Source organism: Megalopta genalis, unplaced genomic scaffold, assembly GCF_051020955.1.
Source record: "Megalopta genalis isolate 19385.01 unplaced genomic scaffold, iyMegGena1_principal scaffold0027, whole genome shotgun sequence".
In the NCBI taxonomy this organism is placed as follows: Eukaryota; Metazoa; Arthropoda; class Insecta; order Hymenoptera; family Halictidae; genus Megalopta; species Megalopta genalis.
Window position 1 is genome coordinate 708435 of NW_027476097.1, and position 66088 is coordinate 774522.

The 66088-nt window shown below is 37.5% G+C and overlaps 3 protein-coding genes across 3 annotated transcripts; 2 read left to right on the forward strand and 1 right to left on the reverse strand.

Moving 5' to 3' along the window:
* The first annotated feature begins 42238 nt into the window (after window positions 1-42238).
* Window positions 42239-43051, forward strand: LOC143260981 (uncharacterized). Its single transcript, XM_076527620.1, has one exon. It carries the CDS (start codon window positions 42239-42241, stop codon window positions 43049-43051), a length of 813 nt encoding a protein of 270 aa, XP_076383735.1.
* A 185-nt stretch (window positions 43052-43236) lies between these two features.
* On the forward strand, window positions 43237-44171 carry LOC143260986 (uncharacterized). The gene is made up of 2 exons (XM_076527625.1): window positions 43237-43345; window positions 43430-44171. Exons 1-2 carry the CDS (start codon window positions 43281-43283, stop codon window positions 44058-44060), a joined length of 696 nt encoding a protein of 231 aa, XP_076383740.1. The 5' UTR covers window positions 43237-43280; the 3' UTR covers window positions 44061-44171.
* A 10425-nt stretch (window positions 44172-54596) lies between these two features.
* On the reverse strand, window positions 54597-55934 carry LOC143260982 (uncharacterized). Its single transcript, XM_076527621.1, has 4 exons — window positions 55835-55934; window positions 55440-55780; window positions 55024-55152; window positions 54597-54956 (listed from the first exon to the last, which is right to left on the reverse strand). The coding sequence occupies exons 1-4, from the start codon at window positions 55932-55934 to the stop codon at window positions 54597-54599; spliced, it is 930 nt and encodes a 309-aa protein (XP_076383736.1).
* Window positions 55935-66088: the final 10154 nt, after the last annotated feature.

Consider the following 66088-nt stretch of genomic DNA (forward strand, 5'->3'; position numbering starts at 1 on the left):
TCTTGTTGTTCTTGTTGTTCTTGCTCGTCATGTTGTTTTTGTTGTTCTTGTTGTTCTTATTGTTCTTGTTGTTGTTGTCCTCGTTGTACTTGTTGTTCTTGTTGTTCTTGTTGTTGTTGTTGTTGTTGTTGTTGTCCTTGTTGTACTTGTTGTTCTTGTTGTTCTTGTTGGTCTTGTTGTTCTTGTTGTTCTTGTTGTTCTTGTTGTTCTTGTTGTACTTGTTGTTCTTGTTGGTCTTGTTGTTCTTGTTGTTCTTGTTGTTGTTGTTGTTCTCGTTGTTCTTGTTGTTCTTGTTGTTCTTGTTATTTTTGTTGATATTGTTGTTCTTGTTGTTCTTGTTGTTCTTTTTGCTGTTCTTGTTGTTCTTGTTATTCTTGTTGTTCTAGTTGTTCTCGTTGTTCTCGTTGTTCTCGTTGTTCTCGTTGTTCTCGTTGTTCTCGTTGTTCTCGTTGCTCTCGTTGCTCTCGTTGTTCTCGTTGTCCTCGTTGTTCTCGTTGTTCATGTTGTTCTTGTTGTTCTTGTTGTTCTTGTTGTTCTTGCTGTTCTTGTTGTTCTAGTTGTTCTTGTTGTTCTTGTTGTTCTTGTTGTTCTTGTTGTTCTTGTTGTTCTTGTTGTTCTTGTTGTTCTTGTTGTTCTTGTTGTTCTTGTTGTTCTTGTTGTTCTTGTTGTTCTTGTTGTTCTTGTTGTTCTTGTTGTTCTTGTTGTTCTTGTTGCTCTTGTTGATCTTGTTGCTCTTGTTGATCTTGTTGCTCTTGTTGCTCTTGTTGCTCTTGTTGCTGTTGTTGCTCTTGTTCCTGTTGTGCTTGTTGGTGTTCTTGTTGTTGTTGTTCTAGTTGTTCTTGTTGTTGTTGTTCTGGTTGTTCTTGTTGTTCTTGTTGTTCCGGTTGTTGTTGTTGTTGTTCTTGTTGCTCTTGTTGTTGTTGTTGTTCTTATTTTTGTTGTTGTTGTTTTTCTTGCTGTTCTTGTTCTTGTTGTTCTTGTTGTTCTTGTTGTTCTTGTTGTTCTTTCTGGTCATGTTGTTGTTGTTGTTGTTGTCCTTGTTGTTATTGTTGTTCTTGTTGTTCTTGTTGTTCTTGTTGTTCTTGTTGTTCTTGTTGTTCTCGTTGTTCTTGTTGTTCTTGTTGTTCTTGTTGTTCTTGTTGTTCTTGTTGTTCTTGTTGTTCTTGTTGTTCTTGTTGCTCTTGTTGTTCTTGTTGTTCTTGTTGTTCTTCTTGTTGTTGTTCTAGTTGTCCTTGTTGTTGTTGTTGTTGTTCTGGTTGTTCTTGTCGTTCTTGATGTTCCGGTTGTTCTTGTTGTTCTTGTTCTTGTTGTTCTTGTTGATCTTGTTGTTCTTGCTGTTCATGTTGTTCTTGTTGTTCTGGTTGTTCTTGTTGTTCTTGTTGTTCTTGTTGTTCTTGTTGTTCTTGATGTTCCGGTTGTTCTTGTTGTTCTTGTTCTTGTTGTTCTTGTTGTTCTTGTTGTTCTTGCTGTACATGTTGTCTTGTTGTTCTTGTTGTTCTATTTGTTCTTGTTGTTCTTGTTGTTCTTGTTGTTCTTGTTGTTCTTGCTGTTCTTGTTCTTGTTGTTCTTTGTTGTTCTTGATCATGTTATTCTTGCTGTTGTTGTTCTTGTTGTTCTTGTTGTTCTTGTTGTTCTTGTTGTTCTTGTTGCTCTTGTTGTTCTTGTTGTTCTTGTTGTTCTTGTTGTTCTTGTTGTTTTTGTTGTTCATGTTGTTCTTGTTGTTCTTCTTGTTGTTGTTCTAGTTGTCCTTGTTGTTGTTGTTCTGGTTGTTCTTGTTGTTCTTGATGTTCCGGTTGTTCTTGTTGTTCTTGTTCTTGTTGTTCTTGTTGTTCTTGTTGTTCTTGCTGTACATGTTGTCTTGTTGTTCTTGTTGTTCTATTTGTTCTTGTTGTTCTTGTTGTTCTTGTTGTTCTTGTTGTTCTTGTTGTTCTTGTTGTTCTTGTTGTTCTTGTTGTTCTTGTTGTTCTTGTTGTTCTTGTTGTTGTTGTTCTAGTTGTTGTTGTTGTTGTTCTGGTTGTTCTTGTTGTTCTTGTTGTTCTTGTTGCTCTTGTTGCTCTTGTTGCTCTTGTTGCTCTTGTTGTTCTTGTTGTTCTGGTTGTTGATGTTCTTGTTGTTCTTGTTGTTGTTGTTGTTGTTGTTCTGGTTGTTGATGTTGTTGTTGTTCTTGATGGTCTTGTTGTTCTTGTTGTCGTTGTTGCTCTTGTTGTTCTTGTTGTTGTTGTTCTAGTTGTTCTTGTTGTTGTTGGTCTGGTTGTTCTGGTTGTTCTTGTTGTTCCGGTTGTTCTTGTTGTTGTTCATGTTGTTGTTGTTGTTCTTATTATTGTTGTTGTTGTTTTTCTTGCTGTTCTTGTTCTTGTTGTTCTTGTTGTTCTCGTTGTTCTTTTTGTTCTTGTTGTTCTTGTTGTTCCTGTTGTTCATGTTCTTCTCGTTGTTCTTGTTGTTCTTGTTGTTCTTGTCGTTCTTGTTGTTCTTGTGTTCTTGTTGTTCTTGTTGTTCTTGTCGTTCTTGTTGTTCTTGTTGTTCTTGTTGTTCTTGTTGTTTTTGTTGTTCTTGTTGTTCTTGTTGTTCTCGCTGTCCTTGCTGTTCTTGTTGTAGTTGTTGTTGTTGTCCTTGTTGTTGTAGTTCTTGTTGTTCTTGTTGTTCTTGTTGTTCCTGTTATTCTTGTTGTTCTCGTTGTCCTTGTTGTTCTTGTTGTTCTTGTTGTTCTTGTTGTTTTTGTTGGTCTTGTTGTTCTTGATGTTCCGGTTGTTCTTGTTGTTCTCGTTGTCCTTGTTGTTCTTGTTGTTCTTGTTGTTCTTGTTGTTCTTGTTGTTTTTGTTGGTCTTGTTGTTCTTGTTGTTCTTGTTGTTGTTCTTGTTGTTGTTGTTGTTCTTGCTGATCTTGTTGTAGTTGTTGTTATTGTCCTTGTTGTTGTTGTAGTTCTTGTTATTCTTGTTGTTCTTGTTGTTTTTGTTGATATTGTTGTTCTTGTTGTTCTTGTTGTTCTTTTTGTAGTTCTTGTTGTTCTTGTTGTTCTTGTTATTCTTGTTGTTCTAGTTGTTCTCGTTGTTCTCGTTGTTCTCGTTGTTCTCGTTGTTCTCGTTGCTCTCGTTGCTCTCGTTGTTCTCGTTGTTCTCGTTGTTCTCGTTGTTCTCGTTGTTCTCGTTGCTCTCGTTGCTCTCGTTGTTCTCGTTGTCCTCGTTGTTCTAGTTGTTCTTGTTGTTCTTGTTGTTCTTGTTGTTCTTGTTGTTCTTGTTGTTCTTGTTGTTCTTGTTGATCTTGTTGTTCTTGTTGTTCTTGTTGTTCTTGTTGTTCTTGTTGCTCTTGTTGATCTTGTTGCTCTTGTTGCTCTTGTTGCTCTTGTTGCTCTTGTTGCTCTTGTTGCTCTTGTTGCTGTTGTTGCTCTTGTTCCTGTTGTGCTTGTTGTTGTTGTTCTAGTTGTTGTTGTTCTAGTTGTTCTTGTTGTTGTTGTTCTGGTTGTTCCGGTTGTTGTTGTTGTTGTTCTTGTTGCTCTTGTTGTTGTTGTTCTTATTTTTGTTGTTGTTGTTTTTCTTGCTGTTCTTGTTCTTGTTGTTCTTGTTGTTCTTGTTGTTCTTTCTGGTCATGTTGTTGTTGTTGTTGTTGTCCTTGTTGTTATTGTTGTTCTTGTTGTTCTTGTTGTTCTTGTTGTTCTTGTTGTTCTTGTTGTTCTCGTTGTTCTTGTTGTTCTTGTTGTTCTTGTTGTTCTTGTTGTTCTTGTTGTTCTTGTTGTTCTTGTTGTTCTTGTTGCTCTTGTTGTTCTTGTTGTTCTTGTTGTTCTTCTTGTTGTTGTTCTAGTTGTCCTTGTTGTTGTTGTTGTTGTTCTGGTTGTTCTTGTTGTTCTTGATGTTCCGGTTGTTCTTGTTGTTCTTGTTCTTGTTGTTCTTGTTGATCTTGTTGTTCTTGCTGTTCATGTTGTTCTTGTTGTTCTGGTTGTTCTTGTTGTTCTCGTTGTTCTTGTTGTTCTTGTTGTTCTTGTTGTTCTTGTTGTTGTTGTTGTTGTTGTTGTTGTTCTGGTTGTTCTTGTTGCTCTTGTTGCTCTTGTTGCTCTTGTTGTTCTTGTTGTTCTGGTTGTTGATGTTCTTGTTGTTCATGTTGTTGTTGTTCTTGTTGTTCTTGTTGTTGTTGTTGTTGTTCTGGTTGTTGATGTTGTTGTTGTTCTTGATGGTCTTGTTGTTCTTGATGTCGTTGTTGCTCTTGTTGTTCTTGTTGTTGTTGTTCTAGTTGTTCTTGTTGTTGTTGGTCTGGTTGTTCTGGTTGTTCTTGTTGTTCCGGTTGTTCTTGTTGTTGTTCATGTTGTTGTTGTTGTTCTTATTTTTGTTGTTGTTGTTTTTCTTGCTGTTCTTGTTCTTGTTGTTCTTGTTGTTCTTGCTCGTCATGTTGTTTTTGTTGTTCTTGTTGTTCTTATTGTTCTTGTTGTTGTTGTCCTCGTTGTACTTGTTGTTCTTGTTGTTCTTGTTGTTGTTGTTGTTGTTGTTGTTGTCCTTGTTGTACTTGTTGTTCTTGTTGTTCTTGTTGGTCTTGTTGTTCTTGTTGTTCTTGTTGTTCTTGTTGTTCTTGTTGTACTTGTTGTTCTTGTTGGTCTTGTTGTTCTTGTTGTTCTTGTTGTTGTTGTTGTTCTCGTTGTTCTTGTTGTTCTTGTTGTTCTTGTTATTTTTGTTGATATTGTTGTTCTTGTTGTTCTTGTTGTTCTTTTTGCTGTTCTTGTTGTTCTTGTTATTCTTGTTGTTCTAGTTGTTCTCGTTGTTCTCGTTGTTCTCGTTGTTCTCGTTGTTCTCGTTGTTCTCGTTGTTCTCGTTGCTCTCGTTGCTCTCGTTGTTCTCGTTGTCCTCGTTGTTCTCGTTGTTCATGTTGTTCTTGTTGTTCTTGTTGTTCTTGTTGTTCTTGCTGTTCTTGTTGTTCTAGTTGTTCTTGTTGTTCTTGTTGTTCTTGTTGTTCTTGTTGTTCTTGTTGTTCTTGTTGTTCTTGTTGTTCTTGTTGTTCTTGTTGTTCTTGTTGTTCTTGTTGTTCTTGTTGTTCTTGTTGTTCTTGTTGTTCTTGTTGTTCTTGTTGTTCTTGTTGCTCTTGTTGATCTTGTTGCTCTTGTTGATCTTGTTGCTCTTGTTGCTCTTGTTGCTCTTGTTGCTGTTGTTGCTCTTGTTCCTGTTGTGCTTGTTGGTGTTCTTGTTGTTGTTGTTCTAGTTGTTCTTGTTGTTGTTGTTCTGGTTGTTCTTGTTGTTCTTGTTGTTCCGGTTGTTGTTGTTGTTGTTCTTGTTGCTCTTGTTGTTGTTGTTGTTCTTATTTTTGTTGTTGTTGTTTTTCTTGCTGTTCTTGTTCTTGTTGTTCTTGTTGTTCTTGTTGTTCTTGTTGTTCTTTCTGGTCATGTTGTTGTTGTTGTTGTTGTCCTTGTTGTTATTGTTGTTCTTGTTGTTCTTGTTGTTCTTGTTGTTCTTGTTGTTCTTGTTGTTCTCGTTGTTCTTGTTGTTCTTGTTGTTCTTGTTGTTCTTGTTGTTCTTGTTGTTCTTGTTGTTCTTGTTGTTCTTGTTGCTCTTGTTGTTCTTGTTGTTCTTGTTGTTCTTCTTGTTGTTGTTCTAGTTGTCCTTGTTGTTGTTGTTGTTGTTCTGGTTGTTCTTGTCGTTCTTGATGTTCCGGTTGTTCTTGTTGTTCTTGTTCTTGTTGTTCTTGTTGATCTTGTTGTTCTTGCTGTTCATGTTGTTCTTGTTGTTCTGGTTGTTCTTGTTGTTCTTGTTGTTCTTGTTGTTCTTGTTGTTCTTGTTGTTCTTGTTGTTGTTGTTGTTGTTGTTGTTCTGGTTGTTCTTGTTGCTCTTGTTGCTCTTGTTGCTCTTGTTGCTCTTGTTGTTCTTGTTGTTCTGGTTGTTGATGTTCTTGTTGTTCATGTTGTTGTTGTTCTTGTTGTTCTTGTTGTTGTTGTTGTTGTTGTTGTTCTGGTTGTTGATGTTGTTGTTGTTCTTGATGGTCTTGTTGTTCTTGTTGTCGTTGTTGCTCTTGTTGTTCTTGTTGTTGTTGTTCTAGTTGTTCTTGTTGTTGTTGGTCTGGTTGTTCTGGTTGTTCTTGTTGTTCCGGTTGTTCTTGTTGTTGTTCATGTTGTTGTTGTTGTTCTTATTTTTGTTGTTGTTGTTTTTCTTGCTGTTCTTGTTCTTGTTGTTCTTGCTCGTCATGTTGTTTTTGTTGTTCTTGTTGTTCTTATTGTTCTTGTTGTTGTTGTCCTCGTTGTACTTGTTGTTCTTGTTGTTCTTGTTGTTGTTGTTGTTGTTGTTGTCCTTGTTGTACTTGTTGTTCTTGTTGTTCTTGTTGGTCTTGTTGTTCTTGTTGTTCTTGTTGTTCTTGTTGTTCTTGTTGTTCTTGTTGTTCTTGTTGTTCTTTCTGGTCATGTTGTTGTTGTTGTTGTTGTCCTTGTTGTTATTGTTGTTCTTGTTGTTCTTGTTGTTCTTGTTGTTCTTGTTGTTCTTGTTGTTCTCGTTGTTCTTGTTGTTCTTGTTGTTCTTGTTGTTCTTGTTGTTCTTGTTGTTCTTGTTGTTCTTGTTGCTCTTGTTGTTCTTGTTGTTCTTGTTGTTCTTCTTGTTGTTGTTCTAGTTGTCCTTGTTGTTGTTGTTGTTCTGGTTGTTCTTGTTGTTCTTGATGTTCCGGTTGTTCTTGTTGTTCTTGTTCTTGTTGTTCTTGTTGATCTTGTTGTTCTTGCTGTTCATGTTGTTCTTGTTGTTCTGGTTGTTCTTGTTGTTCTTGTTGTTCTTGTTGTTCTTGTTGTTCTTGTTGTTGTTGTTGTTGTTGTTGTTGTTGTTCTGGTTGTTCTTGTTGCTCTTGTTGCTCTTGTTGCTCTTGTTGCTCTTGTTGTTCTTGTTGTTGTTGTTCTAGTTGTTCTTGTTGTTGTTGGTCTGGTTGTTCTGGTTGTTCTTGTTGTTCCGGTTGTTCTTGTTGTTGTTCATGTTGTTGTTGTTGTTCTTATTTTTGTTGTTGTTGTTTTTCTTGCTGTTCTTGTTCTTGTTGTTCTTGTTGTTCTTGCTCGTCATGTTGTTTTTGTTGTTCTTGTTGTTCTTATTGTTCTTGTTGTTGTTGTCCTCGTTGTACTTGTTGTTCTTGTTGTTGTTGTTGTTGTTGTTGTCCTTGTTGTACTTGTTGTTCTTGTTGTTCTTGTTGGTCTTGTTGTTCTTGTTGTTCTTGTTGTTCTTGTTGTTCTTGTTGTACTTGTTGTTCTTGTTGGTCTTGTTGTTCTTGTTGTTCTTGTTGTTGTTGTTGTTCTCGTTGTTCTTGTTGTTCTTGTTGTTCTTGTTGTTTTTGTTGATATTGTTTTTCTTGTTGTTCTTGTTGTTCTTTTTGCTGTTCTTGTTGTTCTTGTTATTCTTGTTGTTCTAGTTGTTCTCGTGGTTCTCGTTGTTCTCGTTGTTCTCGTTGTTCTCGTTGTTCTCGTTGTTCTCGTTGCTCTCGTTGCTCTCGTTGTTCTCGTTGTCCTCGTTGTTCTTGTTGTTCATGTTGTTCTTGTTGTTCTTGTTGTTCTTGTTGTTCTTGCTGTTCTTGTTGTTCTAGTTGTTCTTGTTGTTCTTGTTGCTCTTGTTGTTCTTGTTGTTCTTGTTGTTCTTGTTGTTCTTGTTGTTCTTGTTGTTCTTGTTGTTCTTGTTGTTCTTGTTGCTCTTGTTGATCTTGTTGCTCTTGTTGATCTTGTTGCTCTTGTTGCTCTTGTTGCTCTTGTTGCTGTTGTTGCTCTTGTTCCTGTTGTGCTTGTTGGTGTTCTTGTTGTTGTTGTTCTAGTTGTTCTTGTTGTTGTTGTTCTGGTTGTTCTTGTTGTTCTTGTTGTTCCGGTTGTTGTTGTTGTTGTTCTTGTTGCTCTTGTTGTTGTTGTTCTTATTTTTGTTGTTGTTGTTTTTCTTGCTGTTCTTGTTCTTGTTGTTCTTGTTGTTCTTGTTGTTCTTTCTGGTCATGTTGTTGTTGTTGTTGTTGTCCTTGTTGTTATTGTTGTTCTTGTTGTTCTTGTTGTTCTTGTTGTTCTTGTTGTTCTTGTTGTTCTCGTTGTTCTTGTTGTTCTTGTTGTTCTTGTTGTTCTTGTTGTTCTTGTTGTTCTTGTTGTTCTTGTTGCTCTTGTTGTTCTTGTTGTTCTTGTTGTTCTTCTTGTTGTTGTTCTAGTTGTCCTTGTTGTTGTTGTTGTTGTTCTGGTTGTTCTTGTCGTTCTTGATGTTCCGGTTGTTCTTGTTGTTCTTGTTCTTGTTGTTCTTGTTGATCTTGTTGTTCTTGCTGTTCATGTTGTTCTTGTTGTTCTGGTTGTTCTTGTTGTTCTTGTTGTTCTTGTTGTTCTTGTTGTTCTTGTTGTTCTTGTTGTTGTTGTTGTTCTTGTTGTTGTTGTTGTTGTTGTTGTTCTGGTTGTTCTTGTTGCTCTTGTTGCTCTTGTTGCTCTTGTTGCTCTTGTTGTTCTTGTTGTTCTGGTTGTTGATGTTCTTGTTGTTCATGTTGTTGTTGTTCTTGTTGTTCTTGTTGTTGTTGTTGTTGTTGTTCTGGTTGTTGATGTTGTTGTTGTTCTTGATGGTCTTGTTGTTCTTGTTGTCGTTGTTGCTCTTGTTGTTCTTGTTGTTGTTGTTCTAGTTGTTCTTGTTGTTGTTGGTCTGGTTGTTCTGGTTGTTCTTGTTGTTCCGGTTGTTCTTGTTGTTGTTCATGTTGTTGTTGTTGTTCTTATTTTTGTTGTTGTTGTTTTTCTTGCTGTTCTTGTTCTTGTTGTTCTTGTTGTTCTTGCTCGTCATGTTGTTTTTGTTGTTCTTGTTGTTCTTATTGTTCTTGTTGTTGTTGTCCTCGTTGTACTTGTTGTTCTTGTTGTTCTTGTTGTTGTTGTTGTTGTTGTTGTCCTTGTTGTACTTGTTGTTCTTGTTGTTCTTGTTGGTCTTGTTGTTCTTGTTGTTCTTGTTGTTCTTGTTGTTCTTGTTGTACTTGTTGTTCTTGTTGGTCTTGTTGGTCTTGTTGTTCTTGTTGTTCTTGTTGTTGTTGTTGTTCTCGTTGTTCTTGTTGCTCTTGTTGTTCTTGTTGTTGTTGTTGTTCTTGTTGTTCTTGTTGTTCTTGTTGTTGTTGTTGTTCTTGTTGTTCTTGTTGTTCTTGTTGTTGTTGTTGTTGTTCTTGTTGTTCTTGTTGTTCTTGTTGTTCTTGTTGTTCTTGTTGTTCTTGTTGTTCTTGTTGTTCTTGTTGTTTTTGTTGTTCTTCTTGTTGTTGTTGTTCTTGTTGTTGTTCTAGTTGTTCTTGTTGTTGTTGTTCTTGTTGTTCTTGTTGTTCCGGTTGTTCTTGTTTTTCTTGTTGTTCTTGTTTTTCTTGTTGTTCTTGTTGTACTTGTTGTTCTTGTTGTTGTTATTGTTGTTGTTGTCCTTGTTGTTCTTCTTGTTGTTGTTCTAGTTGTCCTTGTTGTTGTTGTTGTTCTTGTTGTTTTTGTTGTTCTTGTTGTTGTTGTTGTTCTTGTTGTTGTTCTAGTTGTTCTTGTTGTTGTTGTTCTGGTTGTTCTTGTTGTTCTTGTTGTTCCGGTTGTTCTTGTTTTTCTTGTTGTTCTTGTTGTTCTTCTTGTACTTGTTGTTCTTGTTGTTCTTCTTGTTGTTGTTCTAGTTGTCCTTGTTGTTGTTGTTGTCCTTGTTGTTCTTGTTGTGGTTGTCCTTGTTGTTCTTGTTGTGCTTGTTGTTCTTGTTGATCTTGTTGTTCTTGTTGCTCTTGTTGCTCTTGTTGCTCTCGTTGCTCTTGATGTTCTTGTAGCTCTTGTTGTTCTTGTTGCTCTTGTTGTTCTTGTTGTTGTTCTTGTTGTTCTTGTTTTTGTTGTTCTTGTTGTTTTTGTTCTTGTCGTTGTGGTTCTTGTTGTTCCTGTTGGTGTTGTTGTTCTTGTTGTTCTTGTTGTTGTTGTTCATGTAGTCCTTGTTGTTGTTGCTCTTGCTGTTCTTGTCCTTGTTGTCCGTGTTGTTCTTTCTGTTCTTGTTGTTGTTGTTGTTGTTCTTGTTGTCCTTGCCGTTCTTGTTGTTCTTGTTGTTCTTGTTGTTCTTGTTGTTCTTGTTGTTCTTGTTGCTCATGTTGCTCTTGTTGCTCTTGTTGCTGTTGTTGCTCTTGTTGTTCTGGTTGTTGATGTTCTTGCTGTTCATGTTGTTCTTGTTGTTGTTGTTGCTCTTGCTGTTCTTGTTGTTTTTGTTGTTGTTATTGTTGTTGTTGTCCTTGTTGTTCTTGTTGTTCTTGTTGTTCTTGTTGTTCTTGTTGTTCATGTTCTTCTTGTTGTTCTTGTTGTTCTTTTTGTTCTTGTCGTTCTTGTTGTTCTTGTTGTTCTTGTTGTTCTTGTTGTTCTTGTTGTTCTTGTTGTTCTTGTTGTTCTTGTTGTTCTTGTTGTTCTTGTTGTTCTTGTTGTTCTTGTTGTTCTTGTTGTTCTTGTTGTTCTTGTTGGTCTTGTTGTTCTTGTTGTTCTTGTTGTTCTTGTTGTTCTTGTTGTTCTTGTTGTTCTTGTTGTTCTTGTTGTTCTTGTTGTTCTTGTTGTTCTTGTTGTTCTTGTTGTTCTTGTTGTTCTTGTTGTTCTTGTTGTTCTTGTTGTTCTTGTTGTTCTTGTTGTTCTTGTTGTTCTTGTTGTTCTTGTTGATCTTGTTGTTCTTGCTGTTCATGTTGTTCTTGTTGTTCTGGTTGTTCTTGTTGTTCTTGTTGTTCTTGTTGTTCTTGTTGTTCTTGTTGTTCTTGTTGTTGTTGTTGTTGTTGTTGTTCTGGTTGTTCTTGTTGCTCTTGTTGCTCTTGTTGCTCTTGTTGCTCTTGTTGTTCTTGTTGTTCTGGTTGTTGATGTTCTTGTTGTTCATGTTGTTGTTGTTCTTGTTGTTCTTGTTGTTGTTGTTGTTGTTGTTCTGGTTGTTGATGTTGTTGTTGTTCTTGATGGTCTTGTTGTTCTTGTTGTCGTTGTTGCTCTTGTTGTTCTTGTTGTTGTTGTTCTAGTTGTTCTTGTTGTTGTTGGTCTGGTTGTTCTGGTTGTTCTTGTTGTTCCGGTTGTTCTTGTTGTTGTTCATGTTGTTGTTGTTGTTCTTATTTTTGTTGTTGTTGTTTTTCTTGCTGTTCTTGTTCTTGTTGTTCTTGTTGTTCTTGCTCGTCATGTTGTTTTTGTTGTTCTTGTTGTTCTTATTGTTCTTGTTGTTGTTGTCCTCGTTGTACTTGTTGTTCTTGTTGTTGTTGTTGTTGTTGTTGTCCTTGTTGTACTTGTTGTTCTTGTTGTTCTTGTTGGTCTTGTTGTTCTTGTTGTTCTTGTTGTTCTTGTTGTTCTTGTTGTTCTTGTTGTTCTTTCTGGTCATGTTGTTGTTGTTGCTGTTGTCCTTGTTGTTATTGTTGTTCTTGTTGTTCTTGTTGTTCTTGTTGTTCTTGTTGTTCTCGTTGTTCTTGTTGTTCTTGTTGTTCTTGTTGTTCTTGTTGTTCTTGTTGTTCTTGTTGTTCTTGTTGCTCTTGTTGTTCTTGTTGTTCTTGTTGTTCTTCTTGTGGTTGTTCTAGTTGTCCTTGTTGTTGTTGTTGTTGTTCTGGTTGTTCTTGTCGTTCTTGATGTTCCGGTTGTTCTTGTTGTTCTTGTTCTTGTTGTTCTTGTTGATCTTGTTGTTCTTGCTGTTCATGTTGTTCTTGTTGTTCTGGTTGTTCTTGTTGTTCTTGTTGTTCTTGTTGTTCTTGTTGTTCTTGTTGTTGTTGTTGTTGTTGTTGTTGTTCTGGTTGTTCTTGTTGCTCTTGTTGCTCTTGTTGCTCTTGTTGCTCTTGTTGTTCTTGTTGTTCTGGTTGTTGATGTTCTTGTTGTTCATGTTGTTGTTGTTCTTGTTGTTCTTGTTGTTGTTGTTGTTGTTCTGGTTGTTGATGTTGTTGTTGTTCTTGATGGTCTTGTTGTTCTTGATGTCGTTGTTGCTCTTGTTGTTCTTGTTGTTGTTGTTCTAGTTGTTCTTGTTGTTGTTGGTCTGGTTGTTCTGGTTGTTCTTGTTGTTCCGGTTGTTCTTGTTGTTGTTCATGTTGTTGTTGTTGTTCTTATTTTTGTTGTTGTTGTTTTTCTTGCTGTTCTTGTTCTTGTTGTTCTTGTTGTTCTTGCTCGTCATGTTGTTTTTGTTGTTCTTGTTGTTCTTATTGTTCTTGTTGTTGTTGTCCTCGTTGTACTTGTTGTTCTTGTTGTTCTTGTTGTTGTTGTTGTTGTTGTTGTCCTTGTTGTACTTGTTGTTCTTGTTGTTCTTGTTGGTCTTGTTGTTCTTGTTGTTCTTGTTGTTCTTGTTGTTCTTGTTGTACTTGTTGTTCTTGTTGGTCTTGTTGTTCTTGTTGTTCTTGTTGTTGTTGTTGTTCTCGTTGTTCTTGTTGTTCTTGTTGTTCTTGTTGTTTTTGTTGATATTGTTGTTCTTGTTGTTCTTGTTGTTCTTTTTGCTGTTCTTGTTGTTCTTGTTATTCTTGTTGTTCTAGTTGTTCTCGTGGTTCTCGTTGTTCTCGTTGTTCTCGTTGTTCTCGTTGTTCTCGTTGTTCTCGTTGCTCTCGTTGCTCTCGTTGTTCTCGTTGTCCTCGTTGTTCTTGTTGTTCATGTTGTTCTTGTTGTTCTTGTTGTTCTTGTTGTTCTTGCTGTTCTTGTTGTTCTAGTTGTTCTTGTTGTTCTTGTTGTTCTTGTTGTTCTTGTTGTTCTTGTTGTTCTTGTTGTTCTTGTTGTTCTTGTTGTTCTTGTTGTTCTTGTTGTTCTTGTTGTTCTTGTTGCTCTTGTTGATCTTGTTGCTCTTGTTGATCTTGTTGCTCTTGTTGCTCTTGTTGCTGTTGTTGCTCTTGTTCCTGTTGTGCTTGTTGGTGTTCTTGTTGTTGTTGTTCTAGTTGTTCTTGTTGTTGTTGTTCTGGTTGTTCTTGTTGTTCTTGTTGTTCCGGTTGTTGTTGTTGTTCTTGTTGCTCTTGTTGTTGTTGTTCTTATTTTTGTTGTTGTTGTTTTTCTTGCTGTTCTTGTTCTTGTTGTTCTTGTTGTTCTTGTTGTTCTTTCTGGTCATGTTGTTGTTGTTGTTGTTGTCCTTGTTGTTATTGTTGTTCTTGTTGTTCTTGTTGTTCTTGTTGTTCTTGTTGTTCTTGTTGTTCTCGTTGTTCTTGTTGTTCTTGTTGTTCTTGTTGTTCTTGTTGTTCTTGTTGTTCTTGTTGTTCTTGTTGCTCTTGTTGTTCTTGTTGTTCTTGTTGTTCTTCTTGTTGTTGTTCTAGTTGTCCTTGTTGTTGTTGTTGTTGTTCTGGTTGTTCTTGTCGTTCTTGATGTTCCGGTTGATCTTGTTGTTCTTGTTCTTGTTGTTCTTGTTGATCTTGTTGTTCTTGCTGTTCATGTTGTTCTTGTTGCTCTGGTTGTTCTTGTTGTTCTTGTTGTTCTTGTTGTTCTTGTTGTTCTTGTTGTTCTTGTTGTTGTTGTTGTTGTTGTTGTTCTGGTTGTTCTTGTTGCTCTTGTTGCTCTTGTTGCTCTTGTTGCTCTTGTTGTTCTTGTTGTTCTGGTTGTTGATGTTCTTGTTGTTCATGTTGTTGTTGTTCTTGTTGTTCTTGTTGTTGTTGTTGTTGTTGTTCTGGTTGTTGATGTTGTTGTTGTTCTTGATGGTCTTGTTGTTCTTGTTGTCGTTGTTGCTCTTGTTGTTCTTGTTGTTGTTGTTCTAGTTGTTCTTGTTGTTGTTGGTCTGGTTGTTCTGGTTGTTCTTGTTGTTCCGGTTGTTCTTATTGTTGTTCATGTTGTTGTTGTTGTTCTTATTTTTGTTGTTGTTGTTTTTCTTGCTGTTCTTGTTCTTGTTGTTCTTGTTGTTCTTGCTCGTCATGTTGTTTTTGTTGTTCTTGTTGTTCTTATTGTTCTTGTTGTTGTTGTCTTCGTTGTACTTGTTGTTCTTGTTGTTCTTGTTGTTGTTGTTGTTGTTGTTGTCCTTGTTGTACTTGTTGTTCTTGTTGTTCTTGTTGGTCTTGTTGTTCTTGTTGTTCTTGTTGTTCTTGTTGTACTTGTTGTTCTTGTTGGTCTTGTTGTTCTTGTTGTTCTTGTTGTTGTTGTTGTTCTCGTTGTTCTTGTTGCTCTTGTTGTTCTTGTTGTTGTTGTTGTTCTTGTTGTTCTTGTTGTTCTTGTTGTTCTTGTTGTTGTTGTTGTTCTTGTTGTTCTTGTTGTTCTTGTTGTTGTTGTTGCTCTTGTTGTTCTTGTTGTTCTTGTTGTTCTTGTTGTTCTTGTTGTTCTTGTTGTTCTTGTTGTTCTTGTTGTTCTTGTTGTTCTTGTTGTTCTTGTTGTTTTTGTTGTTCTTCTTGTTGTTGTTGTTCTTGTTGTTGTTCTAGTTGTTCTTGTTGTTGTTGTTCTTGTTGTTCTTGTTATTCCGGTTGTTCTTGTTTTTCTTGTTGTTCTTGTTGTACTTGTTGTTCTTGTTGTTGTTATTGTTGTTGTTGTCCTTGTTGTTCTTCTTGTTGTTGTTCTAGTTGTCCTTGTTGTTGTTGTTGTTCTTGTTGTTTTTGTTGTTCTTGTTGTTGTTGTTGTTCTTGTTGTTGTTCTAGTTGTTCTTGTTGTTGTTGTTCTGGTTGTTCTTGTTGTTCTTGTTGTTCCGGTTGTTCTTGTTTTTCTTGTTGTTCTTGTTGTTCTTCTTGTACTTGTTGTTCTTGTTGTTCTTCTTGTTGTTGTTCTAGTTGTCCTTGTTGTTGTTGTTGTCCTTGTTGTTCTTGTTGTGGTTGTCCTTGTTGTTCTTGTTGTGCTTGTTGTTCTTGTTGATCTTGTTGTTCTTGTTGCTCTTGTTGCTCTTGTTGCTCTCGTTGCTCTTGATGTTCTTGTAGCTCTTGTTGTTCTTGTTGATCTTGTTGTTCTTGTTGTTGTTCTTGTTGTTCTTGTTTTTGTTGTTCTTGTTGTTTTTGTTCTTGTCGTTGTGGTTCTTGTTGTTCCTGTTGGTGTTGTTGTTCTTGTTGTTCTTGTTGTTGTTGTTCATGTAGTCCTTGTTGTTGTTGCTCTTGCTGTTCTTGTCCTTGTTGTCCGTGTTGTTCTTTCTGTTCTTGTTGTTGTTGTTGTTGTTCTTGTTGTCCTTGCCGTTCTTGTTGTTCTTGTTGTTCTTGTTGTTCTTGTTGTTCTTGTTGTTCTTGTTGCTCATGTTGCTCTTGTTGCTCTTGTTGCTGTTGTTGCTCTTGTTGTTCTGGTTGTTGATGTTCTTGCTGTTCATGTTGTTCTTGTTGTTGTTGTTGCTCTTGCTGTTCTTGTTGTTTTTGTTGTTGTTATTGTTGTTGTTGTCCTTGTTGTTCTTGTTGTTCTTGTTGTTCTTGTTGTTCTTGTTGTTCTTGTTGTTCATGTTCTTCTTGTTGTTCTTGTTGTTCTTTTTGTTCTTGTCGTTCTTGTTGTTCTTGTTGTTCTTGTTGTTCTTGTTGTTCTTGTTGTTCTTGTTGTTCTTGTTGTTCTTGTTGTTCTTGTTGTTCTTGTTGTTCTTGTTGTTCTTGTTGTTCTTGTTGTTCTTGTTGTTCTTGTTGTTCTTGTTGGTCTTGTTGTTCTTGTTGTTCTTGTTGTTCTTGTTGTTCTTGTTGTTCTTGTTGTTCTTGTTGCTCTTGTTGTTCTTGTTGTTCTTGTTGTTCTTGTTGTTCTTGTTGTTCTTGTTGTTCTTGTTGTTCTTGTTGTTCTTGTTGTTCTTGTTGTTCTTGTTGTTCTTGTTGTTCTTGTTGTTCTTGTTGTTCTTGTTGTTCTTGTTGTTCTTGTTGTTCTTGTTGTTCTTGTTGTTCTTGTTGTTCTTGTTGTTCTTGTTGTTCTTGTTGTTCTTGTTGTTCTTGTTGTTCTTGTTGTTCTTGTTGTTCTTGTTGTTCATGTTGTTCTAGTTGTCCTTGCTGTTGTTGTTCTAGTTGTCCTTGTTGTTGTTGTTCTGGTTGTTCTTGTTGTTCTTGATGTTCCGGTTGTTCTTGTTGTTCTTGTTGTTCTTGTTGTTCTTGTTGTTCTTGTTGTTCTTGTTGTTCTTGTTGTTCTTGTTGTTCTTGTTGTTCTTGTTGTTGTTCTAGTTGTTCTTGTTGTTGTTCATGTTGTTGTTGTTGTTCTTATTTTTGTTGTTGTTGTTTTTCTTGCTGTTCTTGTTCTTGTTGTTCTTGTTGTTCTTGTTGTTCTTGCTCGTCATGTTGTTTTTGTTGTTGTTGTTGTTGTTGTTGTTGTCCTTGTTGTACTTGTTGTTCTTGTTGTTCTTGTTGTCCTTGTTGTTATTGTTGTTCTTGTTGTTCTTGTTGTTCTTGTTGTTCTTGTTGTCCTTGTTGTTCTCGTTGTTCTTGTTGTTCTTGTTGTTCTTGTTGTTCTTGTTGTTCTTGTTGTTCTTGTTGTTCTTGTTGTTCTTGTTGTTCTTGTTGTTCTTGGTGTTCTTGTTGTTCTTGTTGTTCTTCTTGTTGTTGTTGTTCTTGCTGTTCTTGTTGTAGTTGTTGTTGTTGTCCTTGTTGTTGTAGTTCTTGTTGTTCTTGTTGTTCTTGTTGTTCTCGTTGTCCTTGTTGTTCTTGTTGTTCTTGTTGTTTTTGTTGGTCTTGTTGTTCTTGTTGTTCCTGTTGTTCTTGTTGTTCTCGTTGTTCTTGTTGTTCTTGTTGTTTTTGTTGGTCTTGTTATTCTTGTTGTTCTTGTTGTTGTTCTTGTTGTTGTTGTTGTTCTTGCTGTTCTTGTTGTAGTTGTTGTTATTGTCCTTGTTGTTGTTGTAGTTCTTGTTGTTCTTGTTGTTCTTGTTGTTCTTGTTGTTTTTGTTGATATTGTTGTTCTTGTTGTTCTTGTTGTTCTTTTTGCTGTTCTTGTTGTTCATGTTGTTCTTGTTGTTCTTGTTGTTCTTGTTGTTCTTGCTGTTCTTGTTGTTCTAGTTGTTCTTGTTGTTCTTGTTGTTCTTGTTGTTCTTGTTGTTCTTGTCGTTCTTGTTGTTCTTGTTGTTCTTGTTGTTCTTGTTGTTCTTGTTGTTCTTGTTGTTCTTGTTGTTCTTGTTGTTCTTGTTGTTCTTGTTGTTCTTGTTGTTCTTGTTGCTCTTGTTGATCTTGTTGCTCTTGTTGATCTTGTTGCTCTTGTTGCTCTTGTTGCTCTTGTTGCTCTTGTTGCTGTTGTTGCTCTTGTTCCTGTTGTGCTTGTTGGTGTTCTTGTTGTTGTTGTTCTAGTTGTTCTTGTTGTTGTTGTTCTGGTTGTTCTTGTTGTTCTTGTTGTTCCGGTTGTTGTTGTTGTTGTTCTTGTTGCTCTTGTTGTTGTTGTTGTTCTTATTTTTGTTGTTGTTGTTTTTCTTGCTGTTCTTGTTCTTGTTGTTCTTGTTGTTCTTGTTGTTCTTTCTGGTCATGTTGTTGTTGTTGTTGTTGTTGTTGTTGTTGTCCTTGTTGTTATTGTTGTTCTTGTTGTTCTTGTTGTTCTTGTTGTTCTCGTTGTTCTTGTTGTTCTCGTTGTTCTTGTTGTTCTTGTTGTTCTTGTTGTTCTTGTTGTTCTTGTTGCTCTTGTTGCTCTTGTTGTTGTTGTTGTTGTTGTTGTCCTTGTTGTACTTGTTGTTCTTGTTGTTCTTGTTGGTCTTCTTGTTCTTGTTGTTCTTGTTGTTCTTGTTGTACTTGTTGTTCTTGTTGGTCTTGTTGTTCTTGTTGTTCTTGTTGTTCTTGTTGTTCTTGTTGTTCTCGTTGTTCTTGTTGTTCTTGTTGTTCTTGTTGTTCTTGTTGTTCATGTTGTTCTTGTTGTTCTTGTTGTTCTTGTTGTTCTTGTTGTTCTTGTTGTCCTTGTTGTTCTAAAATGCACTTTTTGGTCTTGTTGTTCTTGTGGCTCTTGTTGCTCTTGTTGTTCTTGTTGTTCTTGTTGTTGTTCTTGTTGTTCTTGTTGTTCTCGTTGTTCTCGTTGTTCTCGATGTTCTCGTTGTTCTCGTTGTTCTCGATGATCTCGTTGTTCTCGTTGTTCTCGTTGTTCTCGTTGTTCTCGTTGTTCTTGTTGTTCTCGTTGTTCTTGTTGTTGTTGTTGTTCTTGTTGTTCTTGTTGTTGTTGTTGTTCCTGTTGTTCTTGTTGTTGTTGCTCATGTTGTTCTTCCTGTTCTTGTTCTTGTTGTTCTTGTTGTTCTTGTTGTTCTTGTTGTTCTTGTTGCTCTTTGTTGCTCTTGTTGCTCCTGTTACTCTTGTTGCTCTTGTTGCTCTTGTTGCTCTTGTTGCTCTTCTTGTTCTTGTTGTTGTTGTTGTTGTTGTTGATCTTGCTGTTCTTGTTCTTGTTGTTCTAGTTGTTCCTGTTGTTTTTGTTGCTCTTCTTGTTCTTGTTCTTGTTGTTGTTGTTGATCTTGCTGTTCTTGTTCTTGCTGTTGTTGATGTTGTTGATCTTGCTGTTCCTGTTCTTGTTGTTCTAGTTGTTCTTGTTGTTCTTGTTGTTCTTGTTGTTCTTGTTGATCTTGTTGATCTGGTTGATTTTGTTGTTCTTGTTGTTCTTGTTGTTCTTGTTGTTCCTGGTGTTCTTGTTGTTCTTGTTGTTCTTGTTGTTCTTGTTGTTCTTGGTGTTCTTGTTGTTCTTGTTGTTCTTGTTGTTCTAGTTGATGTTGTTGTTCTTGTTGTTCTTCTTGTTGTTCTTGTTGTTCTTGTTGTTCTTGCTGTTCTTGTTCTTCTTGTTCTTGTTGTTCTTGTTGTTCTTGTTGTTCTTGTTGTTCTCGTTGTTCTTGTTGCTCTTGTTACTCTTGTTGTTCTTGTTGCTCTTGTTGCTCTTGTTCCTCTTGTTGTTGTTGTTGTTGTTGTTGTTGTTGATCTTGCTGTTCTTGTTCTTGTTGTTCTAGTTGTTCTTGTTGTTCTTGTTGCTCATCTTGTTCTTGTTGTTGTTGTTGTTGTTGTTGTTGTTGTTGTTGATCTTGCTATTCTTGTTCTTGTTGTTCTAGTTGTTCTTGTTGCTCTTGTTGCTCTTGTTGTTCTTGTTGTTCTTGTTGCTCTTGTTGTTCTCGTTGCTCTTTATGTTCTTGTTGTTCTTGTTGTTGTTCTTGTTTTTGTTGTTTTTGTTGTTCATGTTGTTCTTGTTTTTGTTGTTCCTGTTGTTCTTGTTGTTCTTGTTGTTCTTGTTGTTCTTGTTGCTCTTGTTGTTCTTGTTGTTCTTGTTGTTCTTGTTGTTCTTGTTGTTCTTGTTGTTCTTGTTGTTTTTGTTGTTCATGTTGTTCTTGTTGTTCTTCTTGTTGTTGTTCTAGTTGTCCTTGTTGTTGTTGTTCTGGTTGTTCTTGTTGTTCTTGATGTTCCGGTTGTTCTTGTTGTTCTTGTTCTTGTTGTTCTTGTTGTTCTTGTTGTTCTTGCTGTACATGTTGTCTTGTTGTTCTTGTTGTTCTATTTGTTCTTGTTGTTCTTGTTGTTCTTGTTGTTCTTGTTGTTCTTGTTGTTCTTGTTGTTCTTGTTGTTCTTGTTGTTCTTGTTGTTCTTGTTGTTCTTGTTGTTCTTGTTGTTGTTGTTCTAGTTGTTGTTGTTGTTGTTCTGGTTGTTCTTGTTGTTCTTGTTGTTCTTGTTGCTCTTGTTGCTCTTGTTGCTCTTGTTGCTCTTGTTGTTCTTGTTGTTCTGGTTGTTGATGTTCTTGTTGTTCTTGTTGTTGTTGTTGTTGTTGTTCTGGTTGTTGATGTTGTTGTTGTTCTTGATGGTCTTGTTGTTCTTGTTGTCGTTGTTGCTCTTGTTGTTCTTGTTGTTGTTGTTCTAGTTGTTCTTGTTGTTGTTGGTCTGGTTGTTCTGGTTGTTCTTGTTGTTCCGGTTGTTCTTGTTGTTGTTCATGTTGTTGTTGTTGTTCTTATTATTGTTGTTGTTGTTTTTCTTGCTGTTCTTGTTCTTGTTGTTCTTGTTGTTCTCGTTGTTCTTTTTGTTCTTGTTGTTCTTGTTGTTCCTGTTGTTCATGTTCTTCTCGTTGTTCTTGTTGTTCTTGTTGTTCTTGTCGTTCTTGTTGTTCTTGTGTTCTTGTTGTTCTTGTTGTTCTTGTCGTTCTTGTTGTTCTTGTTGTTCTTGTTGTTCTTGTTGTTTTTGTTGTTCTTGTTGTTCTTGTTGTTCTCGCTGTCCTTGCTGTTCTTGTTGTAGTTGTTGTTGTTGTCCTTGTTGTTGTAGTTCTTGTTGTTCTTGTTGTTCTTGTTGTTCCTGTTATTCTTGTTGTTCTCGTTGTCCTTGTTGTTCTTGTTGTTCTTGTTGTTCTTGTTGTTTTTGTTGGTCTTGTTGTTCTTGATGTTCCGGTTGTTCTTGTTGTTCTCGTTGTCCTTGTTGTTCTTGTTGTTCTTGTTGTTCTTGTTGTTCTTGTTGTTTTTGTTGGTCTTGTTGTTCTTGTTGTTCTTGTTGTTGTTCTTGTTGTTGTTGTTGTTCTTGCTGATCTTGTTGTAGTTGTTGTTATTGTCCTTGTTGTTGTTGTAGTTCTTGTTATTCTTGTTGTTCTTGTTGTTTTTGTTGATATTGTTGTTCTTGTTGTTCTTGTTGTTCTTTTTGTAGTTCTTGTTGTTCTTGTTGTTCTTGTTATTCTTGTTGTTCTAGTTGTTCTCGTTGTTCTCGTTGTTCTCGTTGTTCTCGTTGTTCTCGTTGCTCTCGTTGCTCTCGTTGTTCTCGTTGTTCTCGTTGTTCTCGTTGTTCTCGTTGTTCTCGTTGCTCTCGTTGCTCTCGTTGTTCTCGTTGTCCTCGTTGTTCTAGTTGTTCTTGTTGTTCTTGTTGTTCTTGTTGTTCTTGTTGTTCTTGTTGTTCTTGTTGTTCTTGTTGATCTTGTTGTTCTTGTTGTTCTTGTTGTTCTTGTTGTTCTTGTTGCTCTTGTTGATCTTGTTGCTCTTGTTGCTCTTGTTGCTCTTGTTGCTCTTGTTGCTCTTGTTGCTCTTGTTGCTGTTGTTGCTCTTGTTCCTGTTGTGCTTGTTGTTGTTGTTCTAGTTGTTGTTGTTCTAGTTGTTCTTGTTGTTGTTGTTCTGGTTGTTCCGGTTGTTGTTGTTGTTGTTCTTGTTGCTCTTGTTGTTGTTGTTCTTATTTTTGTTGTTGTTGTTTTTCTTGCTGTTCTTGTTCTTGTTGTTCTTGTTGTTCTTGTTGTTCTTTCTGGTCATGTTGTTGTTGTTGTTGTTGTCCTTGTTGTTATTGTTGTTCTTGTTGTTCTTGTTGTTCTTGTTGTTCTTGTTGTTCTTGTTGTTCTCGTTGTTCTTGTTGTTCTTGTTGTTCTTGTTGTTCTTGTTGTTCTTGTTGTTCTTGTTGTTCTTGTTGTTCTTGTTGCTCTTGTTGTTCTTGTTGTTCTTGTTGTTCTTCTTGTTGTTGTTCTAGTTGTCCTTGTTGTTGTTGTTGTTGTTCTGGTTGTTCTTGTTGTTCTTGATGTTCCGGTTGTTCTTGTTGTTCTTGTTCTTGTTGTTCTTGTTGATCTTGTTGTTCTTGCTGTTCATGTTGTTCTTGTTGTTCTGGTTGTTCTTGTTGTTCTCGTTGTTCTTGTTGTTCTTGTTGTTCTTGTTGTTCTTGTTGTTGTTGTTGTTGTTGTTGTTGTTCTGGTTGTTCTTGTTGCTCTTGTTGCTCTTGTTGCTCTTGTTGTTCTTGTTGTTCTGGTTGTTGATGTTCTTGTTGTTCATGTTGTTGTTGTTCTTGTTGTTCTTGTTGTTGTTGTTGTTGTTCTGGTTGTTGATGTTGTTGTTGTTCTTGATGGTCTTGTTGTTCTTGATGTCGTTGTTGCTCTTGTTGTTCTTGTTGTTGTTGTTCTAGTTGTTCTTGTTGTTGTTGGTCTGGTTGTTCTGGTTGTTCTTGTTGTTCCGGTTGTTCTTGTTGTTGTTCATGTTGTTGTTGTTGTTCTTATTTTTGTTGTTGTTGTTTTTCTTGCTGTTCTTGTTCTTGTTGTTCTTGTTGTTCTTGCTCGTCATGTTGTTTTTGTTGTTCTTGTTGTTCTTATTGTTCTTGTTGTTGTTGTCCTCGTTGTACTTGTTGTTCTTGTTGTTCTTGTTGTTGTTGTTGTTGTTGTTGTTGTCCTTGTTGTACTTGTTGTTCTTGTTGTTCTTGTTGGTCTTGTTGTTCTTGTTGTTCTTGTTGTTCTTGTTGTTCTTGTTGTACTTGTTGTTCTTGTTGGTCTTGTTGTTCTTGTTGTTCTTGTTGTTGTTGTTGTTCTCGTTGTTCTTGTTGTTCTTGTTGTTCTTGTTATTTTTGTTGATATTGTTGTTCTTGTTGTTCTTGTTGTTCTTTTTGCTGTTCTTGTTGTTCTTGTTATTCTTGTTGTTCTAGTTGTTCTCGTTGTTCTCGTTGTTCTCGTTGTTCTCGTTGTTCTCGTTGTTCTCGTTGTTCTCGTTGCTCTCGTTGCTCTCGTTGTTCTCGTTGTCCTCGTTGTTCTCGTTGTTCATGTTGTTCTTGTTGTTCTTGTTGTTCTTGTTGTTCTTGCTGTTCTTGTTGTTCTAGTTGTTCTTGTTGTTCTTGTTGTTCTTGTTGTTCTTGTTGTTCTTGTTGTTCTTGTTGTTCTTGTTGTTCTTGTTGTTCTTGTTGTTCTTGTTGTTCTTGTTGTTCTTGTTGTTCTTGTTGTTCTTGTTGTTCTTGTTGCTCTTGTTGATCTTGTTGCTCTTGTTGATCTTGTTGCTCTTGTTGCTCTTGTTGCTCTTGTTGCTGTTGTTGCTCTTGTTCCTGTTGTGCTTGTTGGTGTTCTTGTTGTTGTTGTTCTAGTTGTTCTTGTTGTTGTTGTTCTGGTTGTTCTTGTTGTTCTTGTTGTTCCGGTTGTTGTTGTTGTTGTTCTTGTTGCTCTTGTTGTTGTTGTTGTTCTTATTTTTGTTGTTGTTGTTTTTCTTGCTGTTCTTGTTCTTGTTGTTCTTGTTGTTCTTGTTGTTCTTGTTGTTCTTTCTGGTCATGTTGTTGTTGTTGTCCTTGTTGTTATTGTTGTTCTTGTTGTTCTTGTTGTTCTTGTTGTTCTTGTTGTTCTTGTTGTTCTCGTTGTTCTTGTTGTTCTTGTTGTTCTTGTTGTTCTTGTTGTTCTTGTTGTTCTTGTTGTTCTTGTTGTTCTTGTTGCTCTTGTTGTTCTTGTTGTTCTTGTTGTTCTTCTTGTTGTTGTTCTAGTTGTCCTTGTTGTTGTTGTTGTTGTTCTGGTTGTTCTTGTCGTTCTTGATGTTCCGGTTGTTCTTGTTGTTCTTGTTCTTGTTGTTCTTGTTGATCTTGTTGTTCTTGCTGTTCATGTTGTTCTTGTTGTTCTGGTTGTTCTTGTTGTTCTTGTTGTTCTTGTTGTTCTTGTTGTTCTTGTTGTTCTTGTTGTTGTTGTTGTTGTTGTTGTTCTGGTTGTTCTTGTTGCTCTTGTTGCTCTTGTTGCTCTTGTTGCTCTTGTTGTTCTTGTTGTTCTGGTTGTTGATGTTCTTGTTGTTCATGTTGTTGTTGTTCTTGTTGTTCTTGTTGTTGTTGTTGTTGTTGTTGTTCTGGTTGTTGATGTTGTTGTTGTTCTTGATGGTCTTGTTGTTCTTGTTGTCGTTGTTGCTCTTGTTGTTCTTGTTGTTGTTGTTCTAGTTGTTCTTGTTGTTGTTGGTCTGGTTGTTCTGGTTGTTCTTGTTGTTCCGGTTGTTCTTGTTGTTGTTCATGTTGTTGTTGTTGTTCTTATTTTTGTTGTTGTTGTTTTTCTTGCTGTTCTTGTTCTTGTTGTTCTTGCTCGTCATGTTGTTTTTGTTGTTCTTGTTGTTCTTATTGTTCTTGTTGTTGTTGTCCTCGTTGTACTTGTTGTTCTTGTTGTTCTTGTTGTTGTTGTTGTTGTTGTTGTCCTTGTTGTACTTGTTGTTCTTGTTGTTCTTGTTGGTCTTGTTGTTCTTGTTGTTCTTGTTGTTCTTGTTGTTCTTGTTGTTCTTGTTGTTCTTGTTGTTCTTTCTGGTCATGTTGTTGTTGTTGTTGTTGTCCTTGTTGTTATTGTTGTTCTTGTTGTTCTTGTTGTTCTTGTTGTTCTTGTTGTTCTTGTTGTTCTCGTTGTTCTTGTTGTTCTTGTTGTTCTTGTTGTTCTTGTTGTTCTTGTTGTTCTTGTTGTTCTTGTTGCTCTTGTTGTTCTTGTTGTTCTTGTTGTTCTTCTTGTTGTTGTTCTAGTTGTCCTTGTTGTTGTTGTTGTTCTGGTTGTTCTTGTTGTTCTTGATGTTCCGGTTGTTCTTGTTGTTCTTGTTCTTGTTGTTCTTGTTGATCTTGTTGTTCTTGCTGTTCATGTTGTTCTTGTTGTTCTGGTTGTTCTTGTTGTTCTTGTTGTTCTTGTTGTTCTTGTTGTTCTTGTTGTTGTTGTTGTTGTTGTTGTTGTTGTTCTGGTTGTTCTTGTTGCTCTTGTTGCTCTTGTTGCTCTTGTTGCTCTTGTTGTTCTTGTTGTTGTTGTTCTAGTTGTTCTTGTTGTTGTTGGTCTGGTTGTTCTGGTTGTTCTTGTTGTTCCGGTTGTTCTTGTTGTTGTTCATGTTGTTGTTGTTGTTCTTATTTTTGTTGTTGTTGTTTTTCTTGCTGTTCTTGTTCTTGTTGTTCTTGTTGTTCTTGCTCGTCATGTTGTTTTTGTTGTTCTTGTTGTTCTTATTGTTCTTGTTGTTGTTGTCCTCGTTGTACTTGTTGTTCTTGTTGTTGTTGTTGTTGTTGTTGTCCTTGTTGTACTTGTTGTTCTTGTTGTTCTTGTTGGTCTTGTTGTTCTTGTTGTTCTTGTTGTTCTTGTTGTTCTTGTTGTACTTGTTGTTCTTGTTGGTCTTGTTGTTCTTGTTGTTCTTGTTGTTGTTGTTGTTCTCGTTGTTCTTGTTGTTCTTGTTGTTCTTGTTGTTTTTGTTGATATTGTTTTTCTTGTTGTTCTTTTTGCTGTTCTTGTTGTTCTTGTTATTCTTGTTGTTCTAGTTGTTCTCGTGGTTCTCGTTGTTCTCGTTGTTCTCGTTGTTCTCGTTGTTCTCGTTGTTCTCGTTGCTCTCGTTGCTCTCGTTGTTCTCGTTGTCCTCGTTGTTCTTGTTGTTCATGTTGTTCTTGTTGTTCTTGTTGTTCTTGTTGTTCTTGCTGTTCTTGTTGTTCTAGTTGTTCTTGTTGTTCTTGTTGCTCTTGTTGTTCTTGTTGTTCTTGTTGTTCTTGTTGTTCTTGTTGTTCTTGTTGTTCTTGTTGTTCTTGTTGTTCTTGTTGCTCTTGTTGATCTTGTTGCTCTTGTTGATCTTGTTGCTCTTGTTGCTCTTGTTGCTCTTGTTGCTGTTGTTGCTCTTGTTCCTGTTGTGCTTGTTGGTGTTCTTGTTGTTGTTGTTCTAGTTGTTCTTGTTGTTGTTGTTCTGGTTGTTCTTGTTGTTCTTGTTGTTCCGGTTGTTGTTGTTGTTGTTCTTGTTGCTCTTGTTGTTGTTGTTCTTATTTTTGTTGTTGTTGTTTTTCTTGCTGTTCTTGTTCTTGTTGTTCTTGTTGTTCTTGTTGTTCTTTCTGGTCATGTTGTTGTTGTTGTTGTTGTCCTTGTTGTTATTGTTGTTCTTGTTGTTCTTGTTGTTCTTGTTGTTCTTGTTGTTCTTGTTGTTCTCGTTGTTCTTGTTGTTCTTGTTGTTCTTGTTGTTCTTGTTGTTCTTGTTGTTCTTGTTGTTCTTGTTGCTCTTGTTGTTCTTGTTGTTCTTGTTGTTCTTCTTGTTGTTGTTCTAGTTGTCCTTGTTGTTGTTGTTGTTGTTCTGGTTGTTCTTGTCGTTCTTGATGTTCCGGTTGTTCTTGTTGTTCTTGTTCTTGTTGTTCTTGTTGATCTTGTTGTTCTTGCTGTTCATGTTGTTCTTGTTGTTCTGGTTGTTCTTGTTGTTCTTGTTGTTCTTGTTGTTCTTGTTGTTCTTGTTGTTCTTGTTGTTGTTGTTGTTCTTGTTGTTGTTGTTGTTGTTGTTGTTCTGGTTGTTCTTGTTGCTCTTGTTGCTCTTGTTGCTCTTGTTGCTCTTGTTGTTCTTGTTGTTCTGGTTGTTGATGTTCTTGTTGTTCATGTTGTTGTTGTTCTTGTTGTTCTTGTTGTTGTTGTTGTTGTTGTTCTGGTTGTTGATGTTGTTGTTGTTCTTGATGGTCTTGTTGTTCTTGTTGTCGTTGTTGCTCTTGTTGTTCTTGTTGTTGTTGTTCTAGTTGTTCTTGTTGTTGTTGGTCTGGTTGTTCTGGTTGTTCTTGTTGTTCCGGTTGTTCTTGTTGTTGTTCATGTTGTTGTTGTTGTTCTTATTTTTGTTGTTGTTGTTTTTCTTGCTGTTCTTGTTCTTGTTGTTCTTGTTGTTCTTGCTCGTCATGTTGTTTTTGTTGTTCTTGTTGTTCTTATTGTTCTTGTTGTTGTTGTCCTCGTTGTACTTGTTGTTCTTGTTGTTCTTGTTGTTGTTGTTGTTGTTGTTGTCCTTGTTGTACTTGTTGTTCTTGTTGTTCTTGTTGGTCTTGTTGTTCTTGTTGTTCTTGTTGTTCTTGTTGTTCTTGTTGTACTTGTTGTTCTTGTTGGTCTTGTTGGTCTTGTTGTTCTTGTTGTTCTTGTTGTTGTTGTTGTTCTCGTTGTTCTTGTTGCTCTTGTTGTTCTTGTTGTTGTTGTTCTTGTTGTTCTTGTTGTTCTTGTTGTTGTTGTTGTTCTTGTTGTTCTTGTTGTTCTTGTTGTTGTTGTTGTTGTTCTTGTTGTTCTTGTTGTTCTTGTTGTTCTTGTTGTTCTTGTTGTTCTTGTTGTTCTTGTTGTTCTTGTTGTTGTTGTTCTTGTTGTTCTTGTTGTTCCGGTTGTTCTTGTTTTTCTTGTTGTTCTTGTTGTACTTGTTGTTCTTGTTGTTGTTATTGTTGTTGTTGTCCTTGTTGTTCTTCTTGTTGTTGTTCTAGTTGTCCTTGTTGTTGTTGTTGTTCTTGTTGTTTTTGTTGTTCTTGTTGTTGTTGTTGTTCTTGTTGTTGTTCTAGTTGTTCTTGTTGTTGTTGTTCTGGTTGTTCTTGTTGTTCTTGTTGTTCCGGTTGTTCTTGTTTTTCTTGTTGTTCTTGTTGTTCTTCTTGTACTTGTTGTTCTTGTTGTTCTTCTTGTTGTTGTTCTAGTTGTCCTTGTTGTTGTTGTTGTCCTTGTTGTTCTTGTTGTGGTTGTCCTTGTTGTTCTTGTTGTGCTTGTTGTTCTTGTTGATCTTGTTGTTCTTGTTGCTCTTGTTGCTCTTGTTGCTCTCGTTGCTCTTGATGTTCTTGTAGCTCTTGTTGTTCTTGTTGCTCTTGTTGTTCTTGTTGTTGTTCTTGTTGTTCTTGTTTTTGTTGTTCTTGTTGTTTTTGTTCTTGTCGTTGTGGTTCTTGTTGTTCCTGTTGGTGTTGTTGTTCTTGTTGTTCTTGTTGTTGTTGTTCATGTAGTCCTTGTTGTTGTTGCTCTTGCTGTTCTTGTCCTTGTTGTCCGTGTTGTTCTTTCTGTTCTTGTTGTTGTTGTTGTTGTTCTTGTTGTCCTTGCCGTTCTTGTTGTTCTTGTTGTTCTTGTTGTTCTTGTTGTTCTTGTTGTTCTTGTTGCTCATGTTGCTCTTGTTGCTCTTGTTGCTGTTGTTGCTCTTGTTGTTCTGGTTGTTGTTGTTCTTGTTGTTCTTGTTGGTCTTGTTGTTCTTGTTGTTCTTGTTGTTCTTGTTGTTCTTGTTGTTCTTGTTGTTCTTGTTGTTCTTGTTGTTCTTGTTGTTCTTGTTGTTCTTGTTGTTCTTGTTGTTCTTGTTGTTCTTGTTGTTCTTGTTGTTCTTGTTGTTCTTGTTGTTCTTGTTGTTCTTGTTGTTCTTGTTGTTCTTGTTGTTCTTGTTGTTCTTGTTGTTCTTGTTGTTCTTGTTGTTCTTGTTGATCTTGTTGTTCTTGCTGTTCATGTTGTTCTTGTTGTTCTGGTTGTTCTTGTTGTTCTTGTTGTTCTTGTTGTTGTTGTTGTTGTTGTTGTTCTGGTTGTTCTTGTTGCTCTTGTTGCTCTTGTTGCTCTTGTTGCTCTTGTTGCTCTTGTTGTTCTTGTTGTTCTGGTTGTTGATGTTCTTGTTGTTCATGTTGTTGTTGTTCTTGTTGTTCTTGTTGTTGTTGTTGTTGTTGTTCTGGTTGTTGATGTTGTTGTTGTTCTTGATGGTCTTGTTGTTCTTGTTGTCGTTGTTGCTCTTGTTGTTCTTGTTGTTGTTGTTCTAGTTGTTCTTGTTGTTGTTGGTCTGGTTGTTCTGGTTGTTCTTGTTGTTCCGGTTGTTCTTGTTGTTGTTCATGTTGTTGTTGTTGTTCTTATTTTTGTTGTTGTTGTTTTTCTTGCTGTTCTTGTTCTTGTTGTTCTTGTTGTTCTTGCTCGTCATGTTGTTTTTGTTGTTCTTGTTGTTCTTATTGTTCTTGTTGTTGTTGTCCTCGTTGTACTTGTTGTTCTTGTTGTTGTTGTTGTTGTTGTTGTCCTTGTTGTACTTGTTGTTCTTGTTGTTCTTGTTGGTCTTGTTGTTCTTGTTGTTCTTGTTGTTCTTGTTGTTCTTGTTGTTCTTGTTGTTCTTTCTGGTCATGTTGTTGTTGTTGCTGTTGTCCTTGTTGTTATTGTTGTTCTTGTTGTTCTTGTTGTTCTTGTTGTTCTTGTTGTTCTCGTTGTTCTTGTTGTTCTTGTTGTTCTTGTTGTTCTTGTTGTTCTTGTTGTTCTTGTTGTTCTTGTTGCTCTTGTTGTTCTTGTTGTTCTTGTTGTTCTTCTTGTGGTTGTTCTAGTTGTCCTTGTTGTTGTTGTTGTTGTTCTGGTTGTTCTTGTCGTTCTTGATGTTCCGGTTGTTCTTGTTGTTCTTGTTCTTGTTGTTCTTGTTGATCTTGTTGTTCTTGCTGTTCATGTTGTTCTTGTTGTTCTGGTTGTTCTTGTTGTTCTTGTTGTTCTTGTTGTTCTTGTTGTTCTTGTTGTTGTTGTTGTTGTTGTTGTTGTTGTTCTGGTTGTTCTTGTTGCTCTTGTTGCTCTTGTTGCTCTTGTTGCTCTTGTTGTTCTTGTTGTTCTGGTTGTTGATGTTCTTGTTGTTCATGTTGTTGTTGTTCTTGTTGTTCTTGTTGTTGTTGTTGTTGTTCTGGTTGTTGATGTTGTTGTTGTTCTTGATGGTCTTGTTGTTCTTGATGTCGTTGTTGCTCTTGTTGTTCTTGTTGTTGTTGTTCTAGTTGTTCTTGTTGTTGTTGGTCTGGTTGTTCTGGTTGTTCTTGTTGTTCCGGTTGTTCTTGTTGTTGTTCATGTTGTTGTTGTTGTTCTTATTTTTGTTGTTGTTGTTTTTCTTGCTGTTCTTGTTCTTGTTGTTCTTGTTGTTCTTGCTCGTCATGTTGTTTTTGTTGTTCTTGTTGTTCTTATTGTTCTTGTTGTTGTTGTCCTCGTTGTACTTGTTGTTCTTGTTGTTCTTGTTGTTGTTGTTGTTGTTGTTGTCCTTGTTGTACTTGTTGTTCTTGTTGTTCTTGTTGGTCTTGTTGTTCTTGTTGTTCTTGTTGTTCTTGTTGTTCTTGTTGTACTTGTTGTTCTTGTTGGTCTTGTTGTTCTTGTTGTTCTTGTTGTTGTTGTTGTTCTCGTTGTTCTTGTTGTTCTTGTTGTTCTTGTTGTTTTTGTTGATATTGTTGTTCTTGTTGTTCTTGTTGTTCTTTTTGCTGTTCTTGTTGTTCTTGTTATTCTTGTTGTTCTAGTTGTTCTCGTGGTTCTCGTTGTTCTCGTTGTTCTCGTTGTTCTCGTTGTTCTCGTTGTTCTCGTTGCTCTCGTTGCTCTCGTTGTTCTCGTTGTCCTCGTTGTTCTTGTTGTTCATGTTGTTCTTGTTGTTCTTGTTGTTCTTGTTGTTCTTGCTGTTCTTGTTGTTCTAGTTGTTCTTGTTGTTCTTGTTGTTCTTGTTGTTCTTGTTGTTATTGTTGTTCTTGTTGTTCTTGTTGTTCTTGTTGTTCTTGTTGTTCTTGTTGTTCTTGTTGTTCTTGTTGCTCTTGTTGATCTTGTTGCTCTTGTTGATCTTGTTGCTCTTGTTGCTCTTGTTGCTGTTGTTGCTCTTGTTCCTGTTGTGCTTGTTGGTGTTCTTGTTGTTGTTGTTCTAGTTGTTCTTGTTGTTGTTGTTCTGGTTGTTCTTGTTGTTCTTGTTGTTCCGGTTGTTGTTGTTGTTCTTGTTGCTCTTGTTGTTGTTGTTCTTATTTTTGTTGTTGTTGTTTTTCTTGCTGTTCTTGTTCTTGTTGTTCTTGTTGTTCTTGTTGTTCTTTCTGGTCATGTTGTTGTTGTTGTTGTTGTCCTTGTTGTTATTGTTGTTCTTGTTGTTCTTGTTGTTCTTGTTGTTCTTGTTGTTCTTGTTGTTCTCGTTGTTCTTGTTGTTCTTGTTGTTCTTGTTGTTCTTGTTGTTCTTGTTGTTCTTGTTGCTCTTGTTGCTCTTGTTGTTCTTGTTGTTCTTGTTGTTCTTCTTGTTGTTGTTCTAGTTGTCCTTGTTGTTGTTGTTGTTGTTCTGGTTGTTCTTGTCGTTCTTGATGTTCCGGTTGTTCTTGTTGTTCTTGTTCTTGTTGTTCTTGTTGATCTTGTTGTTCTTGCTGTTCATGTTGTTCTTGTTGCTCTGGTTGTTCTTGTTGTTCTTGTTGTTCTTGTTGTTCTTGTTGTTCTTGTTGTTCTTGTTGTTGTTGTTGTTGTTGTTGTTCTGGTTGTTCTTGTTGCTCTTGTTGCTCTTGTTGCTCTTGTTGCTCTTGTTGTTCTTGTTGTTCTGGTTGTTGATGTTCTTGTTGTTCATGTTGTTGTTGTTCTTGTTGTTCTTGTTGTTGTTGTTGTTGTTGTTCTGGTTGTTGATGTTGTTGTTGTTCTTGATGGTCTTGTTGTTCTTGTTGTCGTTGTTGCTCTTGTTGTTCTTGTTGTTGTTGTTCTAGTTGTTCTTGTTGTTGTTGGTCTGGTTGTTCTGGTTGTTCTTGTTGTTCCGGTTGTTCTTATTGTTGTTCATGTTGTTGTTGTTGTTCTTATTTTTGTTGTTGTTGTTTTTCTTGCTGTTCTTGTTCTTGTTGTTCTTGTTGTTCTTGCTCGTCATGTTGTTTTTGTTGTTCTTGTTGTTCTTATTGTTCTTGTTGTTGTTGTCTTCGTTGTACTTGTTGTTCTTGTTGTTCTTGTTGTTGTTGTTGTTGTTGTTGTCCTTGTTGTACTTGTTGTTCTTGTTGTTCTTGTTGGTCTTGTTGTTCTTGTTGTTCTTGTTGTTCTTGTTGTTCTTGTTGTACTTGTTGTTCTTGTTGGTCTTGTTGTTCTTGTTGTTCTTGTTGTTGTTGTTGTTCTCGTTGTTCTTGTTGCTCTTGTTGTTCTTGTTGTTGTTGTTGTTCTTGTTGTTCTTGTTGTTCTTGTTGTTCTTGTTGTTGTTGTTGTTCTTGTTGTTCTTGTTGTTCTTGTTGTTGTTGTTGCTCTTGTTGTTCTTGTTGTTCTTGTTGTTCTTGTTGTTCTTGTTGTTCTTGTTGTTCTTGTTGTTCTTGTTGTTCTTGTTGTTCTTGTTGTTCTTGTTGTTCTTGTTGTTTTTGTTGTTCTTCTTGTTGTTGTTGTTCTTGTTGTTGTTCTAGTTGTTCTTGTTGTTGTTGTTCTTGTTGTTCTTGTTATTCCGGTTGTTCTTGTTTTTCTTGTTGTTCTTGTTGTACTTGTTGTTCTTGTTGTTGTTATTGTTGTTGTTGTCCTTGTTGTTCTTCTTGTTGTTGTTCTAGTTGTCCTTGTTGTTGTTGTTGTTCTTGTTGTTTTTGTTGTTCTTGTTGTTGTTGTTGTTCTTGTTGTTGTTCTAGTTGTTCTTGTTGTTGTTGTTCTGGTTGTTCTTGTTGTTCTTGTTGTTCCGGTTGTTCTTGTTTTTCTTGTTGTTCTTGTTGTTCTTCTTGTACTTGTTGTTCTTGTTGTTCTTCTTGTTGTTGTTCTAGTTGTCCTTGTTGTTGTTGTTGTCCTTGTTGTTCTTGTTGTGGTTGTCCTTGTTGTTCTTGTTGTGCTTGTTGTTCTTGTTGATCTTGTTGTTCTTGTTGCTCTTGTTGCTCTTGTTGCTCTCGTTGCTCTTGATGTTCTTGTAGCTCTTGTTGTTCTTGTTGCTCTTGTTGTTCTTGTTGTTGTTCTTGTTGTTCTTGTTTTTGTTGTTCTTGTTGTTTTTGTTCTTGTCGTTGTGGTTCTTGTTGTTCCTGTTGGTGTTGTTGTTCTTGTTGTTCTTGTTGTTGTTGTTCATGTAGTCCTTGTTGTTGTTGCTCTTGCTGTTCTTGTCCTTGTTGTCCGTGTTGTTCTTTCTGTTCTTGTTGTTGTTGTTGTTGTTCTTGTTGTCCTTGCCGTTCTTGTTGTTCTTGTTGTTCTTGTTGTTCTTGTTGTTCTTGTTGTTCTTGTTGCTCATGTTGCTCTTGTTGCTCTTGTTGCTGTTGTTGCTCTTGTTGTTCTGGTTGTTGATGTTCTTGCTGTTCATGTTGTTCTTGTTGTTGTTGTTGCTCTTGCTGTTCTTGTTGTTTTTGTTGTTGTTATTGTTGTTGTTGTCCTTGTTGTTCTTGTTGTTCTTGTTGTTCTTGTTGTTCTTGTTGTTCTTGTTGTTCATGTTCTTCTTGTTGTTCTTGTTGTTCTTTTTGTTCTTGTCGTTCTTGTTGTTCTTGTTGTTCTTGTTGTTCTTGTTGTTCTTGTTGTTCTTGTTGTTCTTGTTGTTCTTGTTGTTCTTGTTGTTCTTGTTGTTCTTGTTGTTCTTGTTGTTCTTGTTGTTCTTGTTGTTCTTGTTGTTCTTGTTGGTCTTGTTGTTCTTGTTGTTCTTGTTGTTCTTGTTGTTCTTGTTGTTCTTGTTGTTCTTGTTGCTCTTGTTGTTCTTGTTGTTCTTGTTGTTCTTGTTGTTCTTGTTGTTCTTGTTGTTCTTGTTGTTCTTGTTGTTCTTGTTGTTCTTGTTGTTCTTGTTGTTCTTGTTGTTCTTGTTGTTCTTGTTGTTCTTGTTGTTCTTGTTGTTCTTGTTGTTCTTGTTGTTCTTGTTGTTCTTGTTGTTCTTGTTGTTCTTGTTGTTCTTGTTGTTCTTGTTGTTCTTGTTGTTCTTGTTGTTCATGTTGTTCTAGTTGTCCTTGCTGTTGTTGTTCTAGTTGTCCTTGTTGTTGTTGTTCTGGTTGTTCTTGTTGTTCTTGATGTTCCGGTTGTTCTTGTTGTTCTTGTTGTTCTTGTTGTTCTTGTTGTTCTTGTTGTTCTTGTTGTTCTTGTTGTTCTTGTTGTTCTTGTTGTTCTTGTTGTTGTTCTAGTTGTTCTTGTTGTTGTTCATGTTGTTGTTGTTGTTCTTATTTTTGTTGTTGTTGTTTTTCTTGCTGTTCTTGTTCTTGTTGTTCTTGTTGTTCTTGTTGTTCTTGCTCGTCATGTTGTTTTTGTTGTTGTTGTTGTTGTTGTTGTTGTCCTTGTTGTACTTGTTGTTCTTGTTGTTCTTGTTGTCCTTGTTGTTATTGTTGTTCTTGTTGTTCTTGTTGTTCTTGTTGTTCTTGTTGTCCTTGTTGTTCTCGTTGTTCTTGTTGTTCTTGTTGTTCTTGTTGTTCTTGTTGTTCTTGTTGTTCTTGTTGTTCTTGTTGTTCTTGTTATTCTTGTTGTTCTTGGTGTTCTTGTTGTTCTTGTTGTTCTTCTTGTTGTTGTTGTTCTTGCTGTTCTTGTTGTAGTTGTTGTTGTTGTCCTTGTTGTTGTAGTTCTTGTTGTTCTTGTTGTTCTTGTTGTTCTCGTTGTCCTTGTTGTTCTTGTTGTTTTTGTTGGTCTTGTTATTCTTGTTGTTCTTGTTGTTGTTCTTGTTGTTGTTGTTGTTCTTGCTGTTCTTGTTGTTCTTGTTGCTCTTGTTGATCTTGTTGCTCTTGTTGATCTTGTTGCTCTTGTTGCTCTTGTTGCTCTTGTTGCTGTTGTTGCTCTTGTTCCTGTTGTGCTTGTTGGTGTTCTTGTTGTTGTTGTTCTAGTTGTTCTTGTTGTTGTTGTTCTGGTTGTTCTTGTTGTTCTTGTTGTTCCGGTTGTTGTTGTTGTTGTTCTTGTTGCTCTTGTTGTTGTTGTTGTTCTTATTTTTGTTGTTGTTGTTTTTCTTGCTGTTCTTGTTCTTGTTGTTCTTGTTGTTCTTGTTGTTCTTTCTGGTCATGTTGTTGTTGTTGTTGTTGTTGTTGTTGTCCTTGTTGTTATTGTTGTTCTTGTTGTTCTTGTTGTTCTTGTTGTTCTCGTTGTTCTTGTTGTTCTCGTTGTTCTTGTTGTTCTTGTTGTTCTTGTTGTTCTTGTTGTTCTTGTTGCTCTTGTTGCTCTTGTTGTTGTTGTTGTTGTTGTTGTCCTTGTTGTACTTGTTGTTCTTGTTGTTCTTGTTGGTCTTCTTGTTCTTGTTGTTCTTGTTGTTCTTGTTGTACTTGTTGTTCTTGTTGGTCTTGTTGTTCTTGTTGTTCTTGTTGTTCTTGTTGTTCTTGTTGTTCTCGTTGTTCTTGTTGTTCTTGTTGTTCTTGTTGTTCTTGTTGTTCATGTTGTTCTTGTTGTTCTTGTTGTTCTTGTTGTTCTTGCTGTTCTTGTTGTTCTAGTTGTTCTTGTTGTTCTTGTTGTTCTTGTTGTTCTTGTTGTTCTTGTTGTTCTTGTTGTTCTTGTTGTTCTTGTTGTTCTTGTTGCTCTTGTTGATCTTGTTGCTCTTGTTGATCTTGTTGCTCTTGTTGCTCTTGTTGCTCTTGTTGCTGTTGTTGCTCTTGTTCCTGTTGTGCTTGTTGGTGTTCTTGTTGTTGTTGTTCTAGTTGTTCTTGTTGTTGTTGTTCTGGTTGTTCTTGTTGTTCTTGTTGTTCCGGTTGTTGTTGTTGTTGTTCTTGTTGCTCTTGTTGTTGTTGTTCTTATTTTTGTTGTTGTTGTTTTTCTTGCTGTTCTTGTTCTTGTTGTTCTTGTTGTTCTTGTTGTTCTTTCTGGTCATGTTGTTGTTGTTGTTGTTGTCCTTGTTGTTATTGTTGTTCTTGTTGTTCTTGTTGTTCTTGTTGTTCTTGTTGTTCTCGTTGTTCTTGTTGTTCTTGTTGTTCTTGTTGTTCTTGTTGTTCTTGTTGTTCTTGTTGTTCTTGTTGCTCTTGTTGTTCTTGTTGTTCTTGTTGTTCTTGTTGTTCTTGTTGTTGTTGTTGTTGTTGTTGTTCTGGTTGTTCTTGTTGCTCTTGTTGCTCTTGTTGCTCTTGTTGCTCTTGTTGTTCTTGTTGTTCTGGTTGTTGATGTTCTTGTTGTTCATGTTGTTGTTGTTCTTGTTGTTCTTGTTGTTGTTGTTGTTGTTGTTCTGGTTGTTGATGTTGTTGTTGTTCTTGATGGTCTTGTTGTTCTTGTTGTCGTTGTTGCTCTTGTTGTTCTTGTTGTTGTTGTTCTAGTTGTTCTTGTTGTTGTTGGTCTGGTTGTTCTGGTTGTTCTTGTTGTTCCGGTTGTTCTTGTTGTTGTTCATGTTGTTGTTGTTGTTCTTATTTTTGTTGTTGTTGTTTTTCTTGCTGTTCTTGTTCTTGTTGTTCTTGTTGTTCTTGCTCGTCATGTTGTTTTTGTTGTTCTTGTTGTTCTTATTGTTCTTGTTGTTGTTGTCCTCGTTGTACTTGTTGTTCTTGTTGTTCTTGTTGTTGTTGTTGTTGTTGTTGTCCTTGTTGTACTTGTTGTTCTTGTTGTTCTTGTTGGTCTTGTTGTTCTCGTTGTTCTTGTTGTTCTTGTTGTTCTTGTTGTACTTGTTGTTCTTGTTGGTCTTGTTGTTCTTGTTGTTCTTGTTGTTGTTGTTGTTCTCGTTGTTCTTGTTGCTCTTGTTGTTCTTGTTGTTGTTGTTGTTCTTGTTGTTCTTGTTGTTCTTGTTGTTGTTGTTGTTCTTGTTGTTCTTGTTGTTCTTGTTGTTGTTGTTGTTCTTGTTGTTCTTGTTGTTCTTGTTGTTCTTGTTGTTCTTGTTGTTCTTGTTGTTTTTGTTGTTCTTGTTGTTGTTGTTGTTCTTGTTGTTGTTCTAGTTGTTCTTGTTGTTGTTGTTCTTGTTGTTCTTGTTGTTCCGGTTGTTCTTGTTTTTCTTGTTGTTCTTGTTGTACTTGTTGTTCTTGTTGTTGTTATTGTTGTTGTTGTCCTTGTTGTTCTTCTTGTTGTTGTTCTAGTTGTCCTTGTTGTTGTTGTTGTTCTTGTTGTTTTTGTTGTTCTTGTTGTTGTTGTTGTTCTTGTTGTTGTTCTAGTTGTTCTTGTTGTTGTTGTTCTGGTTGTTCTTGTTGTTCTTGTTGTTCCGGTTGTTCTTGTTTTTCTTGTTGTTCTTGTTGTTCTTCTTGTACTTGTTGTTCTTGTTGTTCTTCTTGTTGTTGTTCTAGTTGTCCTTGTTGTTGTTGTTGTCCTTGTTGTTCTTGTTGTGGTTGTCCTTGTTGTTCTTGTTGTGCTTGTTGTTCTTGTTGATCTTGTTGTTCTTGTTGCTCTTGTTGCTCTTGTTGCTCTCGTTGCTCTTGATGTTCTTGTAGCTCTTGTTGTTCTTGTTGCTCTTGTTGTTCTTGTTGTTGTTCTTGTTGTTCTTGTTTTTGTTGTTCTTGTTGTTTTTGTTCTTGTCGTTGTGGTTCTTGTTGTTCCTGTTGGTGTTGTTGTTCTTGTTGTTCTTGTTGTTGTTGTTCATGTAGTCCTTGTTGTTGTTGCTCTTGCTGTTCTTGTCCTTGTTGTCCGTGTTGTTCTTTCTGTTCTTGTTGTTGTTGTTGTTGTTCTTGTTGTCCTTGCCGTTCTTGTTGTTCTTGTTGTTCTTGTTGTTCTTGTTGTTCTTGTTGTTCTTGTTGCTCATGTTGCTCTTGTTGCTCTTGTTGCTGTTGTTGCTCTTGTTGTTCTGGTTGTTGATGTCCTTGCTGTTCATGTTGTTCTTGTTGTTGTTGTTGCTCTTGCTGTTCTTGTTGTTTTTGTTGTTGTTATTGTTGTTGTTGTCCTTGTTGTTCTTGTTGTTCTTGTTGTTCTTGTTGTTCTTGTTGTTCTTGTTGTTCATGTTCTTCTTCTTGTTCTTGTTGTTCTTTTTGTTCTTGTCGTTCTTGTTGTTCTTGTTGTTCTTGTTGTTCTTGTTGTTCTTGTTGTTCTTGTTGTTCTTGTTGTTCTTGTTGTTCTTGTTGTTCTTGTTGTTCTTGTTGTTCTTGTTGTTCATGTTGTTCTTGTTGTTCTTCTTGTTGTTGTTCTAGTTGTCCTTGTTGTTGTTGTTCTGGTTGTTCTTGTTGTTCTTGATGTTCCGGTTGTTCTTGTTGTTCTTGTTTTTGTTATTCTTGTTGTTCTTGTTGTTCTTGTTGTTCTTGTTGTTCTTGTTGTTCTTGTTGTTCTTGTTGTTCTTGTTGTTCTTGTTGTTCTTGTTGTTCTTGTTGTTCTTGTTGTTTTTGTTGATATTGTTGTTCTTGTTGTTCTTGTTGTTCTTTTTGCTGTTCTTGTTGTTCATGTTGTTCTTGTTGTTCTTGTTGTTCTTGTTGTTCTTGCTGTTCTTGTTGTTCTAGTTGTTCTTGTTGTTCTTGTTGTTCTTGTTGTTCTTGTTGTTCTTGTTGTTCTTGTTGTTCTTGTTGTTCTTGTTGTTCTTGTTGTTCTTGTTGTTCTTGTTGTTCTTGTTGTTCTTGTTGTTCTTGTTGCTCTTGTTGATCTTGTTGCTCTTGTTGATCTTGTTGCTCTTGTTGCTCTTGTTGCTCTTGTTGCTGTTGTTGCTCTTGTTCCTGTTGTGCTTGTTGGTGTTCTTGTTGTTGTTGTTCTAGTTGTTCTTGTTGTTGTTGTTCTGGTTGTTCTTGTTGTTCTTGTTGTTCCGGTTGTTGTTGTTGTTGTTCTTGTTGCTCTTGTTGTTGTTGTTGTTCTTATTTTTGTTGTTGTTGTTTTTCTTGCTGTTCTTGTTCTTGTTGTTCTTGTTGTTCTTGTTGTTCTTTCTGGTCATGTTGTTGTTGTTGTTGTTAGTAGGTATATAGGTTGCGTTCTGCAATCAAGGGCGAGGGGAAGGCTGAGCCGGGGGGGTAAAGGGAAGGAAGCATCATCGTGAGCGGCACGCGTCGTGTGGAGGGGGGAAGTCACCGATAAGGAGTTTTGCGGTTTTGCATCCGGAGAGGTTCTCGGACGCCTTACCCGGAAGTTGCTTATCTTGCGAAGCGATATCGGGGGGATTTTGGTTTCTCTTAAAGTATGGTTTTTTTATCTGGAATATTGTAGAGTGCGAGAGAGAGAGAGGGGGGGAGGATGTAGCGGTAGTTCTCTCTCTTGCATAAGACGACGCATGATTCTTCTCGCGCGACGCATTTATAGAAGTTTTGTGGTTTTGTATCCGGAGAGACTCGCGGATGCTTTACCCGTGATTTTGGTCTCGTTAAGATTTCTTAAAGTAAGTTTTTTTTATCTCGGTATAATATTGTAGCGAGCGAGAGAGAGGGGGGAGGATGCAGCGGTTGTTCTCTCTCTTGCATAAGACGACGCATGATTTTTCTCGCGCGACGCATTTATAGAAGTTTTGTGGTTTTGTATCCGGAGAGACTCGCGGATGTTTTACCCGTGATTTTGGTCTCGTTGAGATTTCTTAAAGTATGGTTTTTATCTCGGTGGAATATTGTAGAGAGCGAGAGAGATGGATGCATTGCAGCGGTTGTTCTCTCTCTTGCAAATGATGTGGACAGAGAGAGATATTTTTTCTCTCTCTTTTACTGTTTTTTGCTTTTTCCCTTTGCAGCGAACATTTTATTCGCTACTGAGTTGAGTATTGGTATGGAAGTTGGTTCGTTGAACGTGCCATCGTTGCAATCGTTCGCAACGTCTAAGATATTTGAACATGGTGTTCATAATTTTTCGAGTATTGCTCGACGGATTTTTATCCGATATTGTGATGTTATTTTGTGCGACGTGTACTGTGTTTTTCGTCGGAGATATCCGCTCGCTAGGTTTTCATACGTGGGTGCATGCGTGTTCAAATCGCGAGACTTGCTCGATTACGTGATATACAATAGTATTGATGTTTTAAAAGTAATCGTTCCTTTGAGCACGCAATGTCGTTCGAAGAGATGGTTGAAGAGGATTATTTTTAAATACCGTAAAGAAACTGATTATGTTTGCATCGAACCAGTGTTGATACCATTATCAAAATTTGAACGGAGTATGACCAGAGGTGATTTCCTCCCTCCATTGAACAAAGTGAAGAGAAGATTGGAATATTCATTGCACGACGACGACGACGATGATTGGGATATTCGTAAAATCAAATGGGACATTAATTTACCGACCGAGAAACTCAATGCTTCACGCGTGAAATTCATATCGAAGTATTTTTCATCGAGTGACGAAGATACGTCGTGAGATGGTTCCTACATTACAGAATTTGGTTTGGGGATACGTCATAAACTTATACCTGAACGATCAATTTCCGCTCGAGTGGAAAACAGCGACGGAACGTCTAATGCGAAAAGATTTGACGAGTCGCGTGAGTTTCATCTACACGAAACGATTTAGCCAAATTATAGTGAAATGGCCCGCGATCGATTCACCGTCCGCGATACTACATATCATCGAGATGGGAGAGCATCGCGTGGTTGGTTGTATAGCGTAGTTACGTTCGTGAGAACTGGAAACTTAACCGACGACGTGAAATCAAAATTGAAAAAACTTCTTTTTAATAATTGATGTGAATTAATATTTTCACAAGATGACGCAAGTTTGCAAGGACATGTTGAAATCGTTAACACATATGTCATGGATGATTCGAACTGTGGACGAGTATCGCGAATGGACGAAATCATGTATTGAATGTTTACAATGGTGTAGGAAATATATGATCATTGTGAAGAAAAACGAAGCACCCATAGGTGTAAAATCGAGTTTGCTGTCGATCATGTGCCGTATGAAAACTTTGAAGGTCTCGTTAGATCATCGGTTTTCATCACGCGTTGGTAGCGGTTTGTATGGAAACGTTGGCGCGAGAGCATCGACTCTTCGTTGGGAGAACATCGAGTCGGCGTTTAAGAATCGTATATCGACCGGCGTTGTGATCAACGTCGAACATGTCGATCCACGTCATTTCTTGCAACACGCGAAGCGAATAGTTACGAATCGTATTACAGAACTTTTGAACGTTCATTTGTCGTTAAAAGTGAACGTAGTATTGGAGGCGGAATTTGTGCTGCGCGACGAGGTTTCGGTGAAAAGTTTTAGCACGCGAAACGTCGCGCTCTTTCATTCGTCGAATCTACGTCGCTGGTATGCGAAAGATGTTGTACCAACGCTTTTGACATCGATAGAAGAGTTTCAAGAACGAGACAGTGGATGGGCGTTATCGAAGATCCTGCATTTGATGGTGAATTCCAACAAATATCAACCGTTACAAGCAGGTTGTCAGGTATCCGTGCCTCGAACAGTGCAATTAAAGAAAGCAGTCCTCAATGTGTACAGTGACGACGATAATGCATGTTTCTATTGGGCAGTGGTGGCAAGCCTATATCCAGCTAAAAATAATTTGAATCGCACATCATCCTATCCGCATTACAGCGATGTGCTCCACACCGAGGGATTCCAATTGCCGATGTTGTTCAAGGACATACCAAAGTTCGAAAAAGCGAACGACGTTTCCGTGAACGTGTTCGAGTGGGGAGGGGAACAAGAAAGATGTCGGACGTTGCATTTGACCTCAAGGAAGCGGGAGAAACATGTAAATTTGCTGCTCATACACGACTACGAAAACTTGCGCAATCATTATCTGTGTATTAGGAATTTATCTCGTCTGGTTTCATCTCAGATCAGCACGCAGCACAATAAGCATATTTGCGATCGGTAAGATCCACACATGTAAATTTTTTTTCTTTCTTCTGGATGATGGTGATGGTGGTGGTGGTGGTGGTGGGCGAGAAAAATTAAAATAAAAAATTATGTTTTTTTGTCAGGTGTCTACAGTATTTCAAATCGCAGGAAAAATTGAGCATTCACGAGATCGACTGCAGTCGAATGAACGAATGTGCTTTGAAACTTCCGACGGAAGACGATAAATGGCTGAAGTTCAAGAATTATGCGTACAAGGAACCGACACCGTTCGTTATCTACGCAGACTTGGAATGCCTGCTGGAGAAACAGGAAGATCAAGGTCATGGAGCTTACTGTAGATATCAACATCACCATGCCTTTAGCGTAGGCTACTACCTCCATTGTCGATACGACAGTTCGTTGAGCGAGTATCAGGCTTATCGTGATGAGAAAGGTTGTATCACATGGTTTGCATCGAAGTTGCACGAGTTGAGCTGTAAATTGCAGCCGGTGTTTGATCGAACGGTTCCAATGGCTCCGTTGACCGCCGCGCAAATCTCAACTTTTCGTACCGCCACGTATTGTCACGTGTGCGAAGAACCACTCGGTAATGACGACGTGCGAGTGCATGATCATTGTCATTTCACAGGTGCGTATCGGGGTCCGGCGCACAGCCGTTGCAATCTGAGCTATCAATCCTCGTACGTGATACCGGTGGTTTTTCACAATTTGTCCGGCTACGACGCACACTTTTTCATCAATGAATTGGCAAACGCGTTTGAAGGTAAAATAGACGCGTTACCGCTGACGAAAGAGAAGTACATTTCTTTCACGAAACACAGTAAGAGGAATAATGATGCGATCAAAAAATCGTGGAAGAAGTGCATAAAGTTTCGATTCATCGATTCGTTCAAATTCTTGAATTCGAGTCTGGACAAGTTGTCGTCGTACTTGGACAAGAGCGACTTGCATATCGTGAGGAGCCAATTCAATCGTCTTTCGAACGATGATTTTCATCTTCTAACCAGGAAAGGCGTTTTCCCATACGACTATGTATCGACCTATGACAAATTAAGCGACACTTGTTTACCACCGCGCGAAGCATTTTATAATCAGTTATGCGACAGCGAGATATCCGACGTCGACTATTGTCACGCGAACGAAGTTTGGTCACGTTTCGGTATACAAACGTTAGGACAGTACAGCGACTTGTACTTGAAATTGGATGTGTTGTTGTTGGCCGACGTGTTTGAAAATTTTCGCGAAAAGTCGCTCGAGAATTATAAACTCGATCCAGCACACTATTATACGTTGCCTGGTTTCGCGTGGGACGAGATGCTAAAATTGACGAAGATCGAGTTGGAATTGTTCACCGACGTTGACATGCTTTTGTTCGTGGAGCGGGGAATACGTGGTGGGTTGAGTCAATGTTCGCATCGTTACGCGCGCGCGAATAACAAGTATATGTCGACGTACGATTCGGCCGAACCGTCCAGCTATCTGATGTATTTCGATGTTAATAATTTGTATGGCTGGGCCATGTCGCAGCCTTTGCCGCACAGGGGTTTCCAATGGGTTGACGATACGAGTAATTTCAACATCGATTCCGTGCCGATCGACAGCCCCGTCGGGTACATTTTAGAGGTCGACTTAGAGTATCCTCAGGAAATTCATGATGCTCACGCGGATCTTCCATTTTGCCCGATTCACGAGGTTGGGACGTTGCAAAAGAAACTGTTGACAACGCTTAGCGATAAGAATCGTTACGTTCTCCATTATCGATACCTCCAGCAATGTTTGAGGTATAATTTAAAATTAAAGAAAATTCATCGGATACTGAAGTTTGAACAATCATGTTGGTTACGCCGTTACATAGATTTAAATACGAGGTTGCGCGCCAACGCAAACAATGACTTCTCGAAGAATCTGTTCAAACTGATGAACAATGCAGTGTTTGGAAAAACGATGGAAAACGTTCGAAATCATGTAAACGTAAAGTTGCTCTCGCGATGGAGCGGTCGATACGGGGCTGGACGTTTAATAGCTCGACCAAATTTCCATAGCTGTACTGTATTCTCCGAGGATTTTGTCGCAGTTCAAATGAAGCAGCTTTCTATTAAATTTTATAAACCTATTTACATAGGCATGTCAGTGTTGGACATATCTAAATTACATTTGTATGATTTTCATTATGGCTACATGCTTCCAAATTTTCAAGAAAGATGCAGGATTTTGTACACGGACACGGACAGTTTAATTTATCAGATTATTTGCGACGACGCGTACGAGATGATAAAACGTGACATTCACCGATACGATACTTGCAATTATGACAGAAATAACGTGTACGGCGTTCCGATCGCGAATAATAAAGTATTAGGATTAATGAAGGACGAGAACGGAGGTAAAATCATGACGGAGTTTGTGGGTCTTCGCTCGAAAATGTATGCTATTCGAGTACAAGACAAAGACGATGTAAAAAAGATTAAAGGAATTAAGACTAACGTGACGATTAAAAATATAACTTTCGACGACTATTTAGCATGCCTTCACGATCATTTAGAAAAATCAGTTTGCGTTAAATTGATAATGTCTGTACAACATCAAGTGTATTCAGTATCACAGAGTAAATTAGCATTGAGTCCATACGATGATAAACGATACATTTTAAACAATTCGATCGAAACCCTTCCTTGGGGACATTATAAAATCGCGAAAGGGGGAGGCAGGAGGGAGAGGGAGTGGGGGGAGTTAGAAAAAATAAAAGCGGTTATATAATTTCATCGATGTTTCGAATCTCGTGTTGCGCGCGCGCGCGTGTTCACTTTTATTTGTAAGCGGAAAAGGGGCGTATACGCTCCTTGTATTGTTATCTTGCGTGTAAGAAGGGGGGAAAAATGGTAGGGGAATTGTATATATAAGCTTTTGACATTGCGTACAGCGAGTAGTGCGTTCTACAGATTACTTTCTTATAGCGCAGTTGTTCTTCAGTATTATAATATTCACAATGTCAAATCAAATCAATAATTTTTTACATAAAAATGGATCTCACAACGATTATAAAAATTATGGGTAAGTAAAAGAAAGTTTGAAGGGAATAAAATGTTCCTTTTATGAAAGAAGAAAAAAAAAAATTGTATGTTATTTCTTTTATAGATACTCCATTTCGATGAAACGGTCGTTTCAACAGTCGCAACCCCAATCGCAGCAGAAACAGTTGCAGATACCGCGCAACGCGCGAATCTTGGGTAGAAGATACTCCATAGCCGGCAATTATTTCAAGTTCCTTGAAATTTGTGTACGCGTGGATGAAAATTTGCGCGTCGAGTTTGTCTTGGGGGACAATCGTGGAACAGAGATTTCTTTTTCAATGGCTACGTGGAAACTGCTGGTGAAAACTAGAGATTATATTCACAATTACTTCGACGCGGACAAGAAGGAAAAACAAATTGATGAGACTTTATCGTTACAAATTGTTAATTTTAATGGAATGAGTCTAATCAAGTTGTTCGATTCTCAAGCATCGATTTATGTTACGAAAGAGACGATGGATAATTTGTACAAATTAGAGTTATGTATGGATCATATGTATTCATGGTTATTAGAAAATATTCCAGAAATTCAGGATAGATTCGCGAAGCTCGTTGACATTGTAAAAAACTCCAATAACGAGCAGAATTATGCGACCGTAATTTTTACAAACGAATTGTTCGAACGAAATTGTCTGATCGATTGCGAATTGTTAGCTTTATGTTTAGATCTAATCGTATCGAAAGCGAATCGTTGAAATTGTGTGCATGTGGGGGGGGGAATTAATTAGTATTAATGTAAAAAGCATTTATGTATTTTTTCATGTTTATTAGAGAAACAAAAATAAACATTACATTATACAATTAAAGTACAGATGATTTCTTTATCCAAGAGTTATGTGACGAATCCAGCCCCAACCATTTCACATATATTTCATTTCCTTTTCGACGCAATACTTTTTCTACTAAATACACGTCGGCATATTTGGTAGCGCGTATCTCGTATTCGTAAAATCCTCCAGCGATAGGTTTGTTCTGCAAATCAACCAAAAGGTACGTGACGGGGTTCGTTCGTTTCACCGTCGCGATCTTAAATACTTCCGTTGACCAGTTCGGCGTGTATCCTTTGTCGAATACGGTTTTGAACTTGCTGATACGCACATAGTCGCCAACTTTGAATTCGCAGGACCGGCGATCTTGACGTTGCTGTATACGGTAGATAAAAGATGTTTCTCATTTTTACGATTCACGTTTGCAGGTCGCATACGAATGGTGCGATGTTTTTGATTATTGTAGTCCTTAATCAACGTGGATAGCTCGTCGATCCAACGATATTTTCCGCTCAACGAGAAAAATTTCCACATGTTGTTCTTCAATGTACGATTGAATCGTTCGACTATGGACGCTTTCATAGTGCTGAATGTGGAATAGTGGTTGATGTTACGTTTCTTCAGATATTCTTGAAAATCTTTATTGTAGAATTCTTTCCCCATATCGGTTTGCAAATTGTTCGGTATTCGACCATCTTTTTTCAACACCGACGCGAAAGCTTTGCACACATCGTCAGCATTTTTGCTTTTTAAAGGAACGGCCCAGGCATACTTGCTGAATGTATCGATTATCGTAAGAATATATCGATGTGCTCGATTCTCTCTTGCGTACGGTTGAACTTCAACGATATCAGCTTGCCAGAGATCGTCGAGTCCTCGCGTAACCACTCGCCTCCGCCGGAAGTAACGTCTCGCCGGAGCATGCAGTTCATTCACCAAGTTCACTTTGTCGCCGCTCATGATTTCACCTTATCAGTCTGCGGTCGCTCGAAATTAAGATACGCTAATTTAGTTATCCTTGCGTTGACCGCTGCCGCGCTCTCTTTTGCGTTATCGATGAATCTGCGGTCGCTTGAAATTAAGATACGCTAATTTAATTATCCTTGCGTTCTCGAAGTCTTCTCGACCGCTGTCGCGTCCTCTTTTGCGTTATCGATGGACTTTTCAGCTATTGACGCTTTTTGCATTATCGGAATCTCTTCTGTGGTTGCTGCTACCGCTACAGTCAACAAGTCTCTGAAACGAAGTCTCATACGAGAATCCAATTCCTCGAAAGCGACGCGCACACTGTGTTGCTGCTGTTCTTCGATACGTCGCATTTGTCCGTATATTTCGGTAAATTTCTCTAATAAAGATTTATGTAACTGTTCGAATTTCGCGACTATGTTCCCCTCTCCAGTCAGCTCGAGTAATCTCTTGTACATAGCAGTATTAAGCCTTTCGAACCTGTCATCCAATTCCTTGCCAGTTTCAAAACCGCCTACTGTAACTTTCTTTTGCAGTTCGTCTACGAGTAATTCAAGTTGCGCCAACTTTCCCTGATTCGCTTTGCCAGTGCTCGTAAGTTCCTCCAAGTTGTGGATTTTATTTAATATTTGATTTTCAAGGTTATCAATCTTTTTCGGCCAGTTGCTGTTAACTTTGTGTTCCACACTTGCAAGTTTGTGCTCGATGTTGCCGGCAAATTTCACAACGGCATTCAATTTTTCTCGATCCACGATACCCTCAGCTTTCGTTGTTTCGAACAACTTATCCTCCAGCTCGACAAATCTTTGACGTAGCTTTTCATCGATATTTTTGTTATTCTGCTCGATGCACGACTCAACGTGTTTCTTCAGATTCTCGTGATTGGATTCGTCGTTTGTCACGAATTTTTGGAGAATTTCGATCGCGCGTTTCATCGAGTGAACATCGTCGATAGTTTCATACAGGTCGTACGTAAATGTTTTTTTCAACGAATCGATCGCGTCGTCGACGTAACTTTTTGTTGCCGAGTCGCTGGCGAAAACCGGAGTTGCCAAATATCGAATAATTCGAGATTTTGCATCGAAAAATTCGTTGTCACTGTTCAAAATTACCGCCCTCTCGTTGATAACGTTGTCGACATACTTCTTCGTTGCAGCGTCGTTGGTGTTAATAGGAACTTTTATACTTTCTATAGGTAGACCCAATGCATCGAACTCGTCATTCTCGTCCGATACGTGTAGAACGTATTTTCTTATCGTATTTATCAGATCGAACATAAATCTATTGAAATAATTCGTGTTCATTGAATTGTCCTTGTGATGTTCATGTTTCGTGTCTATATTCGCCACGATGTCTTGGATAGCCTGCTTTAGCGAATCACGAGACGATGATTTCTTGCTGCTGCTGCTGTTACGCATCGTTGCTGCTGCTGCTGCTACTGCTCCAATTTCTTTCGACAATCGATGTTTTACCACCGTAATCACTAGCAAAAATGATGCAATCGTCGCAAAAGCATTTTATTTATATGAGCGTGGCATAACCTTGAAGAATTCCTCGGCAACTAATGTCTCCATTTTACCACGAAAACTTTCCTCAAAGATTTTTAGTTGGTTACCGATTGAGCTGTCCGTTTCATCTTTCATATTCTGTTTTAACGCTTCAACCTTTTGCTCCAATACCGAAAATACGTTATCAATTTTCACATTAATTTCATCGTTATCTGAATCAATTGATTTAATTTTCTGATCACTGTCGTATTGAAAATTATATATTTTAGTCAGCACTTTATTCCTCCATTTCTCATTAGTCTGCTGTATATCTTTCGTTAGTTTCTCGTTAGCCGTTATTTTATCCATGAGTTCGGATTTCCATTTCGCACTAGTCTCTTTGACATCCTTCGCCAACTTTTCGTTAGCCGTTATTTTACCCACGAGTTCGGATTTCCATTTCGCACTAGTCTCTTTGACATCCTTCGCCAACTTTTCGTTAGCCGTTATTTTACCCACGAGTTCGGATTTCCATTTCGCACTAGTCTCTTTGACATCCTTCGCCAACTTTTCGCTAGCCGTTATTTTATCCACGAGTTCGGACTTGCATTTTAGGCTAGTCTGTTTGGCATCCTTCGCCAACTTTTCGTTAGCCGTTATTTTACCCACGAGTTCGGATTTCCACTTCGCACTAGTCTGTTTAGCATCCTTCGCCAACTTTTCGCTAGCCGTTATTTTACCCACGAGTTCGGACTTACATTTTAGGCTAGTCTGTTTGGCATCCTTCGCCAACTTTTCGTTAGCCGTTATTTTATCCATGAGTTCGGACTTGCACTTCTCGCTAGCCTGTTTGACATCCTTCGCCAACTTTTCGTTAGCCGTTATTTTACCCACGAGTTCGGACTTGCACTTCTCGCTAGCCTGTTTGGCATCCTTCGCCAACTTTTCGTTAGCCGTTATTTTACCCACGAGTTCGGACTTGTATTTTACACCGGCCTGTTCGACACCCTTCGTCATTTTTTCGTTAGCTGTTATTTTTCTACGAAGCTCGTCGTCGCCTCTTTTCGATACATCGTCAACGTACGATCTAGTGGCCGCGTCATCGTTTTGAAGCGGTTCCGCCAAATGTTTGATCCTCTTGTTTCGAGCTGTGTACGATTCCGTTGAGAAGCACATCGTATTATTCTGCATGTACTCGTGAAGCGATGACGTGACAGTATCGTCGCCTATCTTTGAAACGCGATCGACGTACAGTTTGGTGGCTGCGTCATCGTTCGTCGTAGGATTTGCAACACGAGCGATCTTAGCGCCTCGCGCATCGTACAAATTGCCGATCGCGCATATGGCATTGTCGTGTACATAATTTTTACATATCGAATAGAAAGTTGAAATATCTGCCAGTACTTTCGACTCGGGCGTACTATGTTTATACAACGTACCAAATTTATTAATAGACATTTTTTTCGTTTCTCGGTTTAGTTGTTTTCTTCTCCTTTGTTGTTCTTCTTCTTCTTCTTCTTCTTTAACACCAACAACTCGAGTAGATCTTGCTGTTGCTCGATCTGTTGTATTTGTCGACAAATGTCGTCGAGTCTGAACTCAATATTTTTAAATCTGTCCTCCCAATTTTCATCTACGGATAACGTTTGATTGGTTTCGCAGCAATTCCAACGGATACTCATTTTATCGAACCATTTGATAAATTTACGAACAGGCATTTCATTCGTCACTAACGTAATAAGTATTCGAGCAATTTAATTTATAATCAATCCAGCTTCGCGAAGTTCTTCGATTATGGATGTTATTTCATTGTTGTGGTTGGTATGACCAGCATTTTTCGATGCAATCAACAATTTCAGACGATCTACCAGCTCATTTGGGTCATCCCAATGCACATAATCGACCGGATTGTTGGTTACACGCATCATCGTCGTTGGAATATTTATACCTTTTCCACGTAACGCTGAGAACAGTGGTCCTATAATAGTTTTGTACTTGTAGCCCTTGTTTCCCATTATCTGATTACCACGTCGGTGCGCATGCGTAGCGATGAGAATGTTTCTATAAATTTCCTTATCATTCTCGGTGTACAGGTTCTCGTTGGGTATTCTTTTGAATATCAATTCGTAGAGACCTGGAGTTCCTCTGTACCTAATTTTATTAATAACAATATCATCGTTGCTTTCCACGTCGAACGCAACGTTTCCAAGCATCAGTTTGTTATTATGAAAATACACTCCGTACACATTGTCCTGACTTTTCGGCGGCCCGCTAAAGAAATTTCTCAAGTATTCGCTCGCTAAAGGTCCAAGATTACTGAACAAATGCTCGTATTCGTCGCGATGCTTTTCAGGGCTTCTCAAAATATTTCGCACCGATGATTCCAGCGATGTTGCAGCCGTTGGAGATGATTCGAAAGCTACCTCCCGATGCATTGAAGGTGTTGGTTCGAGCACCATATTGGTGTTCGCATCATCGTCGTCGTCGTCGTCGTCGTCGTCAACATAGTCGGCGTCATCGCTGACACCGATGGGGGAATATACTTTATTCTTCTTCTTTTTCAAATGCATCCTTGGAGTTAATGCCGCTTCATCGTGTGTCCTCTTTTTCTTAATAAATTCTCTCTCCACTTTCTTCTTCTTCTTCTTCACAGAGAACAGCGACTGCTGTGTTTGCAAATCCAACGATCGGTCAGCATTTGATGTATTATCTTTCGCTTCCGTAGCTGTATTTTGAACCAGCTGTTTCAACGGTTCCACGATCGGACGTAAATTCGTCTCAATGTTAGACTGTACATCCATTTTCCCAACTTTCAAGGCTAAACTCTTTTTACGTATGACGTCACTGGTCTTAGCTATTTCCTTAACGATGGCAGCTCGCAGGTTTTTCTTTGACGGACGCATATCGAGTGGGAGCACGATGTGACACCGACACCTCTTACCGTCCAAATGAGCTGGATCACAGCACGACGAATTCGTTAAATCCGCGTCTGTAACGTCCTCGGTTCACAGGGCTGTCTTTGTCGATTACAAGGAATTCATATTTGTTTCGCCAACACCTTGAACAAACTGCGTTGAAACTTTCGAACGACATATCGGTATTCACATGATCCTGATGAACGTGTCGCAGATTCATGGCATCTTGATTGAATAGAATCAATAGATTGGCATTGTCGCGAATCAAATGTTTAGGTATTCTCGCGTATGATTGCGACAGATAGAAACAATCGACGTGCGAATGTCTGCCCATCGCGAAATATTCTCTCATAACGTCCTGTTCATCACAAGCAACGTCGTCGAAGATAAATATCGAATTCGGTCGAGCATCCGCCGGGGGAATCACGTCCGCGTTGTCCGAATAGGCAAAGTAACCTACGTCCTTGCCCACGTGCGAGAACAAGTTGTTCAAGTATTGATATTTTGGTTGACGTAACGATTTCGAATACACATACACATTTGCGAATCGCAGTCCATTCGAACTTTCCAACAGGCTAATCATGACGTTCGTTTTACCACATCCTGACGGGCCGCTTATCACGCATCGTATAGTACTCGGTAGCAATGGCCCATGCTTCCGAATTATCTCGTCATGGTCGTCGAACGTGCGGTAGGTCGGAACCCGGATATTCAAGGACTGTCGTACGAAACGCATGCTCTCTCTCGACTGTCTTTTGTTATGCTAAATTTTCTTCTCGAACGATAAGGTATTTATACGAGAACTCGAGCATCATAGATATCAGTCTTCTCGTATTCAAATGATAGAGCACATCTCCATGTAACTAACGCACGTACATTTTTTTTTTGTTCATTATCAAACAAAGAATTTTTGACATAACAGCTTCATATACCGCTACAGACTGGTAAGAAACAGCTCTGTATACCGCTACAGACTGGTAAGAAACAGCTCTGTATACCGCTACAGACTGGTATAAACAGCTCTGTATACCGCTACAGACTGGTATAAACAGCTCCGTATACCGCTACAGACTGGTATAAACAGCTCCGTATACCGCTACAGACTGGTATAAACAGCTCTGTATACCGTTACGGACTGGTAAAAGACATTCCCTGACAAGATTAGGTATGGGTCTGATAAGGAAGAAGGGTCGACGAGCGGTTAAGGGGAAGAAGAAGAAGAAGAACTACAGTAGCTACAATATTGGAAGAATTCTACCAATTGCCAAACGAGGTGGTTTTCTACCGCTGCTGTTTCCTGCTTTGGGAGCTTTGGGAGCATTGTCAGGCGGTGCTGCTGCAGTGGCTAAAACGATAAACGAGGCGAAAGCTGCGAAGAAACAATTGGAAGAATTGGAACGACACAATCGTGCCATGGAGGGTCGTGGAGTGTATCTTGCACCATACAAGCGTGGGAAAGGAATAAAGAAAAAAAAAAAGGAAGACGAAACGAAAAAAAGTAGATAACTCAACGACGGATCTTGAATTGAAAATTGCCTGTAGAAAATTACCACATTTTCGCGGAGTTTTCATGCTCGATGCATTGCCCAATAAAATATGGATAAATGAACGAGGAATAGTCAATCTGGATAGCAGTCATGGTCCAGGAACACACTGGGTTGCATATATAAAGCAGAAGTCGCGAATCAGCTACTTCGATAGTTTTGGAAATCTTCAACCACCAATCGAATTAATTCGATACTTCGGACCGAACGTGGTAATCTCATACAATCGCAAGAATTATCAAAATTACAACGAAAGCGTATGTGGACAATTGTGCGTAAAATTTTTGCGAGAATCTCTGACATAGCATTTTTAATCATTCTACCGCCGCTGCAAGAATGTCCTACACGTTCACGTTATCGGGAAGAAGTAGCGTCTTATCGTCCAAGTACTTCCCGCCTATAGATCTGAGCAATGCCAACTACGAACTGGGTCTGCTCGATTTGCAAACTTATTACACAATACCAAACATCAGTTCGAATATTGGAAACAATAAATTTTATTTCGACGACAAAGATGAAGAGATAAGCATCCCAGATGGTTCGTACGAACTGGAGGCGATCAACGCTTACTTGAGGCGCGAGATAAGCATGCGGTATCCTGCAGCCAAAGATAAGAACGATCCGGAATACCCGCTGATCTTGCGAGCGAACAACAATACTATGAAAAGCGAAATTAAAAGCGCATATAAGATAAATTTTACAAAGCCTAATAACGTGGGCCCTATTCTAGGATTCTCTATGAATCGTGTTTTATCGCCAAACACATGGCATATATCGGACACCCCCGTGAATATCATTAATACGAATATTATTCGAATAGAATGCAACGTAACCACCGGTTCGTACGATAACGGGAAACTGGTTCACACGATACACGAATTCGCGCCCAACGTGTCGCCAGGGTATAAAATATCGGAAACGCCGGCACGAGTCATTTACCTTCCGATCGTCACACGGTCAATGGATGATTTAACGATTCGCATTGTGGACCAGTCGGGACGTTTAATTGATTTTCGAAACGAAGAAATCACGATACGATTGCACGTTCGTCGAACCATCTCATAACCTCGGTAAAGAAACGTCATGCTAATTCACAATAATACGCCAAGCTTCAAAGACGGTGTATCGTTCCAAAATAATAATAATAATAATAACAATAGTAATAAGGAGAATAAGACGAGGAAATTAACTGCACGAAACGTTAAATATCTACAATCTTTGGGATTTGTCGTCAACAAGTAATCGCACGCCCTCGCATCATGTCGTACGACATTTTGAACATCTCCGAAGCACCGATCTTCGACAATCGAATAACTAAGATCGAACTGCACACCTACAATCCGTACGCCAACACTACGTTTGGAAACAGCGATGAGATAAGAATACCCATTCAACATCAAGACTTGTACACTCTTCCGTGTAAAAGCTTCCTATACGTGGAGGGAAGACTCAGCCTACCGGGAGGATTGGCAAACGACACGGTAGCTCTAGACAACAATGCGGTGGCGTTTATGTTCGACGAGATACGTTACGAACTGAACGGAGTGGAAATCGATCGGTCCAGAAATCCCGGTACAACGACGACCTTGAAGAATTATGCGAGTCTGAACATTACGAAGAACAACGCGCTGTCCAACGCAGGCTGGATGTACAGGAACGATGATCAACGGAGGGAAAATCTCATCGCAACGCCTACGAATTTTCGAAATTTCAACTTTTGCGTGCCTATGAACACATTGCTAGGCTTCTGCGAAGATTACAAACGCGTTGTAATAAATGCTCGGCACGAATTGATTTTGATTCGCGCGCGCAACGACGCTAACGCGCTACGAAGCTGGTCCGACAATGTGAAACCTGTCCTGGATTTGTATAAAATTCAATGGAGAATGCCACACGTCGCTTTGGATGAAATACACAAGTTGTCGATGCTGCGTATTCTTGAGAGCGAAAGATCGATCAGCATGAGTTTCCGTTCGTGGGAACTGTACGAATATCCGATGCTGCAAACAACCACGAAGCACACGTGGGCGATAAAAACGGCTCCGCAAATGGAAAAACCGCGATACGTGATATTCGCGTTACAAACCGAAAGGAAAAATGATTTAAAGAAAAACGCTACCCAATTCGATTCCTGCTTCTTATCTAATATTCGACTTTACTTGAACTCGGAAATGTATCCCTACGACGATTTGAACATCGATTTCGAAAAGGATAAGTACGCGTTGCTCTACGACATGTACGCGAAATTTCAAGAGTCCTATTATGAAAAAAACGACGGTGAGGTGTTATTGAACACAATCGACTTTCTACTGTATGGACCGTTCGTAGTCATCGATTGCTCGCGACAAAACGAAGCGCTGAAAAATGCGACCATCGACGTGCGAATCGAATTCGAATGTCGAAAGGATGTCCTACCTTCGACGGCTGCATACTGCTTGATGATACACGACTGCATCGTGGAATACAACCCGTTGACGAGCATTGTTAGAAAAATTATATAAATGCGAAAAATAATATTGTAAACTAATATGATTTTTTGAAAAATATACATGCCCTATCATAAAAAATGTTCTCTCTTCACCCCCCTGAACAAACCGCTAACCGAATAGCTACAATAAGAAAATAACTATAATTTTTAGGGAAATTTTGGATAGGATTGTGGGTATTTTAAAAAAATGTATATTAATATATGTTAAATAAATTCTTTTATTAAAATCCTTTTTACTACAAATTTTAAAACATGATCGACATCAATATATTGTTACGGCGACTTGTCCAAATCAAATCGCTGTAATGTGAAACTGCCCTGTTGTGAGCAACTCCTTAAAGAAAAATAGAAGAGAGGGGTTGCCACGGAGGTGTTTTATCAACGGACAATCGGGGAGTCGGGATCGGACCGTCGAGCGATCAACACCATCTAATTCGAAGATCTCTAACATATTCTAATTCAGTTGTATTATAGTTCGTGTTCTCTATTGTAAATAAAATGCCGCGACGCGGGAGAAGTGTTGTAATCCGTAACAATATATATAATCTTCCTCTTCTTTCGCAAGAAATAACTATAATTTTTAGGGAAATTTTGGATAGGATTGTGGGTATTTTAAAAAAATGTATATTAATATGTGTTAAATAAATCCTTTTTATTACAATCTTTTTTACTAAAAATTTTGAAACATGATTGACATCAATATATATATATATATAATCTTCCTCTTCTTTCGCAAGAAATAACTATAATTTTTAGGGAAATTTTGGATAGGATTGTGGATATTTTAAAAAAATGTATATTAATATATGTTAAATAAATCCTTTTTATTACAATCTTTTTTACTAAAAATTTTGAAACATGATCGACATCAATATATATATATATAATCTTCTTCTTCTTCTTTCGCCAACGCGTCGCGTTGATGGTAATCGCAAGCTTTCTCCTCCTCCTCCTCCTCCTCCTCCTTCTCCTCCTCCTCCTTCTCCTCCTCCTCAGGATGACGCTCTTAATTTAAAAAATCATTATTAAAAAATAAATTTTAATTTCTTTTAAAATAACATTTGTTATACATACCTCTTCTCATCCATGGTATAATCGTAGATTCCGCACTCGTCCACACCGCTTCTTGATGATGATGATATCGACATGATTGTGGGATGAGCATCGATCGGCACGTTGCCACAATTTTCCCCCAGTACATATGGGCAGTTTCTGGACCAGAAGTGATGCTCCGACATAGCCCTGTCGTTATGTTGCCACCGATGCAATTCGATGTCGCATGCAAAACATGCGACAAAATCGTCCTGCCCCAGATAGTAAAATCCTGCGGCTGCAAGCTCCTCCGGCTGAATATACTCAATTGGCCAGAATTCGAAACTTCGAAGTCTATCCTCCTCGCGTCGATAGTCCATCATTATCTCTTTCTGCAAAGAAAAAGGTATCGTGGAAATGAAGAAATAATAGTAACTAAAAAAGGAAAAAATACGTTACCTTCCATGAACTACTTCCAAAGGACGCGCTCCTCGCTGAGGGCACAGTGATACTGAGCCGTTGATTGCAATCGCAATCCTCCGCGTCCTCCTCCTCCTCCTCCTCCTCCTCCTCCTCTTCAAGAAGACCCTGTTAATTAAAAAATAATCATTATTAAAAAATAAATTTTAATTTTTTAAATAACAATTATTACACATACCTCTTCTCATGGTAATCGCAAACCGCCTCTTGCTTAAACTTTGTATTAAATTTTTTTATTCGTCGTTTGACGTCACCACCTTCGACGCTGATAATCCATCTTCCCTCTCTAAAAAGAAGATGTAGTAGAAAGACAATGAAAATCATTTTTGTAAATAAATAAATAAAAAGAAAAAATTACCTTTTAATTTAAGCAGCCATTCTCTAAAAACGCGAACCTCGCTCAAACAGCAATGATATTTTTTACTTGATTTTCTCTTCGATATCCAGCAATGCAGCCTGCACGGGCTATTGTATTTCCCATATGACGGGTCGGTTATTAAAATATCATATTTCGGGCAACCAAAATCCTCCAGATTTCTTAATCTCATTCCAATTTTTAATAAAATATCCCGTTCAATATTTCCCCCTTTATACCCAATTATGGGGTTTTTATATGACCGTGTGAATTCTCTTATAATATACTTGATATCCTCGCCCCGATAATTAATTTTACCGCTAAAATTTTTAAATGGTATTCCATGGACGAAGTTTGTTACGTACCATACACCTTTGCGATCTTGCATTGTTAAATCATTATAATTATAATCTAGCTTAAACTCAAATAACTCACTCTCACCAGAATGAACATTAACAATGGCAAGTTCTTTACAAATAAATTTTTTTTCAATACTAAACCCATCCATGTCTATAATAAAATCGACCGCGAACATCTTTAAAGATATACACGCACTTCTCTTGAAAAAAAACTTGGTCGTCACAATGTACACGCAGTATGGTAGCCGTTTAACGCACGTCGTGTTTCGGCAACCTATTTATTAGCATGCATACATGCACTTCTCTCACATCGTTATAATACATCTCTCTCCAAAAACGATAAAGCAGAAAAAATACATCTCTCTCTATCCGCATCGTTAAAGAAAAACCGGATAAGGAGACTTCCAAAATCACTAATCATGGAAAGGATGTGGCAACAAACCGTTGCAAGGCAAAAAATACATCTTTCTCTCTCCGTCCATATCGTCCATAAGAGAAAAACTGATGCAAAAGAGAACAACCGCTGCAATGCATCCATCTCTCTCGCTCTCTACAATATTATACCGAGATAAAAAAAACTTACTTTAAGAAATCTTAACGAGACCAAAATCACGGGTAAAGCATCCGCGAGTCTCTCCGGATACAAAACCACAAAACTTCTATAAATGCGTCGCGCGAGAAGAATCATGCGTCGTCTTATGCAAGAGAGAGAACAACCGCTGCAATGCATCCATCTCTCTCGCTCTCTACAATATTCCACCGAGATAAAAACCATACTTTAAGAAATCTCAACGAGACCAAAATCACGGGTAAAACATCCGCGAGTCTCTCCGGATACAAAACCACAAAACTTCTATAAATGCGTCGCGCGAGAAAAATCATGCGTCGTCTTATGCAAGAGAGAGAACAACCGCTGCAATGCATCCATCTCTCTCGCTCTCTACAATATTCCACCGAGATAAAAACCATACTTTAAGAAATCTCAACGAGACCAAAATCACGGGTAAAACATCCGCGAGTCTCTCCGGATACAAAACCACAAAACTTCTATAAATGCGTCGCGCGAGAAAAATCATGCGTCGTCTTATGCAAGAGAGAGAACAACCGCTGCATCCTCCCCCCTCTCTCTCGCTCGCTACAATATTATACCGAGATAAAAAAAACTTACTTTAAGAAATCTTAACGAGACCAAAATCACGGGTAAAGCATCCGCGAGTCTCTCCGGATACAAAACCACAAAACTTCTATAAATGCGTCGCGCGAGAAGAATCATGCGTCGTCTTATGCAAGAGAGAGAACTACCGCTACATCCTCCCCCCCTCTCTCTCTCTCGCACTCTACAATATTCCAGATAAAAAAACCATACTTTAAGAGAAACCAAAATCCCCCCGATATCGCTTCGCAAGATAAGCAACTTCCGGGTAAGGCGTCCGAGAACCTCTCCGGATGCAAAACCGCAAAACTCCTTATCGGTGACTTCCCCCCTCCACACGACGCGTGCCGCTCACGATGATGCTTCCTTCCCTTTACCCCCCCGGCTCAGCCTTCCCCTCGCCCTTGATTGCAGAACGCAACCTATATACCTACTGTTGTTGTTGTTGTTGTCCTTGTTGTTATTATTGTTCTTGTTGTTCTTGTTGTTCTTGTTGTTCTCGTTGTTCTTGTTGTTCTCGTTGTTCTTGTTGTTCTTGTTGTTCTTGTTGTTCTTGTTGTTCTTGTTGCTCTTGTTGCTCTTGTTGTTCTTGTTGTTCTTGTTGTTCTTGTTGTTCTTGTTGTTCTTGTTGTTCTTGTTGTTCTTGTTGTTCTTGTTGTTCTTGTTGTTCTTGTTGTTCTTGTTGCTCTTGTTGTTCTTGTTTTTCTTGTTGTTCTTGTTGTTCTTGTTGTTCTTGTTGTTCTTGTTGTTCTTGTTGTTCTCGTTGTTCTTGTTGTTCTTGTTGTTCTTGTTGTTCTTCTTGTTGTTGTTCTAGTTGTCCTTGTTGTTGTTGTTGTTGTTCTGGTTGTTCTTGTTGTTCTTGATGTTCCGGTTGTTCTTGTTGTTCTTGTTCTTGTTGTTCTTGTTGTTCTTGTTGATCTTGCTGTTCATGTTGTTCTTGTTGTTCTGGTTGTTCTTGTTGTTCTTGTTGTTCTTGTTGTTCTTGTTGTTCTTGTTGTTGTTGTTGTTGTTGTTGTTGTTGTTGTTGTTCTGGTTGTTCTTGTTGCTCTTGTTGCTCTTGTTGCTCTTGTTGCTCTTGTTGTTCTTGTTGTTCTGGATGTTGATGTTCTTGTTGTTCATGTTGTTGTTGTTCTTGTTGTTCTTGTTGTTGTTGTTGTTGTTGTTCTGGTTGTTGATGTTGTTGTTGTTCTTGATGGTCTTGTTGTTCTTGTTGTCGTTGTTGGTCTTGTTGTTCTTGTTGTTGTTGTTCTAGTTGTTCTTGTTGTTGTTGGTCTGGTTGTTCTGGTTGTTCTTGTTGTTCCGGTTGTTCTTGTTGTTGTTCATGTTGTTGTTGTTGTTCTTATTTTTGTTATTGTTGTTTTTCTTGCTGTTCTTGTTCTTGTTGTTCTTGTTGTTCTTGCTCGTCATGTTGTTTTTGTTGTTCTTGTTGTTCTTATTGTTCTTGTTGTTGTTGTCCTCGTTGTACTTGTTGTTCTTGTTGTTCTTGTTGTTGTTGTTGTTGTTGTCCTTGTTGTACTTGTTGTTCTTGTTGTTCTTGTTGTTCTTATTTTTGTTGTTGTTGTTTTTCTTGCTGTTCTTGTTCTTGTTGTTCATGTTGTTCTTGTTGTTCTTGCTCGTCATGTTGTTTTTGTTGTTGTTGTTGTTGTTGTTGTTGTCCTTGTTGTACTTGTTGTTCTTGTTGTTCTTGTTGTTCTTGTTGTTCTTGTTGTTCTTGTTGTTCTTGTTGTTCTTGTTGTTCTTGTTGTTCTTGTTGTTCTTGTTGTTCTTGTTGTTCTTGTTGGTCTTGTTGTTCTTGTTGTTCTTGTTGTTCTTGTTGTTCTTGTTGTTCTTGTTGTTCTTGTTGTTCTTGTTGTTCTTGTTGTTCTTGTTGTTCTTGTTGTTCTTGTTGTTCTTGTTGTTCTTGTTGTTCTTGTTGTTCTTGTTGTTCTTGTTGTTCTTGTTGTTCTTGTTGTTCTTGTTGTTCTTGTTGTTCTTGTTGTTCTTGTTGTTCTTGTTGTTCATGTTGTTCTTGTTGTTCTTCTTGTTGTTGTTCTAGTTGTCCTTGTTGTTGTTGTTCTGGTTGTTCTTGTTGTTCTTGATGTTCCGGTTGTTCTTGTTGTTCTTGTTTTTGTTATTCTTGTTGTTCTTGTTGTTCTTGTTGTTCTTGTTGTTCTTGTTGTTCTTGTTGTTCTTGTTGTTCTTGTTGTTCTTGTTGATCTTGTTGTTCTTGTTGTTCTTGTTGTTCTTGTTGTTCTTGTTGTTCTTGTTGTTCTTGTTGTTCTTGTTGTTCTTGTTGTTCTTGTTGTTCTTGTTGTTCTTGTTGTTCTTGTTGTTCTTGTTGTTCTTGTTGTTCTTGTTGTTCTTGTTGTTCTTGTTGTTCTTGTTGTTCTTGTTGTTCTTGTTGTTCTTGTTGTTCTTGTTGTTCTTGTTGTTCTTGTTGTTCTTGTTGTTCTTGTTGTTCTTGTTGTTCTTGTTGTTGTTCTAGTTGTTCTTGTTGTTGTTCATGTTGTTGTTGTTGTTCTTATTTTTGTTGTTCTTGTTGTTCTTGTTGTTCTTGTTGTTCTTGTTGTTCTTGTTGTCCTTGTTGTTCTCGTTGTTCTTGTTGTTCTTGTTGTTCTTGTTGTTCTTGTTGTACTTGTTGTTCTTGTTGTTCTTGTTGTCCTTGTTGTTATTGTTGTTCTTGTTGTTCTTGTTGTTCTTGTTGTTCTTGTTGTTCTTGTTGTCCTTGTTGTTCTCGTTGTTCTTGTTGTTCTTGTTGTTCTTGTTGTTCTTGTTGTTCTTGTTGTTCTTGTTGTTCTTGTTGTTCTTGTTGTTCTTGTTGTTCTTGGTGTTCTTGTTGTTCTTGTTGTTCTTCTTGTTGTTGTTGTTCTTGCTGTTCTTGTTGTAGTTGTTGTTGTTGTCCTTGTTGTTGTAGTTCTTGTTGTTCTTGTTGTTCTTGTTGTTCTCGTTGTCCTTGTTGTTCTTGTTGTTCTTGTTGTTTTTGTTGGTCTTGTTGTTCTTGTTGTTCCTGTTGTTCTTGTTGTTCTCGTTGTTCTTGTTGTTCTTGTTGTTCTTGTTGTTTTTGTTGGTCTTGTTATTCTTGTTGTTCTTGTTGTTGTTCTTGTTGTTGTTGTTGTTCTTGCTGTTCTTGTTGTAGTTGTTGTTATTGTCCTTGTTGTTGTTGTAGTTCTTGTTGTTCTTGTTGTTCTTGTTGTTCTTGTTGTTTTTGTTGATATTGTTGTTCTTGTTGTTCTTGTTGTTCTTTTTGCTGTTCTTGTTGTTCATGTTGTTCTTGTTGTTCTTGTTGTTCTTGTTGTTCTTGCTGTTCTTGTTGTTCTAGTTGTTCTTGTTGTTCTTGTTGTTCTTGTTGTTCTTGTTGTTCTTGTTGTTCTTGTTGTTCTTGTTGTTCTTGTTGTTCTTGTTGTTCTTGTTGTTCTTGTTGTTCTTGTTGCTCTTGTTGATCTTGTTGCTCTTGTTGATCTTGTTGCTCTTGTTGCTCTTGTTGCTCTTGTTGCTGTTGTTGCTCTTGTTCCTGTTGTGCTTGTTGGTGTTCTTGTTGTTGTTGTTCTAGTTGTTCTTGTTGTTGTTGTTCTGGTTGTTCTTGTTGTTCTTGTTGTTCCGGTTGTTGTTGTTGTTGTTCTTGTTGCTCTTGTTGTTGTTGTTGTTCTTATTTTTGTTGTTGTTGTTTTTCTTGCTGTTCTTGTTCTTGTTGTTCTTGTTGTTCTTGTTGTTCTTTCTGGTCATGTTGTTGTTGTTGTTGTTGTTGTTGTCCTTGTTGTTATTGTTGCTCTTGTTGTTCTTGTTGTTCTTGTTGTTCTCTTTGTTCTTGTTGTTCTCGTTGTTCTTGTTGTTCTTGTTGTTCTTGTTGTTCTTCTTGTTGTTGTTCTAGTTGTCCTTGTTGTTGTTGTTGTTGTTCTGGTTGTTCTTGTTGTTCTTGATGTTCCGGTTGTTCTTGTTGTTCTTGTTCTTGTTGTTCTTGTTGTTCTTGTTGAATTTGCTGTTCATGTTGTTCTTGTTGTTCTGGTTGTTCTTGTTGTTCCTGTTGTTCTTGTTGTTCTTGTTGTTCTTGTTGTTCTTGTTGTTGTTGTTGTTGTTGTTGTTGTTGTTGTTCTGGTTGTTCTTGTTGCTCTTGTTGCTCTTGTTGCTCTTGTTGCTCTTGTTGTTCTTGTTGTTCTTGTTGTTCTGGATGTTGATGTTCTTGTTGTTCATGTTGTTGTTGTTCTTGTTGTTCTTGTTGTTATTGCTGTTGTTGTTCTTGTTGTTCTTGTTGTTCTTGTTGTTCTTAATGTTCTTGTTGTTCTTGTTGTTCTTGTAGTTCTTGTAGTTCTTGTTGTTCTTGTTGTTCTTGTTGTTCTTGTTGTTCTTGTTGTTCTTGTTGTTCTTGTTGTTCTTGTTGTTCTTGTTGTTCTTGTTGTTCTTGTTGTTCTTGTTGTTCTTGTTGTTCTTGTTGTTCTTGTTGTTCTTGTTGTTCTTGTTGTTCTTGTTGTTCTTGTTGTTCTTGTTGTTCTTGTTGTTCTTGTTGTTCTTGTTGTTCTTGTTGTTCTTGTTGTTCTTGTTGTTCTTGTTGTTCTTGTTGTTCTTGTTGTTCTTGTTGTTCTTGTTGTTCTTGTTGTTCTTGTTGTTCTTGTTGTTCTTGTTGTTCTTGTTGTTCTTGTTGTTCTTGTTGTTCTTGTTGTTCTTGTTGTTCTTGTTGTTCTTGTTGTTCTTGTTGTTCTTGTTGTTCTTGTTGTTCTTGTTGTTCTTGTTGTTCTTGTTGTTCTTGTTGTTCTTGTTGTTCTTGTTGTTCTTGTTGTTCTTGTTGTTCTTGTTGTTCTTGTTGTTCTTGTTGTTCTTGTTGTTCTTGTTGTTCTTGTTGTTCTTGTTGTTCTTGTTGTTCTTGTTGTTCTTGTTGTTCTTGTTGTTCTTGTTGTTCTTGTTGTTCTTGTTGTTCTTGTTGTTCTTGTTGTTCTTGTTGTTCTTGTTGTTCTTGTTGTTCTTGTTGTTCTTGTTGTTCTTGTTGTTCTTGTTGTTCTTGTTGTTCTTGTTGTTCTTGTTGTTCTTGTTGTTCTTGTTGTTCTTGTTGTTCTTGTTGTTCTTGTTGTTCTTGTTGTTCTTGTTGTTCTTGTTGTTCTTGTTGTTCTTGTTGTTCTTCTTGTTGTTGTTGTTCTTGCTGTTCTTGTTGTAGTTGTTGTTGTTGTCCTTGTTGTTGTAGTTCTTGTTGTTCTTGTTGTTCTTGTTGTTTCTGTTGTTCTTGTTGTTCTCGTTGTCCTTGTTGTTCTTGTTGTTCTTGTTGTTCTTGTTGCTCTTGTTGTTTTTGTTGGTCTTGTTGTTCTTGTTGTTCCTGTTGTTCCTGTTGTTCTTGTTGTTCTGGTTGTTCTTGTTGTTCTTGTTGTTCTTGTTGTTTTTGTTGGTCTTGTTGTTCTTGTTGTTCTTGTTGTTGTTCTTGTTGTTGTTGTTGTTCTTGCTGTTCTTGTTGTAGTTGTTGTTATTGTCCTTGTTGTTGTTGTAGTTCTTGTTGTTCTTGTTGTTCTTGTTGTTCTTGTTGTTTTTGTTGATATTGTTGTTCTTGTTGTTCTTGTTGTTCTTTTTGCTGTTCTTGTTGTTCTTGTTATTCTTGTTGTTCTAGTTGTCCTCGTTGTTCTCGTTGTTCTCGTTGTTCTCGTTGTTCTCGTTGTTCTCGTTGTTCTCGTTGCTCTCGTTGCTCTCGTTGTTCTCGTTGTCCTCGTTGTTCTTGTTGTTCATGTTGTTCTTGTTGTTCTTGTTGTTCTTGTTGTTCTTGTTGTTCTTGTTGTTCTTGTTGTTTTTGTTGTTCTTGTTGTTCTTGTTGTTCTTGTTGTTCTTGTTGTTCTTGTTGTTCTCGTTGTTGTTGTTGTTGTTCCTGTTGTTCATGTCGTTGTTGTTCTTGATGTTCTTGTTGTTCTTGTTGTTCTTGTTTTTGTTGTTCTTGTTGTTCTGGTTGTTCTTGTTGTTGCTCTTGTTGTTCTTGTTGTTCTTGTTCTTGATCTTGTTCTTGTTCTTGTTCTTGTTCTTGTTCTTGTTCTTGTTCTTGTTCTTGTTCTTGTTCTTGTTCTTGTTCTTGTTCTTGTTCTTGTTTTTGTTGTTGTTGTTGTTGTTGTTGTTCTTGCTGTTCTTGCTGTTCTTGTTGTTATTGTTGTTATTGTCCTTGTTGTTCTTGTTGTTCTTGTTGTTCTTGTTCTTCTTGTTGTTCTTGTTCTTGTTGTTCTTGTTGTTCTTGTTGTTCTTGTTGTTCTTGTTCTTCTTGTTCTTCTTGTTCTTCTTGTTGTTCTTGTTGTTCTTGTTGTTCTTACTGTTCATGTTGTTCTTGTTGTTGTTATTGTTGTTGTTGTCCTTGTTGTTCTTGTTGTTCTTGTTGTTCTTGTTGTTCTTGTTGTTCTTGTTGTTCTTGTTGTTCTTGTTGTTCTTGTTGTTCTTGTTGTTCTTGTTGTTCATGTTCTTCTTGTTGTTCTCGTTGTTCTTGTTGTTCTTGTTGTTCTTGTTGTTCTTGTTGTTCTTGTTGTTCTTGTTGTTCTTGTTGTTCTTGTTGTTCTTGTTGTTCTTGTTGTTCTTGTTGTTCTTGTTGTTCTTGTTGTTCTTGTTGTTCTTGTTGTTCTTGTTGTTCTTGTTGTTCTTGTTGTTCTTGTTGTTCTTGTTGTTCTTGTTGTTCTTGTTGTTCTTGTTGTTCTTCTTGTTCTTCTTGTTGTTGTTGTTCTTGCTGTTCTTGTTGTAGTTGCTGTTGTTTTCCTTGTTGTTGTAGTTCTTGTTGTTCTTGTTGTTCTTGTTGTTCCTGTTGTTCTTGTTGTTCTCGTTGTCCTTGTTGTTCTTGTTGTTCTTGTTGTTTTTGTTGGTCTTGTTGTTCTTGTTGTTCTTGTTGTTGTTCTTGTTGTTGTTGTTGTTCTTGCTGTTCTTGTTGTTCTTGTTGTTCTTGTTGTTCTTGTTGTTCTTGTTGTTCTTGTTGTTCTTGTTGTTCTTGTTGTTCTTGTTGTTCTTGTTGTTCTTGTTGTTCTTGTTGTTCTTGTTGTTCTTGTTGTTCTTGTTGTTCTTGTTGTTCTTGTTGTTCTTGTTGTTCTTGTTGTTCTTGTTGTTCTTGTTGTTCTTGTTGTTCTTGTTGTTCTTCTTGTTGTTGTTGTTCTTGCTGTTCTTGTTGTAGTTGCTGTTGTTGTCCTTGTTGTTGTAGTTCTTGTTGTTCTTGTTGTTCCTGTTGTTCTTGTTGTTCTCGTTGTCCTTGTTGTTCTTGTTGTTCTCGTTGTTCTCGTTGTTCTCGTTGCTCTCGTTGCTCTCGTTGTTCTCGTTGTCCTCGTTGTTCTTGTTGTTCTTGTTGTTCTTGTTGTTCTTGTTGTTCTTGTTGTTCTTGTTGCTGTTGTTGTTCTTGTTGTTCTTGTTGTTCTTGTTGTTCTTGTTGTTTTTGTTGTTCATGTTGTTCTTGTTGTTCTTCTTGTTGTTGTTCTAGTTGTCCTTGTTGTTGTTGTTGTTCTGGTTGTTCTTGTTGTTCTTGATGTTCCGGTTGTTCTTGTTGTTCTTGTTCTTGTTGTTCTTGTTGTTCTTGTTGTTCTTTTTGCTGTTTTTGTTGTTCTTGTTGTTCTCATTGTTCTCGTTGTTCTCGTTGTTCTCGTTGTTCTCGTTGCTCTCGTTGCTCTCGTTGTTCTCGTTGTCCTCGTTGTTCTTGTTGTTCTTGTTGTTCTTGTTGTTCTTGTTGTTCTTGCTGTTCTTGTTGTTCTTGTTGTTCTTGTTGTTCTTGTTGTTCTTGTTGTTCTTGTTGTTCTTGTTGTTCTTGTTGTTCTTGTTGTTCTTGTTGTTCTTGTTGTTCTTGTTGTTCTTGTTGTTCTTGTTGTTCTTGTTGTTCTTGTTGTTCTTGTTGTTGTTCCTGTTGTTCTTGTTGTTGTTGTTCATGTTGTTCTTGCTGTTGTTGTTCTTGCTGTTCTTGTTCTTGTTGTTCTTGTTGTTCTTGTTGCTCTTGTTGTTCTTGTTGTTCTTGTTGATCTTGTTGATCTTGTTGTTCTTGTTGTTCTTGTTGTTCATGTCGTTGTTGTTCTTGATGTTCTTGTTGTTCTTGTTGTTCTTGTTTTTGTTGTTCTTGTTGTTCTTGTTGTTCTTGTTGTTCTTGTTGTTCTTCTCGTCGTTCTTGTTGTTCTTGTTGTTCTTGTTGTTCTTGTTGTTCTTGTTGTTCTTGTTGTTCTTGTTGTTCTTGTTGTTCTTGTTGTTCTTGTTGTTCTTGTTGTTCTTGTTGTTCTTGTTGTTCTTGTTGTTCTTGTTGTTCTTGTTGTTCTTGTTGTTCTTGTTGTTCTTGTTGTCCTTGTTGTTCTTGTTGTTCTTGTTGTTCTTGTTGTTCTTGTTGTTCTTGTTGTTCTTGTTGTTCTTGTTGTTCTTGTTGTTCTTGTTGTTCTTGTTGTTCTTGTTGTTCTTGTTGTTCTTGTTGTTCTTGTTGTTCTTGTTGTTCTTGTTGTTCTTGTTGTTCTTGTTGTTCTTGTTGTTCTTGTTGTTCTTGTTGTTCTTGTTGTTCTTGTTGTTCTTGTTGTTCTTGTTGTTCTTGTTGTTCTTGTTGTTCTTGTTGTTCTTGTTGTTCTTGTTGTTGTTCTAGTTGTTCTTGTTGTTGTTCATGTTGTTGTTGTTGTTCTTATTTTTGTTGTTCTTGTTGTTCTTGTTGTTCTTGTTGTTCTTGTTGTTCTTGTTGTCCTTGTTGTTCTCGTTGTTCTTGTTGTTCTTGTTGTTCTTGTTGTTCTTGTTGTACTTGTTGTTCTTGTTGTTCTTGTTGTCCTTGTTGTTATTGTTGTTCTTGTTGTTCTTGTTGTTCTTGTTGTTCTTGTTGTTCTTGTTGTTCTTGTTGTTCTCGTTGTTCTTGTTGTTCTTGTTGTTCTTGTTGTTCTTGTTGTTCTTGTTGTTCTTGTTGTTCTTGTTGTTCTTGTTGTTCTTGTTGTTCTTGTTGTTCTTGGTGTTCTTGTTGTTCTTGTTGCTCTTCTTGTTGTTGTTGTTCTTGCTGTTCTTGTTGTAGTTGTTGTTGTTGTCCTTGTTGTTGTAGTTCTTGTTGTTCTTGTTGTTCTTGTTGTTCTCGTTGTCCTTGTTGTTCTTGTTGTTCTTGTTGTTTTTGTTGGTCTTGTTGTTCTTGTTGTTCCTGTTGTTCTTGTTGTTCTCGTTGTTCTTGTTGTTCTTGTTGTTCTTGTTGTTTTTGTTGGTCTTGTTATTCTTGTTGTTCTTGTTGTTGTTCTTGTTGTTGTTGTTGTTCTTGCTGTTCTTGTTGTAGTTGTT

What these genes read in the sequence shown, in the direction of transcription:
- LOC143260982 (XM_076527621.1), bottom strand. Translation starts at nt 55,934, where the DNA reads ATGTTCGCGGTCGATTTTATTATAGACATGGATGGGTTTAGTATTGAA. An exon ending in TAATGTTCATTCTGGTGAGA is followed by an intron (nt 55,781 to 55,834) that starts GTGAGTTATTTG and finishes TAACAATGCAAG; the next exon opens with ATCGCAAAGGTGTATGGTAC. An exon ending in ATCATTGCTGTTTGAGCGAG is followed by an intron (nt 55,153 to 55,439) that starts GTTCGCGTTTTT and finishes TTTAATTAACAG; the next exon opens with GGTCTTCTTGAAGAGGAGGA.
- LOC143260981 (XM_076527620.1), top strand. Translation starts at nt 42,239, where the DNA reads ATGGAAAACGTTCGAAATCATGTAAACGTAAAGTTGCTCTCGCGATGG.
- LOC143260986 (XM_076527625.1), top strand. Translation starts at nt 43,281, where the DNA reads ATGTCAAATCAAATCAATAATTTTTTACATAAAAATGGATCTCACAAC. An exon ending in AACGATTATAAAAATTATGG is followed by an intron (nt 43,346 to 43,429) that starts GTAAGTAAAAGA and finishes TTTCTTTTATAG; the next exon opens with ATACTCCATTTCGATGAAAC.